Source organism: Panthera onca, chromosome A1 (genome assembly GCF_046562875.1).
Source record: "Panthera onca isolate mPanOnc1 chromosome A1, mPanOnc1 haplotype 2, whole genome shotgun sequence".
In the NCBI taxonomy this organism is placed as follows: Eukaryota; Metazoa; Chordata; class Mammalia; order Carnivora; family Felidae; genus Panthera; species Panthera onca.
The window spans coordinates 95,459,750-95,531,838 of record NC_138339.1 but is presented as its reverse complement, the minus strand read 5'-3'; the positions used below and the strand labels follow the sequence as shown (position 1 = coordinate 95,531,838).

Sequence of the window (72,089 nt, the reverse complement as noted above, 5' to 3'; positions counted from 1 at the left end):
CATACTCAGAATTACTTCTATAAAGGGACATGCTAGAGACCCACAAGAAAATCTCTTTCTGAGAATTATGTAAGTTGGAATTTCATTTTTCACTGACATGAATGATGGAACACATACTATATACCAATGAAAGTCAGCGGTCAAATGGAATAATAAAATATGTTTGCAGTTCACATTTCCCATAAAAGGAATCACATTTTCATTAGACAGATTTTTCAGGTCAGTGACCAACTCCCTCCCATTTCTCTTGAAAGTGCTATAAACTGGTCCATTTTAATACTGCTGGAAAAATACTGTACCTCACAAGAGGAAGGAGAGGAACAGTAGATCTAATATTTATTCGTTTGTGGTACTAGGAAGCAAGATGAAACTCATGCCCTGTGCCCCTCAACTCCTAGGTCTGAGTAGAGTAAGGAATGGAATATTAGCAACAAGAGCCCACTAATATTTGCTTTTTCTTCCTTCCCACCCCTTCGTTTTTTCTCTGCTTAATATTAAGCCTGATTTAATGGATAGGATTTTGGGGAAATATGTGGTCTAAAACAGGGCTTGGTAACTTTTTCCGTTGAGGGCCAGAGAGTAAATATTTGAGGACTCTACAAGCCATATGCACTCTTTGCAAGTGCTCAACTTTGCCATTGTGCTACAAAAGCAGCTGCAGAAGAGTGAAAATGGCTGTGTTCCAATAAAACTTTATTTATAGCTTAAGTTTTACATAATTTTCACATGTCATAAATAATACTCTTCTTATTTTTTTCCTATCCATTTAAAAATATAAAAACTCTTCTTAGCTTGCTGAGCCTACAAAAACAGATAATGGGCCACTGTGGACCAGTTTGCCAATTCCTGGTCTTGAACTTTTTTATATGTTAGACCCATTGAAATTGAAGTTATTTTGTCCTTCCCTCCCCCCACTTCCACTTTTTCCTACATTGTTTTTTTTTTTTTTTCTCACACCTTTCCTCCTACTCTGATTTACCAGTACATCACTTTTCCTTTAGCTTCACTTATTTGTGAACCTCACAAGAGAATAAAGACTATTTGCCAAAGACTTCCCTGTAAGCACCTATCACTGTGGTGGCACTAACAAAGTGGAAGACACAGAATCTGTGGCTGACCATGTTGACATGGTCATTTAACCATTGTCCTCTTTTTCTTCCTTCCTGGTATGGTCTACTCCTACAATAGAGGCTGGACACTAGTCATCACTTTCCCACCTTTCCTTAGAGACAAGACATGGATATGTCTGTGATCTACTCCTAGACAATAACACCTGAGAAGTCTGTTTGGGTGCTCCTGGGAAAGGTTCCTTTTTTCCCCACTGGAATAAGAAAGAAAGAGAGAGCAACACCAAGAGTGAGAGTCAACAGCAGAAGCCTTATTTCCTGCTTCCTACTTTTGGACAATGTCATGTAAAGATAAGATGTTTGGAGCTGCAGCAGTTAACTTGTAACCATGAGAGAAGTCCAAAAGCTGATCTAGAGGCATAACATTGTTAATTCACTGAACTACCCCTGCAACTCTGTCTCTGGACTCCGTGTTATCAGAGAGAAAATAAACCCCTGGGATGGGAATTCTGTTACTGTCTTACACAGACAGGCTTCACTCTTGTGAAACTGTTATTAGAGGAGTGATGGGACACATAAAATGAAAACGATGACAAGAAAACACAAAATATCAAGGGGAGGAGTTAAGATGGCAGAGTAGTAAGGAGACCCTGGGCTTGTCTCATCTCTTGAATGCAGTTAGATCAACATCAAACCATTTTGAACACCTAGGAAATTAATCTGAGGATTAATAGAACAATCTGCATAATTTGAGGGAGAGAATATTGCAGCTTCTCTTAAAAAGCAGACCAAAACATACCTACTATGTACCTTCCTTCATATGGTATTTTTAATTTTTTTTAATTTTTATTTCATTCTATTATTGTCGTTATTGTTTTTTCTTCCTCCAAAGTGACAAGATGGAGGAATTCACCTCAAAAGAAAGAATAGGAAGAAATGATGACCAGGTATTTAATCATGCAGATATAAGTAAGATGTCTGAGAAGAATTTAAAACAATGATTATAAGGAGACTAGCTGGGCTTCGAAAAATCATGGAAGACACCAGAGAGTCCCTTCCTGCAGAGATAAAAGAACTAAAATCTAGTTTGGCCAAAATTAAAAATCCTATAACCGAGGGGCACCTGAGGAGCTCAGTCGGTTTGACATCCAACTCTTGATTTCAGCTCAGGTCATGATCTCAGGGTCGTGGGATTGAGCCCTGAGTTGGGCTATGCACTGATAGCCTGAAGCCTGCTTGGGATTCTCTCTCTCTCTCCCTCTCTCTCCCTCTCTCTCCTTCTCTCTCTGTCCCTCTCCCCCTTGCACTCACTTTCTCTCTCTCTCTCTCAAAATAAATACATAACGTTTTTTTAAAGTTTTTTAAAAAATGCTATAACTGAGGTGCAAACCCAAATGGAGGCCATAAAAACGAGGATGGATGAGACAGAGGAGTGAATTAGCAATACAGATGATAAAATTATGGGAAAAAATGAAACTGAAAAGAAGAGGGAAAGAGGTCAGGGATCATGAAGGCAGACATAGGAAACTCAGCAATTTATTAAAATGTAATAACATTTGTATCATAGGAGTCCTAGAAGATGAAAGAGATAAAAAGGGGCAGAAGGTGTATGTGAGCAAATTATAGGTGAACACTTCCTTAATCTGGAGAAGGACACAGATATCAAAATCCAAGAAGCACAGAGAACTCCCATTAAATTCAACAAAAGCCACCATCACCAAGACATATCATAGTCAAAATCACAAAATACACAGACAAGGAAAGAATCCCGAAAGTAGCAAGGGGGAAAAAAGTCCTTGATCTACAAGGGAAGACAGATCAGGTTCACAGCAGGTCCACAAAAACTTGGCAGGACGAAAAAAGGAGTGGCAAGATATATTCAATGTGTTGAATGGTAAAAATATGCAGCCAAGAGTACTCTATCCAGCAAGGTGGTCATTCAGAATAGAAGGACAGATAAAGAGTTTCCCAGACAAACAAAAATGAAAGAAGTTTGTGACCACTAAAATAGCCCTACAAGAAATTTTAAGGGGGACTCTTTGAGTGGAGGGAAAAAAAAGATCAAAAGCATCAAAGACTAGAAAGGACCAGAGAGCATCACTAGAAACACCAACTCTACAGGCAACACAATAGCACTAAATTCATATCTTTAAGTAATCACTCTGAATGTAAATGGACTAAATGCTCCAGTCAAAAGACATAAATTGAATGGATAAAAAACAAAACAAAACAAAACAAGATTCATCTGTATGCTGCCTACAAGAGACTCATTTTAATCTTTTTCAAAAATGTTTATTTATTTATTTTGAGAGAGAGCACACCAGGGACAGTGAGAGAGAGAGAGGGAGAGGGAAAGAGAGAATCCCAAGGAGGCTCCATGCTGTCATTGCAGAGCCTGACATGGGGCTCAATCTCACAAACCATGAGACCATGACCTGAGTTGAAATTCCGAGTTGGATGCTTAACCAATGGAGCCACCCAAGTGCTCCAAGAGACTCATTTCAGACCCAGAGACAACTGAGATTGAAAGAGGATGGAGAACTATCTATCATGCTAATGGGCGTCAAAAGAAAGCTCGAGTAGCCAGCTTGTCATATGTCAAACAAACTAGATTTTAAATGAAAGACTGTAACAAGAAATGAAGAGGGCACTATATCATAATTAAGAGGTCTATCCATCAAAAAGATCTAACAACTGTAAATATTTATGCCTCCAACTTGGAAGTGTCCAAATATATAAATTGATTAATCATAAACATAAACTCACTGATAATAATACAAAAATAGTAGGTGACTTTAACATCCCACTTACAACAATAACAAATCACCTAAGCAGAAGATCAACAAGGAAACAATGGCTTTGAATGACACACTGGACCAGATGGACTTAATATATCCGGAACCTTTCATCCTAAAGCAGCAGAATACACATTCTTTTTGAGTGCACATGGAACATTCTCCAGAATAGATCACATACTGGGTCACAAATCAGCCCTCAACAAGCACAAAAAGATCAAGATCATACCATGCATATTTTTAGATCATAATGCTATGAAACTTGAACTCAACCCCAAGAAAAATTTTGTAAAGCTCTCAAATACATGGAGGTTGAAGAACATTGAACTAGAGAATGAATGGGCTAACCAGGAAATTAAAGAAGAAATTTTTTAAAATACATGGGAGCAAATATAAATGAAAACATGACAGTCAAAAACCTTTGGGATGCAGCAAAGGTAGTCCTAAGAGGGATGTGCATTGCAATTCAGGCCTATCTCAAGAAGCAAGAAAGGTCCCAAATACACAACCTAACCTTACACCTAAAGGAGCTAGAAAAGGAATAGCAAATAAAGCCTAAAGCCAGCAGAAGAAGGGAAATAATAAAGATTAGAGCAGAAATAGGGGCACCTGGGTGGCTCAGTCGGTTAAGCATCTGATTTCGGCTCAGGTCATGATCTCCCAGTTCGTGGGTTTGAGCCCCGCGGCGGGCTCTGTGCTGACAGCTCACACCCTGGAGCCTGCTTCCGATTCTGTGTCTCCTTCTCTCTCTGTTCCTCCCCTGCTCACGCTCTGTCTCTCTCTCTCAAAAATAAAGATTAAAAAAAATTTTTTTTTAATTAGAACAGAAATAATGATATAGAAACCAAAAATAAAAAACAGTAGAACAGATCAGTGAAACTAAGAACTGGTTCTTTGTGAATAAACAAAATTGATAACCCCCTAGCTAGACTTACCAAAAAGAAAAGAGAAATGATCCCAATAGATAAAATCAACAAATGAAAGAGGAGAGATCACCACCAACACCACAGAAATACAAATAATTATGAGAGAATACTGTGAAAAATTATATGCCAACAAACTGGACAATCTGGAAGAAATAGACAAATTCCTAGAAATTCACAAACTACCAAAACTGCAACAGGAAGAAATAGAAAATTTGAACAGACCAATAACCAGCAAAGAAACTGAATCAGTAATCAAAACTCTCCCAACAAACAAGAGTCCTGGGACAGATGGCTTCCCAGGGGAATTCTATCAGACATTTAAAGAAGAACTAATAACTCTTCTTCTCAAACTGTTTCAAAAATAGAAATAATCATTCTATGAAGCTAGCATTACCTTGGTTACAAAACCAGACAAAGATCCCACTAAAAAAGGAGAATTACAGGCCAATATCCCTGATGAATATGGGTGTAAAAATTCTCAACAAGATATTAGCAAATTAAATTCAACAGTACATTAAAAGAATTATTCACCACGATCAAGTGGGATTTATTCCTGGGCTGCAGGGCCGGTTTAATATTTGCAAATCAATCAGTGTGATACACCACATTAATAAAAGAAAGGGTAAGAACCATATGATCCTGTCAATAGATGCAGAAAAAGCATTTGACAAAATACAGCATCCATTCTTGATAAAAAACCCTCAACAAATTAGGAGTAGATAGGACATACCTCAACGTTATAAAGACCACAAGCAAAAGACCCACAGCTAGTATCCTCAATGGGGAAAAACTGAGACCCTTTCCCCTATGGTCAGGAACAAGACAAAGATGTCCACTCTTGCCATTACTATTTAACATGGAACTGGGAGTCTTACCTTCAGCAATCAGACAACAAAAAGAAATAAAAGGCATCCATACTGGCAAGGAAGAAGTTAAACTGTCACTATTTGCAGATGACATCTAGAAAATGTGGAAAACCCAAAAGACTCCATCAAAAATTGCTAGAACAATACATGAATTCAACAAAGTCATGGGATATAAAATCGATGTACAGAAATCTGTTGCATTCCTATATACCAATAACGAAGTAGCAGAAAAAGAAATCAAAGAATCGATCCCATTTGCAATTGCACCAAAACAATAAGATAACCTAGGAATAAACCTAACTAAAGAGGTAAAAGATCTATACTCTAAAAACTATAGAACACTTGTGAAATAAATTGAAGAAGACCTAAAGAAATGGAAAAGAATTCCGTACTCATGGATCGGAAGAACAAGCATTGTTAAGATGTCTATACTATCTAAAGCAATCTACACATTTAATGCATCCCTATCAAAGTACCCCCAGAATTTCTCCCAGAGCTAGAACAAACAATCTTAAAATTTGTATGTAACAAATTTGTATGGATTCCAAATAGCCAAAGCAATCCTAAAAATGAAAAACAAAATTGGAGGCATCACAATTCTGGATTTTAAGCTATGTTACAAAGCTTAACATACAAAGCTTGAGGTCAAAGAAGTTACTGCCTGTGTTCTCCTCTAGGATTTTGATGTTTTCCTGTCTCACATTTAGGTCTTTCATGCACATTGAATTCATTTTTGTGTATGGTATAAAAAAGTGGGCCAGGTTCATTCTTCTTCATGTCGCCGCCCAGTTTTCCCAGCACCATTTATTGAAGAGACTGTCTTTTTCCCATTAGATATTTTTTCCTGCTTTGTCGAAGATGAGTTGACCATATAGTTGTGGGTCCATTTCTGGATTCTCTATTCTGTTCCATTGATCTTTATGTCTGTTTTTGTGCCACCAGTACCATGCTGTCTTGATGACCTCGGCTGCAGCAACTTCTTACTAGACGTGTCACTGAAGGCAAGGGAAAGAAAAGCAAACATCAATTATTGGGACTTCATCAATATAAAAACTTCTGCACAGCAAAGGAAACAATCAACAAAATTAAAAGGTAGCCTATGGAATAGGAGAAGATGGTTGCAAATGACATATCAGATAAAGGGTTAGTATCCAAAATCTATAAAGAACTTAACAAACTTAACACCCAAAAAACAAATAACCCAGTTAAGAAATGGGCAGAAAATAGGAATAGACACTTTTCCAAAGAAGACATCCAGATGGCTAACAGACACATGAAAAAGATGCTCAATGTCACTTATCATCAGGGAAATAGAAATCACAACCATGATGGCTGGGTGGCTCAGTCGCTTAAGCATCCGACTTTGGCTCAGGTGAAGATCTCATGGTTAATAGTTCGAGCCCTGTAATGGCTCTGCACTGTTGGTGTGGAGCCTGCTTCGAATTCTCTCTCTACCTCTCTCAGCCCCTTCCCCACTTGTGTGCACTCTTTCTCAAAATAAATAAATAAACTTAAAAAAATAAAATGCTAACATCCTTTAAAAAAAATAAACCACGATGAGATACGACCTCACACCTGTCCAAATGGCTAAAATTAACAACACAAATAGCAGGTGTTGGCCAGGATGCAGAGAGAGGGGAACCCTCTTGCACTGCTGGTGGGAATGCAAACTGATGCAGCCACTCTGGAGAACAGTATGGAGGTTTCTCAAAAAAAAAAAAAAAAAAAAAAAAAAAAGAACTACCATACAATCCAGCAATTGCATGATTAGGTATTTACCCAAAGGATACAAAAATAAATATTTGAAGGGGTACATGCACCCCAATGTTTATAGTAACATTATCAGTAATAGCCAAAATATGGACATAGCCCAAATGTCCATCGACTGATAAATGGATAAAGAAGACATAGTATATACATATACAATGGAATATTACTCAGCCATCAAAAAGAATGAAGTCTTGCCATTTGCAATGACATGGATGGAGCTAGACTATATTATGCTAAGCAAAATAAGTCAATCATAGAAAGACAAACACCATATAATTTCACTCATATGTTGAATTTAAGAAACAAAACAGATGAACATATGGAAAGAGGTGGGTAGAAAAGAGAGGGGAAACAAACCACAAGAGGCTGTTAATAATAGAGAACAAACTATGGGTTTATGGAGGGAGATGGATGGGAGACAGGTTAGGTGGGTGATGGGTACTAAAGACAGCCCTTATTGTGATGAGCACTGGGTGTTGTATGTAAGTGATGAATCACTGAATTCTACTCTTGAAACCGACATTGCGCTGTATGTTAACTAAAATTTAAATTAAAAGAAAATATCAAATATCAAATATCCTAGACCAATACATGATGCTAGTTATACTTTTAGTGCCCCTTGATTACGAAAAATGATGTATCAATGACTCCCTCCCTAGCAGGAGCTCTCTTCAAAATACATGAAAATACATTCATACTTCTCCCAATGGTTACTGCGCTATCTCCACCTTCCACTTCATAGGCAAGCTTTTTCAAAGTTACCTTACTTTTATTGTTACCCTTACTATCTCCACTGCCTATTCTGTGGTCCTCACTCATTGATGGCATTACTCTGCCTTCCTTTCACCCACACTACTCCATCAAGCTGCTTTCAACAGTATCACCGTTGACTTCTGGGTTGATAAACCCAAGCACGGTCTTTTAGTCCTTACCTTGCTTGACCTCTCAAAAGTGCTGATACTGTTTACCATTCCTCCCTGACACTACACTTTCCTTAGCTTCTTTTACATCTTTCTCTCTTTATTGTTGGTTTCTCCTTCTCTACTGGCTCTGAAGTGTAGTGTTCATCAATGTTCTTCCCTGATCTTACACTTTTCTTAAGTAGTCTTATCTATGCCTATGGCTTATGGCTATATTGCTACCTATAAATTTATGATGTCAACCCAATTCTCTCCTAGTTACATACTCATGAAACTAAATGCCTAATGGATAGCTCCATTTGAATGTCTTGAAGGTGCCTTCACCTCAATACAGCCAAGACAAATCATCACCTCCCCGTCATATCTTGGTGGATGGCACTACAGTCCACCAAGTTGCCAAGGTCAGAACCCCAGATATTGTCTTGATATGTCCCTTGATGCTCTTGCATATAACATGCGTTTCCTGTTTGTTGTGTTCTTCCCTTACTTTGTCACATGGAGATTCTCATCCTTCATGATTCAAATGAAAAGCCAGCCCTTCTAGGAAGTCTTTTCCAATTCTAACTACAAGTTACTTTCTCCTAAGTATTTCCTTGTTTCTTAGGACACGTGTCTACTATAGATCTTATCATATTATTTACATCATCTGGTTTCCTGAGTAAACTGTGAGCTGAAGATCAAGAACTATGTTTTATTCATCATTGTATGGCATTGTCTAACAGCATGCTGGGCACATTCTAGAAGACTGTCAATAAATATTTGTTAAGTATATTAAGTGATGGACACATAGTAAATATTTGTTGCTAAACTGATCACATTAATGAGAACAAACTCTCTCTAATTAAGATTTCATACCTGACAGGCAACTATCCTTTCTAGCTTAACAATTTTGTCACTGATTGGATAGCAACACCCACATAATTTTAGAATTTGGAATTAGAAAAATTGTGTATATCTAATCCAACCCTTTTATGAACTCATTAAGGCTCATTTGTAATTAGTTATACCAGTTTTCCTATTGATAGTTAACTAAGATCCTTTATATGTTCATTCTTTTAGTTAGATTAAACATGTCCCCAGGAATTCAAGTGATACTATTTGTTTGCTCACAAACCTTTTTTTTTTCCCATAGATAAACTTCAATTCAAATCAAATTATCCCTAATTCTAAACCCCTGACATCCAAATGAATAGAATTTTAGTATTTATTACAAGTTTGCTTTATGTCCTATTATTTCATTGCACTTTGCATCATATTTTCTTAGCAAATATATTTAGACATCTGGCACTAAATTTGGTATTGTCCTGGCACAATAATCATTATTATCACTTGACATTGCAGGAACTACCATGCAGATGGATTAATGTATTGTTTAATGAAGGAGACAAGTTACTTTAAGAAATGCTAGCTTCAAAACTCTCCCTAGACTTCAAGTTGGGTAGACATAGTTATTTGTAATAAATGTCTGCACAACTGCATTTTTCCAAGAAATTTTTACACAGCATTTAGTAAAGTATATTAAAGAAGCTTAATGAGAGGTTTTTCTAACAGTCTACTTAGACTCTTAGTGAGATTGAAAATGAGTGATTTTACACATTTCTTTTCGCTTCACTAATCTTCAGTGCCTAAATTGCTATCTTTTAATTTCTGGGGAAAAAAGCTTTTTACTTTTAACTGCACACTAATCAAAAGCCCCCTACCTAATTTACAGACCCTTATTTGTGCTAATGAGTTTCTAGAGAAGCTGTTTTCCTGTCACTTAATCAAGTACCTTCCTTTGTTATTAACATTAAACTACATAGTAACCCAAAGTCTGCATTTCCCTGTGCTGTGGCATAAATGTTATCACACATCATGGTGTAAACTATATTCCCTTTAAGCCATCTTTATTTTATTATATTTTTTGAGAGAGAGAGAGAGAGAGGGAGGGAGGGGCAGAGAGAGAGAGGGAGACAGAGAATTCTAAGCAGGCTCCATGCTCAGCACAGAGCTTGATGCACGGCCCCATCTCATGACCTCGTGACCCTGAGCTCATGACCTCAGCTGAAGTCAAGAGTCAGATGCTTAACTGACTGAGCCACCCAGGTGCCCCCAAGCTTTCTTTACATATTAATCATTATTTCCCATTTCCATTCCCTTCAAGAATTCAAGTGGAAAACTTGGCATAACTAATGATAACCCTATTCAAATATCAATTAACAAATATGCAAAACTTCTGCTTCGTTGTGCCCAATAGCAGTATGTAATATGAGTAACTTCTTGCACTTCTAAAGAACAGAAGGAGTAGGAGCAGATGGGTATCCCCACATCCAAAATGAGGTTTGGATATTGAGACTGATGATGTTGCCACGCATGTAGCCAAAGGGTTTGAAAAAGTTTATCACCCACATAGTGAGGCTTTCTGGCGAGAGTAGGATGGGCTCCCAAGCTTGTGTGAAGATGGCTTCAGAGAGCAGGGAAAGGAGATGGTTTGGGGATTTTCGTGGTGGTTAGGGTGTGAGGCTGGGGTGAGGGTTCCTGGCTATAGTCTAGGGCTTGCACAGTGGAACTTCCTGCCAGCACCAAAGGAGGGAGCACCCAGGCTTGCTCAGATATGGGGCTGAGGGGGAGGGGAGTGGCAGACATTGAAAGCTGTGAGCAAACATAAAAAATGTTATATTCTGTGTTAAACAGTTACAAATGGAAGGACACCTAGTATATCAGTTACCTACTGTAACTGCTACTATGTCAGTTACATAACAATCCTAAAATCTTAATGACCTCCAAAAATAAACGTTTATTCGCATGTCTGGAGTCGGCTAGACAGCTCTGCTGATCTTGCCTGAGCTCACTCACCTGAGTCAGCTGACAGCTAATCTCAGGTGGCTTTGCCTAGGATGACTGTGGTGACTCATCTCTGCTCCATGTCTGTCATCCTCCAACAAGCTAGCACAGCCATGCTATCATGGCAAAGGTAGACGTGAAAAAGCAAGCAAGTGCAATCACACAAATACTTTTTAAGCTCCTGAATGTGGCATATTTCCTAAAATCTATTGGCCAAGGACGTTACATGACCAAGCCGAGAATCATAGTGGGAAGGCAAAAGATATGTAGATGGAAGAACAAAGAACTGGGACAGTTTTTTGCAACCTCTCTCACAAATGGATTACTAACATATCACAGCCTCTTATAACCTGCTTTGCTGAAAGATGGAAAATCAGTTCAGTGAGTTATTCACCAGTAGGTGCTAGGCACTATACTTGCAATTGGGGCTACAAAAATAAATAAGAGTGTTAGAGAGCTCATAGTCTGATATTGGGGTAAAATAAACAATACATTATTATTTTTGTAATGTTTATTTATTTTTGAAAGAGAGACAGAGTGAGAGCAGGGGAGGGGCAGAGAGAGAGGGAGACACAGATTTGAAGCAGGCTCCAGGCTCTGGGCTGTCAGCACAGAGCCCGACATGGGGCTCGAACCCATGAACTGTGAGATCATGACACAAGCCGAAGTCGGACACTTAACCGACCGAGCCACCCAGGCTCCCCCAACAATGCGTTATTAAGATAAATTAAAATCCAGTGTGATAAGTGCAACAACAGATATTTTAATAAGGTGGCACAGAAAAGAAACTGATTAAGTTTTTCACCTCCTTGATCATAGATTTCATAGCCAATTTAATGGATTTTATTATAATAAAAAATAATTGATTTTCCTCTTGGTTCCTCCTCTTCCTCCCTTATGGAAGACATAAAGAAAAAGCTGGGTGAGATTCTCCAGTGAATAGTTTAATAAACATCCAGGCTCTTTGGCAGCAAAACTAGATTAAGTATGCTGGGCTAGCAGAAAGTCACTTGGTTCTCTTGTTGATCCATTACCCTTAGTAGTCATCCAGTTTCAAGCAAAATTTATTGTGTGTCTACCTGGGCAAGCTATTTTGCTGGCCGTCTCCTAAGAATTGGGGTCACCTAGCAAAGGTGACTAAATGAAGATGACTAAAAACTAAGATCTGCCTCCAAATAACTACAGTTATTGTGTAAGTCCATTGTAGAAGACATAAATAGGCAAAGCTGTTCTGCTTCTAGCAGAAGTTGGGAACCTGGAGGCCGCTCTCACCCAGGCCACTGTCGGGGACAGTTTGAAGATTTGAACATTCTTCAGTCATTTCATTGGTTTACCGTTACATTGCTGGAAACACATGCCCTTTTTCGCTACAGTGCACTCTCATATGTAGAGAAGCGGTACCCCATTCCATAGAGTGGCGTTAGTGTAATGTGGCATTAAATAAAACCCAGAACTATGGTAGACCTCAAAGAGAAGTGATATCCTAAGATAGCTTGCAAATCTCCAGGTCACCAGCAATGGCTGGAATCATAATAGGTGAAGGGTTATTCTTGCACAGCTTGAAAATAAGATGATGGGTTCATCTTCCAGCTTGTGGCACATAGCTTACTAACCTTTCAAGTGACATTCTTTGAGACATGACGACAGGGATAGAAATACTTTGCTGGATCTTCTCCATTACTCAAGATTCTCTAACAGGGAAACATTTTGCCATTGTTCTGAAATATCTTTTCCTCTGGTTAATCCGCATTATCCTAGGGGGCTTCGCTTAGGAGAGAGATGAATTCCTTATGTTCCTTCCCTCTCTTTCGGTATGCTCCCTGCTCCCAGACCTTCAAACTGTCACATGGAATCTTTTGGGAGGACGCAACAGAAGTGGGCATGCAAGAGTGTTTGGAAACCAGACTGAAAATAAACCGCCCTCCTATAAATGGTTCTGTCCGGATTGATTCCTTGAGATGTGTTTTATTTCCGTTAAAAACTCAAAACTTTCAAACGTTCACTGTTCGTGTCTTAAAACTTGATGGGAAAAATATTCAACATCCGAGGCACTCAAGAAAAGCTTGAAATAAAAGAAACCAATTGCTGTCTGGACCGCTTTAGGAGGCAGGAGAGTCTTCAGGGTTCATTCTCAAGGGAACCTACGACGGGCTACGGGCGTTACAAAGCCTCTCCAAGCGCGGTTCTTTTTAGAAAACAGAAGGAGGAAAGGGGTGGGGGGTGGGGGGGGGGGGGGGACAGGGTCACTTCATCTCTCCCCCGTCCTGTGTGCCTAGAGCAGCCCTGGCTGCCCCGCTCTCTCCCAAGAACCCTCGCCCGCCCAGGTCCCGCTAGACCGCGTCTCCTTCCCCTCGCCACACGCAGTCCGTCCCCTCCGCCGCCCACGCTCCCCGCTCGGCCGCCCCCTCTCTTCCCGGCGAACCCGCTTCCCCGCCAAGGGGGCCGCCCCGGCCTCGGCCCTCCCCCGGCTCCGGCCGGCCAGACCATAAAGAGCCCGGCGCCCTCGGCGGAGGCAGCTCCTAGTGCGCTCAGCTCTGCACCGCCCCCGACGGCAGCCCCGGAGGCCGCGCCCCGCGCACCCTGCACCTGCGCCGCCCGCGGGGCCCGACGGAGGGTCAGCGCGCAGCTGGGGACACCGAGGCACGGCCAAGCCGCCTCGCTCGCGGGCGTCCGCGGCTGCAGGAAGAGCCAATATGCTGGCCCCGCGCGGAGCCGCCTTCCTCCTGCTGCACCTGGCCCTGCAGCCGTGGCTAGGGGCCGGCGCTCAGGCCACCCCCCAGGGTAAGTGGGCTCGCGCCGGGGCGGGGGCGACGAGCCCCGGGTTCCTCCTTCACGCTCCGCTTGGACGACAGGAGGGACCAGCTCCGCGCGCTGCTTGGCCCTTGGCTCCCGGGGCCTCCGTCGGTACTTCTCTGACCCTCTGGGGTCCGAGTCCCAGCATTTTGTGATTGGAAGTGGCGATTAGAGTACAGCATTTTCTGAGAGACCATTATCCGGCCATGAGACCACTTCCCTAAACAACATCTTAGGGGATTCGAAACTTATTTTCAGTCCATGCAAAGAAGTGGAGTTCATTTCAGAGCTCACCCTTCGCTAGACCTCTAACACATCCTGAAATCCAGGTTGTATCCCCTGCGGTTCTCTCTGGCCGGCCATCCCCTAAGCCTTTGCCCCCTAAACTCCGACCCGGCAGGAGCGAAGTTCCCGAGAAAGGCACACGCAGCTTTACTCTCTTTGCCCGGCTACTGGCTCTTTGCTGCTCTTTGGCCCCCGAAACCATCTTTGGGAGTCGGCATCATCTCTTGATTCCTGAGATGAATAGAGCAGGAAGGACCAAGAAGTCGGTGTTTCTCTTCTAGAGGTAAAAATTCGATAAATACTTTGAAAAGACAGCTGAATAATCTTCAAACCTCTGTGTGAAATGGGGTGAAAATGACCATTGGGCAGAATGCACTTAAGTTTAAACTGATTTTTTTTTTTTTTTGTAAAGGTCAAAAGGAAGAAATTACTTAAGCAAGAAAAGATGTTAGGGCTCTGACTGGCCATCCAGTGATGACCTTCACCTGTTGACTTATTACTGCGGCATGAAATAAAGCTGGAAGGAGTCAACAGGTTGAAGTGAAAGTTGTTCTTCCTCACAAACCCAGGGTGAAGCATGCCTCTGAGGGAAGTCTCCAATTCCTCCCTCTCCTATTGCAGTAATAACCCATTTAAACTTTGCATGTCACCAAATAACTCCTTTTGATTTCAGACCAGGCAACCAGAATAGTGGTTTCAGGGGGTAGGTAATAATACACTGCATTTAGTTTGCCTTGAAATATTTGAAATACTATAGTGTGTATTTATTCATTGTGACCTCTCTTCAAGGAAGGTAAGAAAGTTTTTTTAAAAAATTGAAGTGTAATTGGCACAGAAGGATATATCAGTTTCAGGTGAACATGAAACATAACGATTCCAAAATTGCATACATTGTGAAATGATCACCACAATAAAGCCAGTTAACATCTGTCACCATATGCCATTACAAAAAAAATGATTTTCTGCAATGGAAACTTTTGGGGTTTTCTCTCTTAGCAACTTTCAAATATGCAATACTGTATTATTAACTATAATCAGCATGCTATACTTGAAATCCCATGACCTATTGGTTTTATAACTGGAAGTTGGTACCCTTTGACACTTTTCACCCTTGCCTCCACCCCTACCCCCCCCCCCCACCACCAGTATGCTCACTGTATATGAGCTTGGCTGCTTGTTGTTTTAGTTGCCGCATAGAAAATGAGATCATACAGTATCTGTCTTTCTGTGTCTGACTTATTTCACTGAGCATAATGCCCTCAAGGTCCCTCCATGTTGTCACAAATGGCAAGATTTCATTCCTTTCCTAGGTTAAATAATTTTCCATGATATACATATACCACATCTTCTTTATTCATCTATTAATGGACACTTGATGGTTTCCATATCTTGACTATTGTACGTAATGGTTCAGTGAACATGAACCTGTATATATCTTTTTGAAGTAGTGTTTTTAGGGTTTTTGGATGAATACCCAGAAGTGGAATTGCTGGATCATAAGTAGTTCTATTTTTAGTTTTTTTGAGGATCCTCTGTACTGTTTTCCATAGTGGTTGCACCAATTTACATTCCCACAAACAGTACACAAGAGTTTCCTTTTCTCCACATCCTTGCCAACACTTGGTATTTCTCTTTGATAATAACCATTCCAACCGGTGTGAGGTGATAACTCATTGTGGTTTTAATTTCCCTGATGATTACTGATGTTGAACATCTTCTCATGTGCCTGTTGGCCACTTGTATGTCTTTTTAATATAATTTATTGTCAAGTTAGCTAACATACAGTGTATACGGTGTGCTCTTGGTTTCAGGAGTAGATTCCCATGATTCATCGCTTACCTACAACACCCAGTGCTCATCTCTATGTTTTCTTTGGAAAAAAATATCTGTTCAGATCTTCCGCCCACTTAAAAATCAGATTCTTTTTTTGCTATTGAGTTCTAGGAGTTCTTTATATAGTTTGTATAATAACCCCTTATCAGATATGATTTGTCAATATTTTCTCTCATTCAGTAGGTTGCCATTTCATTTTGTTGATGGTTTCTTTTGCTGTTCAGAAGCTTTTTAGTTTGATGGAGTCCCACTTGTTTGCTTTTGCTTCTGCTGCCTTTGCTTTTTGATGTTAGAAAGGAAGCTTTTCGGGGTGCCTGGGTGGCTCAGTTGGTTAAGTGTCCGACTTGGGCTCAGGTCATGATCTCAACTTTGTGAGTTCAAGCCCCACATCAGGTCTCTGCTGTCATCGTGGAGCCCACTTCTGATTCTCGGTCTCTCTCATTCTCTCTGTCCCTTCTCCACTCAAAAATAAATGAACATTAAAAAAAAGAGGAAGCTTTTCAAAACAATTCAAAAGTTTTCTGATTGTACATAGCATTTGGCAGTTTTAAACTTAGGGGTTAATATTTTGTGTTGTATGAATTCCTGACATGTGAACACACAGCCTCATGGTGTGCTGCAGGTTTGGATTTTGCTGCTTCTTGGAGCTGCCTGTTTCATAGGACTCGGAATAAGGCTGTACTACCTAAATTATCTGGTTAACTTAGTTGCTGTAGATTATCAGATTAAGTTCAGTTTCTGATAGATTGTTTTATTGAGTTAATTAGTCTTACCATCATCAGCTCAACTGAATAATAATTTGTATCCTTTCTCCTGTGAGCTGCCTTGCTAGTCTTATTGGTATGTATTCAATTGTCATACCGTGGTAGTTGGACTGATTCGTAGTAGTAATTTCACCTCTAACAGTAGAAGGTTGTGCTTAGATCGTGGCACTATTAATGAAATGTAATAACATTAATAGAAAATTGTGTCTCATTTCCTTTTCAAAACACTCTCCAAACTCATTACCAACTAATCCCAACTCTGCCTCTTGAGAGAGAAGCCAATGGGTTAGATGAGCCTTGAAGATTGAAATAGGGTAAATTTAGCTTGAGCTAAATCATGTGCATAATCCTAGTGAAAGCAAGACTCTAGAATAGCAAGAGTTTAGTGTTGAATGCAGTTCCCATACCTTGAACACACATTGGCAGATGGCTTGTCCTGAATGGAACTTTTAGACATATTGTCTCATTTTCCCTTGTTCTTACTGATGGAAATGTAAAGCTTGCAATTCTCTGGAAATTAAAAAATTCTGTTTCCTTTTTGAAGTACAGTAGACAATAGTCTTCATGTTTGGTGGGGGGGGAGCGAAGTCCTAGAAGGAACATAATAGATGTTTTGCTTTCCAGTATTTCTAATATTAAACACATTATTTTGTAAGGTCCTTAAGTACATGGGAAAGAATACATATCCAGTATAAAGACAGATAGTTTCTTAAAGAGTAGAAATTCTTGAGTACTTAGGGTTTTGCCTGTTTGTTTTATAACTTTTATTTATTTTTTTCTTATTACAAAAGTAACACCTGTTCATTGTAAAAATAAAAATAAAAAATTGCATAAGCAAAAAAAAGGAAATAAATGTATAATTTTATGACCCAGAGATAGGTACTATTCATGTTAGGTTCTGTTGTGTTGTCTTTCAAATGTTTTCATTTGGAAATATATATTTCAAGTGGGGTCATGTTACATGTATAGTTTTATGATTTTTTCAATTCTTTATATCATGAACATCTTCCATATCTGTAAGTATTCAGCTGCATTACTATTTTTTATAGATAATAATCCACTTTCGGGAGGGACTAAAGTTTATTTATCAAGCGCTCTAATAAAGGACCCTTAAGTTTCATCCAGTGTTTTGATATTATAAACAATAATTTGTTGAACAGTTGTAGTGCTACAGGATGGCTTGGATGGCTAAAATCTCTTTGGTCTCTGTCAAGCCCTTCTTTCTCTGCTAAGGACAGTTCATGTTTTCATTAAAAAGTGCTATGCTAACAAGGCTTTGGTTTTCCACCTCTTCCAGTTAGATTTTCTCCCATTTTCTTTGGATATCTTTGGGTATCATTGTATTAATTGTTTTTACAGTCAGATGGTGAGAAAAATACCTTATTGTTCAAGTTAGCAATTCCTTCATCATTAGTTAAGCATATGAACAGTGTGTGTGTGTGTGTGTGTGTGTGTGTGTGTGTGTGTGTGTGTGTACATACCACATCCTGCAGGAACTTCAGCCTCTAAACCTTTTTTTCTAGATACAGTAATGTGTATACACACACACACACACACACATACACACAAAATACTTATTTGCCATTGTAACTCTTTTTCTGTAAATTGTCTGTAAATTGCTTTTTCATGTTCTGTGCCCATTTTCCTTCTGTTTTTAAAAATTTTTTTTCTTTTTATTTTTTTTAATTACATCTAAGTTAGCGTATAGCGCAACGATGATTTCAGGAGTATATTCCTTAGTGTCCCTTACCCACTTAGCCCATCCCCCCTCCCACAACCCCTCCAGTAACCCTCTGTTTGTTCTCCATATTTAAGTGTCTCTTCTGTTTTGTCCCCCTCCCTGTTTTTATATTATTTTGGCTTCCCTTCCCTATGTTCATCTGTTCTGTGTCTTAAAGTCCTCATATGAGTGAAGTCATATGATACTTATCTTTCTCTGACTGCTGTGTCCATTTTTCTATTGCTTATTTTATTAATTTGTAAGAGCTTTTTATAAATTATGGATTCTATTACCCTTTTCATAACCAGATTATTGTATCTAGAAAACAGCTTTAGAGGCTGAAGTTCCTGTAGGCTTTGGAATTGTTCAAACAATATTAGTATAAACCAACAAAAATACTGAATAACTTCTAGTGAGTATTACCCATTTGGCCCTTGCCTTTTGAATAATTCTGGATGTATACTCTTAAAGCTCTCAAAAATATTACAAATATGTATATGTATCTATATATCTAGATAGATAGATAGATAGATAGAAAGAAAGAAAAAGAAAGCAAGAAAGAAAGAAAGAAAAAGAAAGAAAAAGAAAGAGAAAGAGAAAGAAAGAAAGAGAAAGAAAGAAAGAAAGAAAGAAAGAAAGAAAAGATAGAGATAGATGCATCCAACCTGGGGCTAGAACTTACAACCCTGACACCAAGAGTCTCCTACTCTACTGGCTGAGCCATCCAGGCACCCCTGCATCAGGATTTTTAACAGAGAAATATGGGAGAACTATATATGCACAAAGGGAACACTTGGGTCTCACAGAGACAGCAAATTGTTTGCTGACACACTGTGTCCCACCACATCCATTCTTTCTGCTGCATGCGTGGTATCATTTATCACTGACCAGAAAACTACAGTCAGCTCTGGTCCAGGGGGTGCATGAGAACCCTAGGGCAGGCATTTACTACTTGGAGACATAAGAGAAACAATGACTTGCATGCTCTCATCTGTCTCCCTTGTAGCCTTTAGTGCTTTTCCTAGTGGGCTTTTTCAGAGCCACTTCTTGGGCCAAATGTGATTTAAGGTTTGCAAATTTAGTCTTCTCTTGGGAGTTCATGACCTAGTGATGATGATTGTGCTGTATTTTTTCTGGTTCAAATGTCCAGCCACTGTAAGAATGATAAGGAAGAACTGGTGAGTTTAGCAATGTAAATGGTAACAGTGTTCATGTACATTATATCTTACTGTCAAATTGTGTCCCCTCAAAAAAATGTTTGTCCCAAACTTCTTTCACTGATTATCCCTTTCTCTCCATTCTCCCTAGTCTTTGACCTTCTCCCATCTTCCAGCCAGAGGCTGAACCCAGCTGTTCTGCAGCCAATCCTGACAGATCCCACCTTGAATGAGGTCTATGTGATCTCCACCTTCAAGCTGCATTCTAAAAGTTCATCCACCATCTTGGGCCTTTACTCTTCCATTGATGGCAGCAAATATTTTGAATTCACTGTGATGGGACGCTTAAACAAAGGTAAGCACATTTGCAGAAATCATTTTCCTAAGAATCTTCTTTTCCTATTTGAACCTTTGGGATCTTCTTGCCTTGAGATGGTTCCCTCCTCCAATTTTATACTGATCCAACATTCATGTCAGTTTTCAATACAAAATTCTTCTGATTGTTCATTGACCTGTCTGGGGAGGATGAGTTGATAATTTGGAGAGAGGATGAAGAATTGTTTGTGGCCAAAATGCCCTTTGACATTGTCCCACCTCCTGTTATTCTGAGTCCAGTTTGGGAAGGGACAGGACCCAGGACCATTAGGCCACTGACTTAGTTCAAGCTGTTAGAACAAATACCATAGACGAGGTGGTCAAACAAGAGACATTTATTTCTGACAGTACTGGAGGCTGAGAAGTCCAAGATCAAGGTGCCAGCAGCTCTTGTTCATGGAGAAAGCCTGGGTCCTGCCACCTTCTTGCCATGTCCTTCCATGGCCTTTCCTCAGTGTGTGCCAGTGAAGAGAGCAAGCTCTCTGTCTTGCCTTCCTTAAAAGGAAACTAATGTCATCGTGAGGGTCCCACCCTCATGACCTAATTTAAACCTAATTACTTCCCAAAGGCCCACTGCCTAATACCACCACACTGAGGGGTTAGAGCTTCAACATCTGAATTTGGGCGGGGGGGGGGGGGGAGAAGGGACACAAACATTCAGCCTCTAACAGCCACCCACACCATTCTTCTGTTCCCTCGGAAGTATGTGGCTTAGCAGACCTAACTCCCAGCTCTGCAAGAACTTCCCTGGACTTGATGCAGAGAACATACCTCAGTCACTAGAACTAAATGAACATCGTTCTTTTCCACCTGTTTCATCCCAGTTTACGCAGGTCTGTCATCTGTTTGGTTGCTTTGCTGTCAAATGTTTCATTGTCACAGTGAGTTACTACAAATACTAAGAAATGATTCTCAAAGAAACAGGTCACTATTTTTTCATCTCCTTCCCCTCCACCCATGCCCTGGGGACAACACCTGTTCCTGCTTATTGAGGAATGTGACAGATACGTGTTCCTGCTGCCTCATGATTTTAATAAAAAAAGGGGGGGACTGGTCCTTCTGGCTAGATGTTATATTTATTTCACTTTGCTTTACTTCAAGTGCTTCAGACTCTCTATCAGATTCTAATTGTGATTGAACATTTAATTTTCAGATATTAGGAGCCGACAGAAATTCCTAATTCTTAGCTTTCATAGGACTACAGAGTTAAAAGCAGGAAGGAATGGGTTTTTAATTCCTTTTATGTCAAGTCCCAACCACCCCCCTGCCCCTTCCCTCCCCACTCATATGTGCTCTCTCTGTCTGTACCTTGGGCCTGTCAAGGGCTGTGTTGAGGTCCCAAATAGCGAAGGGAGTCTGGGGACATGGTGACATGTCTCAGCTTGGTGACAGAAAGGCCTTCTGTGGAGTGAAAAACTCTGCTCCTAGCTTTTCATCCTCACTGAATCTCCCCCCTCCATTTCACAATTGTCCAGTATGCGTGAGCCCATTGTGGAAAATCTGTGTTGCCTGGAAACACAAGGCAGCACATTCCCCAGAACGGATTCTTTTTGTTGATTCTATATGGGCAGAGGTAACACCAGATAGCAAGATGGAGAGGTAAGGGTGTTTTTAGTGCTTCCTTTGAACAACCAGCAGTCATGTGATTCAGCTGTAAACACCAGCTGATCTCCATGTTAGAGGAGAAGACCCCAAGGTTGGATGAACACCTCTCCACCTTTCTGGATTTTGTTAGAAAATGAAAATTAAAGGAAAACAAAGAGGAATTTATACCAGAGTTTGGAGAGTGGACGAACTTGACATAGAGAATTTTCACTGGAGCAATAGAAAAAAGTATAGAGAGTTGCCAACACGGTGAATCTGAAGGTTCTGTGAAGGAGCAGTAGCCTTCAGACTGGAACAAGAAGGAGAAGTGACTGGGTCCATCAGCTCCATGGAAGAGACGGGGTTGTGATTGTGACTCCCTGTCGAGGTATTTGATAGTGGCCGTGCAGGCCTGACCTGGAGGATCGAGGAGAATCATCTACCTTGAAGGTGAACCCCAGTCACTGTCTAGGGATCTAGATGAGCTCCTACAGTAAAGTGAAGTGTATTGCGTGAAGAATGTGAAGCACAAGTTGGCCAATGAGCTCCCTGCTTCTACAAGTCAGCCTTTGCATGGCCGCCTCATTATCGTTCATAAGCATAACTTGGATGGAGTTAAGCTGGATGGCAGAAACCTTTAGTAGCTTCCCATTCCAAACTGAATAAGATACAGATGTCCCTGCTGAGCTGTCAGAACTTTCTGTGGCATGATCTCGCAACCAGCCTTTGCAATTTATCCCTTCTTCCAACCCTCCATGCAGCCTGTGCTTGAGCTAGATGGACTAGTTACCATTTCCTGGGCCCACTCATGCTGTCTGTCCTTTTCTATCCTTTTACTCTTGTCCTTTGCTCCCCACTGGTACCTTTCCTGCATCATATACAGATACCAAAATCCTAAAGATGCAAGACCGTTCTCAAATTCTTTCTGACATCTTTTATTACGATTTCTACAGAAGGTACTAATCTTAGTTTGCCTTGTTCTTGAATTCTTCTCTCCAGTAGGTTGTAAGCTCCCTCAAAGCAGGAACTGAGCATCCCTGAACTCACCTTTGTGTCTTTTGTAGCCTCTAGCACAGTGCCTTGTACATAAAGTAGCTCATGAGCAAAGTGAATAGAATAAATGGAGGCTGTGAAGAGTAGCCTTGTTTATTAAAGAAGATATATACTGTTGTGAAAATTCTGGAACTATACAATGTCTGGCGCATAATAGTTCTGGCTCAAATGCATTAATGAATTTTGAAGACCATTTGGATGAGGACATAAGGGAAATGGACTATTTCTGATATAAATGATCTATCAGATTGTTAGTAATACAGGTGGTGCAATCTTGGTAGAAATAAGCGTTCTACAGAAATCACCTGGCTGTACAGAAGATCTGGTTGATATTTTTCTTGTATCTGGCATAGAAGCAACCTTCCAGTTAGGATTTTGAGTTTGAGTCACAGTTAAATCTCTTAACAGCTCTGTCCCCATGAATATGTCTCTGAAGTGCTTAGCCTTGGTTTACTGTCTCTACAGTGGGGTTGATTGATTGCAAGAGCTGAATTATATAAGTATACTTTTTATAGACTGTGAAGCTCAATAAAAATTTCAGGTTCTTCCATATGCTTCTATAAGATAGGTAGAAAGAAGAGGAAGAGAAAGATCTCTGTTTTTTTAGGGGACTGTCTTCCAGAGAGGATTTGGTGAACTCTTGGCTTGCCTTGATGAGACCTTCACCTTTCAGAAAAAAACAATAAGAACTGCTTCTTTAGTCTTAGTTTGTTTGCCACAGAAGAACAACTTAGGGGGTGCCTGGGTGGCTCGGTCGGTTTAATGTCCGACTTTGGCTCAGGTCATGATCTCACGGTTCATAGGTTCAAGTCCCATGTTGGGCTCTGTGCTGACAGCTCAGAGCCTGAAGCCTGCTTAGGATTTTGTGTCTCCCTCTCTCTCTGCCCTCCTCCTGCTCACAATCTGTCTCTCAAAGATAAATAAACATTAAAAATTTTTTTTAAAAGAACAACTTGGTGCTGTGGAAATGAAGGGAACCCCAAGAATTTGCAGTAATAACTGCAGTCAAGCTCCTTAGCATTAAGATAGGACATGTCAAATAGTTCAGAGTAATGGTTCACAGAGAAGTCTGTGGGCTAAAGAGAAACACAGTATAAGAGAGCTAGATGAGTTTCAAAACTAGAATTCTGGGGGCACCTGGGTGGCTTAGTCGGTTAGGTGTCCAACTCTTGATTTCAGCTCAGGTCGTGATCTCATGGTTTTTGAAATCGAGCCCCATATCAGGCTCTCCACTGGCCATGGAGTCTGCTTAAGATTCTCCCTCTTCCACTGCCCCTCCCCCCACTAAAAAAATTAGAATTTTGAACCCAGTAATGAAGGGGGACAATGAGGTGCCTCAAACATTAATAATAATATTTATGTGCCCATCCAGTGTCCCAAGAGTGTTCTAAAGGCTAAAACCTCATTATCTCTTGTGATCTTCACTGTATTCCTATGAGGTGCCTTTGAATTGCTTGGTTTTAAAATGGTCATGTATAGAAAATGGAAAGAATAGTAGTGAACTTTAGGACGAACTCCTGGAGGATTATATTACTACTCTTGTATCTTGGGATTACCTGGAAAAGAAAGAGCTGGGATTATTTAAAAGAAAATGAGTTCACTAAAAATAAGTCATGCCAAACTTTTTTTAAAGTAGTTTCTAAGCTGAGAGATCAAAAAGATGCTGTGAGCATAATGTATCTTGATATCTGAAAAGAATTTTTTGAAGCCACTCATTATACATTTCTGGAGAGTATAAAAAAGAATAAGCTAGATAAATAGTACTATTAGGGGTTAGTAAGTTGTTTTACAGCAAATCTAGTGGTTTTTGACAAGGCTCCGTCTTGGGCATTGAACCGTTCAGCATATCAGTGACTTAGGTGAAGGCATAAATAGTATTTTATCATGTCTGAAAATGGCACGTAGCTAGAGAAGACCGTTGAACATGTTGGACGCCATCATCAAGTTTAACAAGGTCCTACCAGTCTGCCACATATGCCACAATCATAGGAAATTTAACAATAACAAATGTAAATCCATCACCTACGGGTGAAAAGTAAATTGCCAAAGTACAGGCTGTGGGAGAACTATCCTCAGAGGCCTAGTCAACATTAAGAACCAACTAGTGTTGAGCACAGTGCCTGACACTTAGTAGTTGTTTAGAAATGTTTGCTGAATGAATGAATGAATGAATTAGCAGATGCATTAATGCAACAGTTTTTTAAATCTTCTTAAGGGGTGCCTGGGTGAGTTGGTTGAGTGTCCGACTCTTGATTTCAGTTCAGGTCATGATACCAGGGTTGTGGGATCTAACCCCATCTCAGGCTCTGCCCTGAGCAAGGAGCCTACTTGGGATTCTCCTCCTCTACCCTTCTCCCTCACTTGCATGCTTTCTCTAAAAATAAAAATTAAAAAAAAATACATATCACCTGTCATCATTTAAAAAAAATCTCCTTAAATTTTAGACTTCATTAATGCATTCATGTGGCTGGATTAAAGGAGCTAATAGTCCCACCGTACTCATTCAGGACACATGACACAAGGACACTCTCAAGTCAGAGATTACCTTGAGGAGAGTCCCCAAAACAACAGCCCTTTGGACCTCATTTTTTATGACATCACAAATAAAAATGTTAAAGGATCTGGAGAAATAAAGGAGCCAAATAGAAGACATGAGAGAGATGAAAGTTGCCTTAAAATATTTGAAGAATATCATTTGAATTAAGGATAAGACTAAATCTGTCTATAGTTCTGAAGAGCACAGTTAGGACTCATTGGTGGAAGTCAGAGGGAACAACAGATATTGGTTCTGTATTAGGAAAATCTTGGAGAGCAATCCAAAAGTGAAATGGGTTTCCCTACAAAGTAATTAGTTCCTTGTTCCTGGAAATGTGCTGGTAGAAGCTAAACTTTTATTGAAGGGATTTGTGAAATGGGATATTGAGCTAGATAACTTACAGTGTTCATATTCTGTGGCTCTGCTAAGACCAGAAGATTCCATGGGTGCTTAAGGAATTGCTTTGGAACTCCCTCCTATAAGCTGACCTTGGGACTCCGTGCGCACTCAACAGCTTTTGTCACCTACCAGACAGTTGCACACTTGAGGAATCTCATAACTTCTCAAAATATCAAGCCCTCTGCAGATGTTTAATATAATTACTGTGCATCCTTTCACTGGATGGTTTCTTTGCAGGGTGTGTGTGTGTGTGTGTGTGTGTGTATATACATGTACTCTGTGTACTTTACATTTGTTCAAACTGCTATAAGAAAATTTCAAAACCTCCACACGGCATTCATCCCACTTGGGAGTCACCCAGGGTACTTTCAGGAAAAGCAATTTGACGGCTTACCTTTTATATGTATTTCCAAAGCACTAAAGTTACAAAGACTCAGTGTATAGGGCATGAAGATAAATAAGCAAAGGCAAACAAGAATATCCATCACAAGAGACATTAATGGCAAGAAGACTTTTTTTTTAATGTGCAATTATTTTAAAAGAAGAGGAAAGGTTGACAGCAATGGCTTTCATCAAATATTGAAAAGTGCCAAAGAGCAAAGCCATTTGCCAAGCAAAGCAGAAAGCCCCGGACTACGGCTTCACGAGTTTGCTGCCTGCGGGCCAGGTCACTCTGAACTCTTTTGCCCAGGCAGACAAAATATTATCATTTCCAGTTCTTTAAAGCTGGCGCCCTACTTCATTGCTCTGACATTCAGTACATCATAATATTTTTGACTACCAAGTCCACTGTTCCGAAAAGCACCCTTTGAAAATTCTTTTCCAAGAAAGCAGTATTTCACATCTTCATTGCTTGGGTTTGCTCTTTCATCTTTTGCCAGTCGCGGAGATGGTATTTAATCAGGCTAAGTTACGTGGTTTCTGTGTCAAGAGGGTAGCCAGGCATGTAAATGGAGCTATAAAATCAAGCCCCAAATTGTCTGGGATACAAAGATGCTAAGTTTAGAAGGAAAGGATTTGTAAACAAAAAAATAAATAAATAAACCAGTAGAAACTGCCCCTCACGTTTAAGAGATTGTGGGTTAAAAAAAAAATCAGAGTGGATACATGAATACTCTATCTATTTTTCATCCAATAAATAGCTGTATTTTGTGTTTTCAGATGCTATGGTATGTGAGAAAATTGATAAAAATTAGAATCCTGGCCCCAGACTTTATGCTCTAGTAGTGAAGATAAGAAATAAATACAAATAGATAACACTAATACCTACATTTGCATAGCAGTTGGTAGTTTTTGTATTTTCTTATTTGACCACCACTGAAAACCAAAAGAGATAGAAAGGAAAACTCTTCTTAGCTGCATCTAATAGTTTAAGAAATGGACACCTAGCAAAATTAACAGGCCCAGGGTCACATAGCTATTAGGTATCTGAGCCAAAACTGGACTCTGAGTCCTGGAAAAGTACAGCTGGAAAAGTCCCGACAAAGTGTTACAGGACTAGGAATGAAGACAGCTGCCAGCCATTGGGAAGAAGGAAGACTTCGGGAAGTCGGGTGCATTTGAGCTGGATCTTGGTTTCAGATGAGTAGCCGTGATGGATCAGGAAAGAAAGCGATGGAGCAGAGGGCACTCCACACAGAGGGAAAACCTAATACGGGTTGTTCAGCTTGGCTGGGTAATGAAGGCAGGGGGAAGGTTGCAGCTAGTCCTGGGATCAGGAGGTTAGATGTTATTTAGGAACCACTAGGGAGCTATTAAAAGATTTCAGTTGCTTGCCTGTGTGCGGCTTTGAGAAGGCAATAACTTGGTCAGAAGAGTCCTTTAAGGAGCTCAAGCTGTTGGTCTAGATAAATTGTGCAGAGAGAAGCTTTTGGTGGGAACGTGAGGCAGGAATGTGGTGGACAAAGCCAGCGACAGAACAGAGTGGAGACAGCAACACCGTTTGAAGATGTGCGGTTTTCAGGCAGTTATCACCAAACTGGTTTCAGCTAGTGGTGAGAGAAGAGGGAATAAGAGAACGCAGTGTGCCGCAGCTGAAGAAACAAAGCTGTACCGATGACTGTTTTCCTGAGTGTGGTGTTCCTGGAGGTGGTGATGGACAGAGGTGTGGTTGACCCAGGAGAAGACCACTCTTAGCAGCTTCAGGGGACTGGCTTTGCACCCCTCCTGGAGGGGGGAACCTGATTATGTTATTACCTCTGTAGTATCTCTGCTCCATTTTGCTCTCTCTACTGTGTGTATGTGTGTTGCATTAAGATAGGGCAAGGTGAACACTGGAAAAGGGGGCCGGAGAGAGGGAGGCAACTATGTCTGCCCTCTCCTGCTCCAGCGGTGCTGTCTCTGGAGAAGGTCGGAGAAACTTCCACCCCGCAGGCTGCAAGCTCCTAGAGCCAGAGCTTTAGAATGTGTCTCAACTCAGTGTGACTGATGTGACAACAGTGAGTTTCCTGAGCAGGTGCCTGTCTGCCCTCTGGGGTAGTCTTACTGCTCTGAAGATAAAATAAGTATTGAAGCACTGAAGCATTGAAACTCCTTACTTTGCAATAAAAAAGAAAAATGAAAAATGGAAGCCATAAGAGAAATGAGAATCACTGGATCAAATATGAAGAATGGTAAATGTCAAAGCACTTGATAATTTTTCTGCTAACGGACGTTTTGAAGATGGAAGTTTCTGTGATTCTTCTTTTCCTTTTGTTTCCTCTTGCCATTGTCACAAGATCTAGGAGCATGAGGAATTTGTCATTTCAGCACTGCACTGCAACACAAAGCCAGGCAGAAGTATAGAATCCCCTTAAATAACAGCATGAGCACAACAGTAGGTTTTGCTCTCTGCAGTAGATATTGAATTGCCCCTCTCTAAACTTCATAATTTATATATGGAACGCTTTCCATGCAATCATTTTATTATTCATTGAAAGTTCATGTTCACAACATTTAATGTGCACCTGCTATGTGTAAAGTGCTCCACTGGGTACTATTTATAAAATTAAACTTAGTGATTCAGTTATGAAAATAAATCATGGCCCACATGCCCTGGAAAGCCTGTTAAAAGCAGGCAAGATGCCCATGAAAATATGTTTCCTTTGAATTCCACAGAAATCTCAGTTTGAGGAAGAAAACCAAGGCTATCTGTTTTAAGCCACTGTGTGTATCCTCTTCAACTGTTAATTTGAGGCACTGAGGTTGTGGTGTGAAGAGAATAAGGAGATGTTGAGTATACATGTCTATGACCTAATTGAAGTTTGGTGGCCCAAGTGGTATTCTCACTGGCCTGTAAAACTCCAGGTGTTTGTAAAACTGCTCAAAACAGTAAAGAAATGAGCTCTGAAAAGTTGAATTAGTCTATAGGTTTTGATCAATTTTCTCCCTCTTTTGGGTACCATATATGCCTTCAATTTCCAGCTGTGCAGTTATTGTTTAAATTCTGAACAACATTAAATAGGTAAAAATTCTGGCGTATCCCATATTTATAATGCCTCGAGAATGTCTACTCATGTCTGCTTTCTTCCTTCCCACTCTTTCTCTTCATACCACCATATATAAAATACTATGTTTTGTATTAGAGTCAGAGAAAGGTCTTTTAGCCAGTCTGTCCTGCCAGGTCTTACCAGTTGTTTTCTCTTGGTAAGCGAGTGGTGGTGAGCACATAGGCCTAAGAGAAGATCTCCTTACTCCTCCTGGCATCTCTGCATATCACAGAACCTAAGGCTATCTGGCCCTCTCCAGTCATGGTCAAATGGAAAAACAGATCTGGGCAGATTTTAGAAGCGGTGGGAATATCCACCTAGACAGCCTTATACATTTGGAGGAAGTCTTCAAATAAATCCTGAAAGTTTCATAGTGGTGACTATTTTTTCTGGCAGTACTACAACATCAACAGGCTGGTTACTCCACGGGGAGGCACCAAGTTGGCATTTACACTCTTCAGAAAAGGTACCTGTGGAAAAATAGTCCAAGTTACTTGCTACAAATCATACAGCTTGACAGCAGCACAGTCTGGGTATATGTACGTAATTCACTTCTTCTTAATTTTTTTTTGTATACTATAACGCATGTTTCTTGTGAAAAAAATTAGACAATGAGGATGAGCAAGAGGAAAACATCATCCAAGCACCCACCAATGACCGTATTAAAGTTGACATATTTCCTTCTAAATTTCTGTATATTTTTTTCTGAACGAAATTATACTGTGACTCAACGCGTTTCTCACTCCACAAAATACCAGGACTCTGTCTGTGTTTTTAATGTGTGCCTATTCCATAGTATTCCATTTCATGATTACACTAAAATTAAAGTAGCTAGTGCACCCTCTCTTTTTATGCATATATGTTGTACCAAATGTTTCTTACATATTCCTGAAATGATTATTTCTGGCAACGAACTGTAGTTTGGCAATGGTACCTATGGATGAATTTGGAGGTGTTCTTGGGTCGACTCACTAAGCCCTTAGAAGCAAATCGGTTTGCTCCCAAGACCAAACTTGGGTCCTTAGAGCAAACCTCACCCGATGGGCTTTAACTCCCAAAGGCTCAGCTGAACAGATTTCAGCTCAGGGCTCAATAAATTCAAGAAAGTAATGGAGTAAAAAGCAAGACAGAAAACCAGAATCTTAAAGTTTGTAAGAATTTTTATTTAACAAGAAGTGGAAATGCTTGAGCTTAAGGATATATGTGAATAGATAGCTACCTACATAAAAAAAGAAAAAATCAAACAGAAAATAAGATAGTAGATCTTCTTCTTAGTCCTTCTTTTGCAACCATGGATACCTTAGGTTTTCTGAGCATTGTTAAATTGAAGATGGGTTGCAGAGGGACAGTATGACAGATAATACTCCATTCAATATATGTTTACAAAGGCCTAGCCATAGTTCACATTCCTTTAGTCATGAAATAAACCACTCAGTTTCTTTTTTTTTTTTTTACTTTTTTTTTTTCAATATATGAAATTTATTGTCAAATTGGCTTCCATACAACACCCAGTGCTCATCCCAACAGGTGCCCTCCTCTCAGTTTCAAATTCTAGTCTTGCCACTTAGGTGTCCTTGTGTAAGTTCCTTCACTTACCTGACGTTCACTTTTGTCATCTGGAGTTATTCCACTTTGATAGGGTTGCAGTGAATAGAAATTAAGTGTTGAAAGCAACTAAGGGCGGCACCCAGCTCCATTGTAGTTCTTAATAAATGAATTGGTGAATTAATGGATTTATGCGTTCAGGAGCTTATTTGGATTTCAATTGACTTTTGATGGATTCTGCTTGTTTATTGTACTTATCACTGTCTGAAATTGTTTTCAGATGTGCTACTTAGTGTCTGTCTTTCCATGAGCACAAAGCATCCTCAACAACAGAGTGGGTTACAAGTGTCTAGAATAATGCCTGGCACACAATGTGTTGAATATTTATGGTTCCAACTTGCTTGCATTCTTTCTAGTAACCCAGCCTTGTGACCTACAGGCTGTTTACCAGAGACTTGCCCTTTCTCATCCTTTTCTCATCCTTGGTTGATATGTGCTTGGTTCCAGCTGTACTCCGTTACCTGAAGAACGATGGGAGGATTCATTTGGTGGTTTTCAACAACCTGCATCTGGCTGATGGCAGGCGGCACAGGGTCCTCCTGAGACTCACCAACTTGCGGCGAGGGACTGGCTCTGTAGAGCTCTACATGGATTGCACCCAAGTGGATTCTGTTCACAATCTCCCCAGAGCCTTTTCCGGCTCTTCCCAGAGTCCTGAGTCCATTGAATTAAGGACCTTCCAGAGGAAGGCACAGGTAGAAACCCATAAGCCATTCTCCAAAGTGGAAAGAGCCCAGGCTCAGGGAATGCAGAGGAGTATGCTGAGGTCATGTGTGGGTCTCATTCTGGATGCATAATTAGCATTACCTGTAGAACTTAAAAACCTATTGAAAGAGGGCCTAGGCTCAAGGCAAATTGAATTAAATTCTGTAGAGGTGGTGCCTAGGCCTAAGTATTTTTAATAATACTGATTCTAGGGGTGCCTGGGTGGCTTGGTCGGTTAAGCATCCAACTTCGGCTCAGGTCATGATCTCACGGTCCGTGAGTTCGAGCTCTGCGTCAGGCTCTGTGCTGACAGCTCAGAGCCTGGAGCCCATTTCAGATTCTGTGTCTCCCTCTCTCTCTGCTCCTCCCCTGTTCATGCTCTGTCTCTCTCTGTCTCAAAAATAAATAAACCTTAAAAAAAATTTTTTTTAAATAATAATAATAATACTGATTCTAATCAGAAGCTAAAATTGAGAGCCTCTGAAGTTGGAAAGGAAAAGCAAAAATTTAAAGAACAATCTTAGAGGGGCCCCTGACTGGCTCAGTTGGTAGAACATGCGGCTCTTGATTGTGGGTTCCTGAGTTTGACCTCCACATTGGGCCTAGAGATTACGTAAAACAAAAACAAAATCTTAGAGCAATAGGATGATCTATTTTAAATTTTTCTATAATTTTACTGTTTTTAATGAAAGCGAAAAAGAATGATTGGAAACTCCAAGCACTAGGAACAACATTTTTCATGTGTCTTATTAGAGCAATCCTAGCAAAAAAGACCTTACTGCCAACTTAGCTCCATGAGGCCTTAAAAGTCTCTTCACCCCTTTTCTGTTTTATGATATGTTGATGGTATTTTTTATTATATCATGGCACCTCCCCTAGAAATTGCCACATATATTGCTTTTAAATTTTTGTGCCAGGAAATAATGTGTTTCCTATAAAGAACTAGCATTCTTTGTCCTTCCCATGTATTATAACTGGTCATAGTTCTTGAATTTTACCTTCCATTGATGTAGAAGTCAATGCCAAAATCAGTAACTGTGTTCATCTGTTACGGCCCATAATGTTATCTTCTGTGTCTCAATCTTCATTTCCATTTCTACTTTATTTTATTGTATGTGCTTTAGTTACAAGCTGCTCTGATCCCTTTGTACAAAGAGACTGGGTATAAGCAATAATTTCCATTACAACTAAGAATGCTGAGAAGTTTTACATAATAATATAAAAACAATGAATCTGATACTGGAATTTTGTGTTTGGAGAATAGGAAGCATTTTCAAGCAGAAACTTCAAGAAAGCTAAAATGCAAGGGTTCTTTTGTTTTTGCAGAAAAAGAGAAAAACACAAATAGACTTAGTATAGATTTTTATATAGAGAAAAAAATAGTGAATAGAGAGATATGCAAAACTTTATTTCTGAATCCCCAAAGTAGCCCAAATAATCAGAATGACAGTCACAGATTGTGTCACTGACCATTTCAGAATTTAGTGTGTACCACTAAATAAGTCAATTTCTAAAAGCCAGGAGTCAGCCATGTCAAGGTCGTCAGAAACTAAACTCATTGGAATTTTTCCAAAAGTTCTAAATCCTTAGACTATCAAAGACTACAGTATTCTGTCTTCATAGTCACCTTCTTATTTATTCAGTCAGCTAACAAATAGGCATATTCTAGGCGTTAAGGAAAGCATTGTGGGCAAAACAGTCATGGCCCTGCCTCCATAGAGCTTATAGCCTGATGTCCAAAACAATATCTGTTATATAGCATGTGTTGCGTATTAACTTAGCAAAATTAGAAAACAGAACTACTCTGAAAATACTTAGTGTCCTTGTTTTATTTCTTTATTACTTACATATTTTTTAATTTAAATTTTAATCAACATACAGTGCAGTATTGGTTTCAGGAGTAGAATTCAGTGATTCATTCCTTACATACATCACACAGTGCTCATTATCGCAAGTGCCCTCCTCAATACCCATCGTCCATCTAGCCCATCCCCACCCACCTCCCTCCATCAACCCTCAGTTCTCTGTTGTTAAGAGTCTCTTGTGATTTGCTTTCCTCTCTGCTCTCTCCCACCGTCCTATATGTTCATCTGTTTTGTGTCTTAAATTTCACATATGAACATCCTCATTTTTTTTTTTAATATATGAAATTTATTGTCAAACTGGTTTCCATACAACACCCAGTGCTCATCCCAAAAGGTGCCCTCCTCAATACCCATCACCCACCCTCCCCTCCCTCCCACCCCCCATCAACCCTCAGTTTGTTCTCAGTTTTTAACAGTCTCTTATGCTTTGGCTCTCTCCCACTCTAACCTCTTTTTTTTTTTTTTTTTCCTTCCCCTCCCCCATGGGTTTCTGTTAAGTTTCTCAGGATCCACATAAGAGTGAAACCATATGGTATCTGTCTTTCTCTGTATGGCTTATTTCACTTAGCATCACACTCTCCAGTTCCATCCACGTTGCTACAAAAGGCCATATTTCATTCTTTCTCATTGCCACGTAGTATTCCATTGTGTATATAAACCACAATTTCTTTATCCATTCATCAGTTGATGGACATTTAGGCTCTTTCCATAATTTGGCTATTGTTGAGAGTGCTGCTATAAACATTGGGGTACAAGTGCCCCTATGCATCAGTACTCCTGTATCCCTTGGATAAATTCCTAGCAGTGCTATTGCTGGGTCATAGGGTAGGTCTATTTTTAATTTTCTGAGGAACCTCCACACTGCTTTCCAGAGTGGCTGCACCAATTTGCATTCCCACCAACAGTGCAAGAGGGTTCCCGTTTCTCCACATCCTCGCCAGCATCTATAGTCTCCCGATTTGTTCATTTTGGCCACTCTGACTGGCGTGAGGTGATATCTGAGTGTGGTTTTGATTTGTATTTCCCTGATAAGGAGCGACGTTGAACATCTTTTCATGTGCCTGTTGGCCATCCAGATGTCTTCTTTAGAGAAGTGTCTATTCATGTTTTCTGCCCATTTCTTCACTGGGTTATTTGTTTTTCGGGTGTGGAGTTTGGTGAGCTCTTTATAGATTTTGGATACTAGCCCTTTGTCCGATATGTCATTTGCAAATATCTTTTCCCATTCCGCTGGTTGCCTTTTAGTTTTGTTGGTTGTTTCCTTTGCTGTGCAGAAGCTTTTTATCTTCATAAGGTCCCAGTAATTCACTTTTGCTTTTAATTCCCTTGCCTTTGGGGATGTGTCGAGTAAGAAATTGCTACGGCTGAGGTCGGAGAGGTCTTTTCCTGCTTTCTCCTCTAGGGTTTTGATGGTTTCCTGGCTCACATTCAGGTCCTTTATCCATTTTGAGTTTATTTTTGTGAATGGTGTGAGAAAGTGGTCTAGTTTCAACCTTCTGCATGTTGCTGTCCAGTTCTCCCAGCACCATTTGTTAAAGAGACTGTCTTTTTTCCATTGGAAGAACATCCTCATTTTTAAAATAAGGATGATATGGGAATGCAAGCTTGTACAGCCACTCTGGAAAACAGTATGGAGGTTCCTCAAAAGACTAAAAATAGAACTACCCTACGACCCAGCAATTGCACTACTAGGCATTTATCCACGGGATACAGGTGTGCTGTTTCGAAGGGACACATACACCCCCATGTTTATAGCAGCACTATCAGCAATAGCCAAAGTATGGAAAGAGCCCAAATGTCCATCGATGGATGAATGGATAAAGAAGATGTGATATATATATATACAATAGAGTATTACTCAGCAATCAAAAAGAATGAAATCTTGCCATTTGCAACTACGTGGATGGAACTGGAGGGTATTATGCTACGTGAAATTAGAGAAAGACAAATATCATATGACTTCACTCATATGAGGACTTGAAGAGACAAAACAGATGAACATAAGGGAAGGGAAACAAAAATAATATAAAAACAGGGAGGGGGACAAAACAGAAGAGACTCATAAATATGGAGAACAAACTGAGGGTTACAGGAGGGGTTGTGGGAGGGGGGTGGGCTAAATGGCCAAGGGGCATTAAGGAATCTACTCCTGAAATCATTGTTGCACTATATGCTAAGTAATTTGGATGTAAATTTAAAAAATAATAATAAAATAAGGATGATAACTTTACACTGGCAGTTAACATAAACTTTTTCTGTCACAAGTATACAATAATGAGTAGATTAAAAATTATAAAGAGGTGAGGAAATTGACTTTGTGACTAGAATGATTGATATCAACCAATAATGTGAAAGTATGATTCCAACTACCTGATAATCAGAGAGTATACTGTTTATTCATTCTCCTAGCCCAAGGAAATCAGGGTCTTTGCTAAAACCTGGAGCCGAGACATCCTAAAAACAATAGCGTTTAAAATTGAGATCAGTGTCTTATTTATTACAGTCTAAACTCCATAACTAAATTCCAGACAATTCTTAAGAGGTGTCTGCCACAAAATAGCTTGTTTACCATGAAAGCAAAAGCCTTTCCTCTTCTCAGAGACACCTTGATGAACCCTCAGGCCAAGTTGGATGCCAGCATTTTCCTAGGTTATTGGCTACTTCCATATTTGCTTCAGTCAGAAGGATAGGGCTGGCAGGTTTTAGGAAAAATCAAACCCACAAAATTATGCAAGCTGTCAGAGTCTAAGTATACAGGGCTACTAACTCTGTTATGAAAATTATGTGAGTATGCAAGCACATTGGTTTTTTAACAGTGTCAGCAATGTGTGGTATGAATGTGATTTCTTCCAGGATTCCTTGGAAGAGCTGAAGCTGGTGGTGAGGGGCTCACTGTTCCAGGTGGCCAGCCTGCAAGACTGCTTCCTACAGCAGAGTGAGCCACTGGCCACCACAAGCACAGGTATGGGCTCTTGGGCAATTTGCACACCTTCATCAGTACAGATAAACCCTGAGCCCCCAAGTGGGCTGGCTCCCATCACTGAAAGGTGAACTTCAGTAGAGCACAGGTACAGGATGTGTCTACAGAAATCAGGCTCTTGTGCCAAAGAGCGGGACAAGAAATATTTCCATTGTGCTTTTATTTTTATAACTCATGAATTTAGGCTAACAGCCAATGGCATCATTATCATTTTTTTTTAGGTGAATTAGATGAATTACCCCAAGTTAAATTCCTCTCCTCGGGTTTTTGTCATGATGATTCTCTGGGAAACCATTTGCTTTTGAGCCATGGTAGAAATGTCTGTTAGTGGCTGAATGCTCCTTGCCTTTTGCTATTGCTACAGGAGACTTTAATCGGCAGTTCTTGGGGCAAATGACCCAACTCAACCAGCTCCTGGGAGAGGTGAAGGATCTTCTGAGACAGCAGGTAACAAGGCCACAGCATGGAAAATCCCTAGTCCTGTCAAAGAAGCTCATCATACGAGCTAGTGGAGCTGCTGAGGCAGCAGGGGCAGGGAGATGGACCTGGAGGCAGACCTCAGGTGGCCCCATGTGGCCCACTACCCCAGAGGTCTGTTCGAAGGGCTCTGGAAGTGGGGGACAGGTATGTGATGGCTCTCCTTGGAGCCATCAAAGGCTACATTAGCACTACCTTAAGAAGTGTTTACTAGATTGCTACACATGGATTCTTTCATTCCTGGATTCTATATCAGATACTCCTTTTCCATCCTGTTTTTCCCTTCCCATTTCTAAAGGTCAAGGAAACATCATTTTTGCGAAATACCATAGCTGAGTGCCAGGCTTGCGGTAAGTGCTGTTCTAGTAACTGCTTCATCCTGAGTTGGACGAGCAGGTGAGGATTGATGAAGGGCCATGGAGTGAGGCTACACCGACTATGGTTTCTGGAGGTTTGGCACAGAGTTGGAGGGAAGGGAAGTTCATTGGAAAATCAAATAGCATTTTGAATCAGCTACGTTTTTCTGGTGGTCAAAAAGTCTGCGGATTATTGGTTTTCCTCTAGGTCCACTGAGCTTTCAGTCTCCAACCCCAAACACGCTGGTGCCCCCTGCATCCCCAGCGCCCATGACATCCTCGACACCCCCAGTGCGCCGCTGTGATTCTAACTCCTGTTTCCGCGGTGTCCGATGTACTGACACCAGAGATGGCTTTCAGTGTGGGCCCTGCCCCGAGGGCTACACAGGAAATGGGATCACCTGTTCTGATATTGATGAGGTAAAAGTTCAGCTTCCCCGGGACAGGGGCTCCCTAAGTATCTTGTACACCCTACAGCTTATGGAAAAGGAAGCCAGGTTGATGATGCTGGGATGACATGGGCTGTTCTCCAGGTGACATAAATACTCTCCCTCGTGAATCCTTAGCGAGCACAAGACCATGAGCAGCAGGATGAAGGAGGCATGACACCTGATTGTGGCTCTGTTTGTAATATCTCCTCTCTGTGTTCCCGGCTGTTCTGCTGGGCCATGTCACTATAATGCTGAGATTTGTACCCCAGCATCGATTATTTCTCTCATGTAGTCATTGTTACAGTTTGGATTTTTCTACACTTCTGCAAACACGGGAGGGGGAATATCTGTGTGAGGGTATATTTCAGGGGTTGCAACTAATTTCTTCAGGTTAGATGTGCAGAGGGGAATCTCAGACCAGCAAAGCCTGTTGAGGAGATCCTATAACCTGTGAGTAACCAAAAGTGCTGAGGGATGGAGCCAGAAGGACATACAGCAAACACAGGCTGTTTGGCCGGCTTGCAAAAGCCTCTAAAGGAGATTGTTTCAAGACTGTGGTTAGCCAGTCTTTAGTCCAGTCCCAAAGCAGTGTTCACAGTAGGTAGCAAGGCCGCCACCAGAATATGCCTTTCCCCTCCCACCAAGCCAGAGGAGGACTAGAAGGAGAAAGAACGGTGCCTGCAAAGAGGTTAGGTGTGTGTGCGCGCGCGCACACACACACACACACACACAGCTCCTTCAGGCTCATGGTAGCACTCAGCTGATTACTTTCCCAGGTAGTAAGCAATTAAGATGGTCTGTAGTAATCCCTCACTTGGAGAGACGTCTGTACATGTTTCACAGAACTGCATCTGGTTTTTATCTGTGAGCTGGAATTTTCCTCCTTTTGAAAGGGCAGGAAGTGGTCATGTTTTTTACATTAGTTGAAGCGGTTAAAAAAAAAATCAGAACCAATCTCCTAGACTACCAAGAGCCTTGGAACATCCGTGGACTCTATAGGGCATGAAGGCAGGCACAGACCCTAATAGATCACATCTTGTTGAAAAAAGCAACAGCTACCCTGGCCTTGTCTTCTTGAGATTTTTTCATTTGAGAATTTGGTTTAGTAATGCATTTGGATTCACCTAACAGCCACCTGACAGGCAGTCCAGGAACACTGTCCTTCCATGGTGATTTTAAATTACAAGGTAGAATATCAGAGAATTTACACTGGGAGGTAGACTGATTATCGTTAAGGACCTTTTCCACTTGGCCATGCCATTATTTGTAATACAGCAAAGCCCACTAGAAGTCAGCCTTATACTGTGTGTGTCTGAGATTCCGTCTATAACTATGAAATTCGAAGCCTTTATATCCTTTTACCATCTTGGTCACCAAGAAATGGACAGTTAAGTAGATAAGCATGTACAAATAGATGAATGAGAGTGTGTGTTTTCTCCATGTGGCTAAAGACTTTGGGTTTTTTTGTTTCCAGTGCAAATACCATCCCTGCTACCCAGGTGTGCGCTGTGTGAACTTGGCTCCCGGCTTCAGATGTGATGCGTGCCCCATGGGCTTCACAGGGCCCATGGTGCAGGGTGTTGGGATCAGTTTTGCCAAGTCAAACAAGCAGGTGGGCTGAAGTTACGGTCTTTCTACTCATTTTTTATCTTAATTACCAACAGAAAACCTTGGGTTTGTTCTCACCTCTTTCATTATAACCCTTTACCTCCTTGAACAGCCAATGCCATGTGGAATGTCATGGTGCACAAAGGACAAATAGGGAAGTTTTCCAACTCATTTCTGAGTATAGATGTTCATAATATCTAGTAGGGAGGAAACTATCAAATCAGGATAATAGAGTATCACTAGGAAAACAATGAGTGGGGTAATACTAAATATGTGGTATGATGTCAGACTTCTTCTGTTAGCCATTGAACGTTTTGTCCTGCAGAATAACTTGAGAATCAAGGAAGCAAATAAAAGCTTTGAAAAATTAGGTCACTTTTATAGAGTCATTGTTGCTGATAAGAAGCTGTTTTAGAGATGAGAGGATTTCAAGAGTAGAAATAATCCCCTGAGGAAACCCCCCTTCTTCTTATATAAGCTATAAACTGCCATAAAGCACTTGAGCACTTTGTGACAGTCTCCATTTATTTCCAAATGTTCTACTATATCCTGGCCATTATTTAACTGACTGACTGTGAAATTCTTTTTGATGTCTTCAGCCCTTAAAAGTGGTTGGTCTATAAATATATTTTACTACCTTAGGGAAATTATTAGGTTTGAAGAAGGGCAAGGGTTCATTATTTCCTAGCTGCCTATCAAAGGATTCTAGAGGGCATCATTTTTTAAGACTAGAAAAAGGAGGCAAGCTGGACATATACGAGTGACAAGAAACCATTAGAGTAATGACCCAAAGTTTTTCATCCTCTCCTCTAAAGACAAAAATCTCCAAGACTAAACCAAGGAAAATAGACGAAATGAAATAGACAGTGCTTTGTGTAAGAGAGCAAGAAGCAGTGCCCAGTGGATTTCCAGTAATATGGTAGACTCAACTGAAGTAGAAGGAGCCACCTTGCTAAAACTTAACAAATTAATGCTTATGGGAGGTAGGAGCTGGGTATCAGTCCTAGGAGTGGGAATCAGGGGTTTTAGCACCTGTGTAGGTATAGCAGATGTAGTCCTGGACCTTTAGAAAGACCTACCATGCCTTCATAAAGCCATGAACCCTACCCATGCATTACGAGGAGATGAGAAAACTACTAGCCCCCAAAATCAACAAGGAAACTTCATGTCATCTTTGGGACATGGTTGACAAAAAGGAATATTTCCCACAACAAGTCAGAGCTCCAGGTTTGTGCCATATACCGTTATGAGCTTCAAATCTATGTTACTAATACCACATGGAAATACAAGCCAGAAAATTAACATAAAAATTAGCCCTGGTGCAGTAAAATCCCTAGGGCCCTGGCTAATGTCAAAGTCATAACAGAGACTCTGAAACCCAGTGCCAGTAGAACATGCAAAAACAGGGCGCTAAAGGTATGTTGTTCATAAACATTTTGTTCATAAACAAAAATGGTGATTTATGTGAATGGTGATTTAAGCTACCCTGAGGATACATGATAAATATAAAACAGTTCAAAAGGATAAAGAGGCCAAGGAAGGAATAGATATCATAATTTAAAAATAGGGCAGTGTTGGGGCGCCTGGGTGGCTCAGTCGGTTAAGCGTCCGACTTCAGCTCAGGTCATGATCTCACGGTCCGTGGGTTCGAGCCCCGCGTCGGGCTCTATGCTGACAGCTCAGAACCTGGAGCCCATTTCAGATTCTGTGTCTCCCTCTCTCTCTGCCCCTCCCCTGTTCATGCTCTGTCTCTTTCTGTCTCAAAAATAAATAAACGTTAAAAAAAAATTTAAAAAAAAAAATAGGGCAGTGTGAAAAATAAAAGGCAACCTTGAAAAACAGGTTAAACTTACTCAGTGAAAAATGTAATCATTGACATTAAAAACTCAATAGGTGGGCAAGACAGCTAGCAGAGAATATATAGAATGGAAGGTGCATCTAAGGAAATCATCCAGGATGCAGCACAGAAAAATAAAGATATGTGAAAATATGAACAAGAGGTTAAGAGTCAAAAGGAGAAATTAATGAGAAAGTCCAATATTGGCTTATATTGGTAGTTCCAAAGAAAGAATTGAAAGAGTAGGAGCAGAGGGAAGCTGAGAATTTTCCAGAATTGAAGAAAGCTAGGAATCCTCATACAGAAGTACATCTAGTACCAAACAGGATATAGAAGTCCTTTCCTGAGTAAAAAGGTTGCAGGAACAGATGAATCATACCAGTTGTGTTTTCTGAACAACCTTAAATCCCAAGGCGGCAACTATCACTTGAAATTAGGTCAAGTTCAGATTGGTACAAACACAGGGAGGTGGCTAAAGCGACGCTCCTATTACCATTTTACCTGAAATCCATGTCTTCACCCAAAGATATCAAAGCAAAATTTATTTGCACTTCTGCTTAAATGGAGTATGTCTTTAAACTTTCCTGTACTAGGTCTGCACTGACATTGATGAGTGTCAAAACGGAGCATGTGTTCTCAACTCTATCTGTATTAACACTCTGGTAAGTATTTTTCATGGATGATGTTATCAAAGCAGACCAGTTATTGATACAATCATATGTTTATAAATCATAACCCCAAACACACATAGAACAGGTGGGTACAACATATTTGGTTGGCAAATGAAGATAAAAGTTTATGTTGAAAAATAGTCTTTCATGTGAGAGTAATTTTATAAGTAATTTTTATATGAGAATAATTTTCTAGCTGCTGTATTTTAATCATAGTTGCAATGTTGGGCTTTTAGAATATATTTTTAAAATATTCTTTTATTTTAAAAATATGAAGAACTTCTTAGTTTATACAGTTCAGAATATACATTTTATTGGTGATGACACAATCCCCAAATAGTATTCATTATTTTTATAAATCTCTCCAAAAGTCATTCGTATTAAAATGCTTAGCTCTTAAGAGGTCTAAAGTGTATATATTTAGATATGGTTTTATTTCTGAAAGTTCTTGTCAACTGATTCCGAGATAGAGGTGTGGCCCAGTAACCATCAAGAGACCTGCTGATTCCATTTGTGACTGCTTCAAACTTTGTCCCTAGGAAAATTACTCTAGTTTGCTTGTATGTAAAAACATTTTATAGGGGCGCCTGGGTGGCTCAGTTGGTTAAGGGTCCGACTTCGGCTCAGGTCATGACCTCACAGCTTGTGAGTTCAAGCCCTGCCATCAGGCTCTGTGCTGACAGCCCGGAGCCTGTTTCGGATTTCTGTGGGTGTCTCTCTCTCTCTCCCTCCTCCACTTGTGCTCTGTTGCACTCTCTCTCTCTCTCTGAAAAATAAACATTTTTTTTAATTTAAAAACATCTTATAAATATCAAGCCCCTTATTTTAGTCCTCACAACAACCATGTCACTAGGCACTATTATTCCCGTTTGACAGTTGAAGAAACAACTCCAGAAAAGTAACTGGGCCAAGACCACACCTCTCCTAAGACTTCCAGCTGCAGCCTGTGTTCCTATCCACATACTTGGCTACCTAGGGATATATAGGGATTGTTGCTTCTTAGCTTTTCACCAGGCCCTTATCAGTGAGTCTGCAGATAGAGATTTGGGAGACACTGACATAAAGGTAATAACTAAAGTCACCCTGGGGGAAGAAAACTAGATGCTGGAACCATCTAGAAAGTAGAACTCCGGAGAACCTCAAAAATGGGCCAAGGAAAAAGAACAAGAGCCAAGAAAAGGAGAGAACCGACCAAATGGAGCAATCCGGTAAGGCCAGTAGATCGAGGAAGACCACTGAAGAGCATCCTTTGGAGTTGGCAGTAAGAGGTTGTTAATGACCGAAATCATTGAACCCTACAGGTGACATGGGTGTCTTTCATGAAATGTAATTTCATCTCAGTAAAGCTGTTAAAAAAAAGTCACGGCCGGTAGAAGGGCTGCTGTAGCAGGGCTGACAGCTCATTTGCCAGGCTTCTCCACGGAGCCTACCTCATCAAGAATTCTCCGTGCAAAGCCATTGACATTTCTCTGTACAACTGTTCTTTGTCATTCCATTTTTAAAAAGCCAAAGGAACAGTTAAAAAAAAAAACCTTGTTTTTTCCTAACATGCTTTTCAATCAAACCGTCTCCCTTGTCCTGAGAATAAATGCTCTCTGCCTCCCAGGGCCTCACTGGCGCCATCAGCCCCTTCCCCTTTTGTCTTCCACGGCAGAGCTGGCAAGTCCTGGTGACGGTGGTTCACTCTAGCCTTCTTCTGCCCTCCCTGCTCTTCCCTCACGTCCGTGTGGCTCACTGCAGCTTCCAGGCTGGCGGTGTCTTCCTCAACATTCACACAGTCTTCCAAGATGTACACATGGGCGGAGAGGCAGGCATGGGTGTCCCTAAATCTTGGCATCACTGAGTACCTACAAAAATAAACACAACTGCAGTCGCCTCGCTCACAGTTCTGAGCCCCAGCTCATCATCTGATCTTTGCAGGGATCTTACCGCTGCGGGCCTTGCAAACCGGGGTACACTGGTGATCAGACAAGGGGATGCAAAACCGAAAGGAGCTGCAGAAATCCTGAGCTGAATCCTTGCAGTGTGAATGCACAGTGCATTGAAGAGAGGCAAGGGGATGTGACATGTGTGGTAAGTTGTCTGTCACCTGCTCAATGATTTTTTTCCTCTTCCATTTCAAACACCAAGCCCTCCCCAGTTTCTCCTTGCTTCCAGGTAAAAAGTACTCAGAAGTGAAAACATTTCAATTGAGACACACACAGAATTTTATAGTAACAGGGTCAGCTGAGTTCGCGGAGAGCAATGTGAAGTCCATCGAACATCAGCTGCCTTTTCTCTCCCTGTCAGTCATGGGTCAACACCATTCCCTCAGGCACATCAGTGGTAGAGCCCTCCCTCCACTCTAGCACAGAGTAGATATCTACCCACAGAGTGGTAGATACCCTCTGTGGAGGGCCAAGAAGTGGGCGGCAAGAAGCGAAGGGGCCGCCTTCCCTCCCTCCCTCCCATCCACCGCCCTATTTATTAGGGGAATGTATTAGCATACTGCCATCCTTTCTAGCTGTCCTTAGAACCTGGCCTGATGCTCCAGGAAGCAGGTTGGAGGGAAGCGGTAGGCTGTTGCAACTCTCAGAGAACCCTCCTGTCTCCTGCCAGTGAACGCGAGGGGACAGAGGGCACTTTTCTGTCTCCACCTGCACCCAGATTCAGGAATAGCTCAGCGGATGGCCACTCTTCTCCCTATGCATTACCCAACCCTGGAGCCCATCTGGGGAGGAGCTGGCTGGCAAGAGAATTGACGTGGGTCTCGGGCCAGGTGGGTGCATGCCGGGCCCTTGGTGAAGAAGAGGGCCCTTTCTGACACCCACTCCTAAATCCCAGGCTCCAGAGTCCTCAGGGCTTCTAGACACTGAGAAGTCAGCCACTTCAGCTGCTTCCCAGTAAGTCAGGCCCATGGCAGGTGGCCCTTCAGACTGTGGGACTCCCAGGTTCACGACGGTCACTCCTGAGCTGCAGGATGGATTCTGGGAGACGCTTTCTCTCTTGTCTATACCTTGAACTTAGGCTTCTTTATCATTATGCTCACAAAATTTTCTACTGGGAGCATATCGCTTTTCAAATATTGGAAATGAGAAGAATTAGAATGAAGTTGAAGAAATGTAATAACATGCATTCTCTCTGGCAGCACAGATAGTCTGTAACAAGGTCCTGACAAAGGAGCAGGCTGGGTCAGAGGGAAAAACTCCACAACTTGCCTAATTCCTGTTGCCTGGGCATGTTTATTACCATTGAGAGGCGAGTGTAAATCTGTGTTTAAATCCTAATTTTCTGTGAACAAATTAATGACTTCCCTGGGATGGTGGGTGATGGAGCTCTTAATATGTTTTTGAATTTGTAATAAGGCACGACAACAGATGGTAAAGGATTAATACACTTGGTGTGACTACTAAAATAATTTAATCTGCCAGAAAATGGGTCATTAAAAATGTATTTGTTCCTAGAGGAAATTTTTTCTTTCATTAAAATGAGTCAAGGACCATACCCCATGGCCAAGCTTTCCAGGCCTTCTGAAGGCCCGCTGAAGCAACTGCACGGAAATAGGGGCACTTACGGGAGTGTCTTTGGCCTCCTGCCTTCTAAATTCCCGGTTGCAGAAGGAAAGCATGGATGATTGAGAACAGGCAGGCTGCCGCTTAGGAAGTCACTGGTCTTCAATCACCTTCTTTTGATTAGCAAGGCCAGGAAATTTAATGTTTATTCATGTCAAGTTCTTTTTCCCTAAACCCTGCTTCTGTTCCTCAGGCTCTCTGTCCTCTCCCTGACTTTCTGGTTCCCTGTCCTTTTCTAGGTCCTCTTCCTCACTGTTCGTTCCTCTGTTCTGCCTTCCCCCTCTGCAGGTGCCTGTCCTGTTCCTGGGCTGGACCCCCAGGTCCTACCTCATGCCCAGGGCACCACTTACTGAATAACTTCTTTTGTCTTCAGTTTGCCAGCGATCCTTGCTCAATAGCCTAGTTGTCTCACCTACAATGGGGTAACAATGACCTTGCAGTGTCATTGTAAGGATTGGAGACAATGGGTGTAGGGTCTGATACAGAATAACTATTGATGCCTCTTATGCTGGCAATGAAGTGAGGGCTGGTGACGACAGGGTACTTGGGTAGACTTTTCCAGGGGTGGAGAGAACACACAGGCCCAGCCCTGGACCTGTGGGAATCTTCTTCTGCTAAAGGGCATGAATAAAGGTAAAGCACCTTGGAAGGTTACTCTTTTGATGGAAATTGATTTAGAAGACTGTTAAAATCAGAGATATGACTGCAGTTCAAGAATGATAAGGGAAGTGGCACAAAAGCCACATGCATTCGTTTCTGCTGGGAGAGGAAATTGAATAATCATGTGGAGAACAGGTTAACAGTAACTCTGAATTACAAATACCCTTTGAACCAGGAATTCCACACTAAGACACCAGTACATGTGCAGAATGACCTATGTACTAGAGTAACCTGTTGTAGCCTTGTTTGCAATAGAAAAATGTTTTAAAAACCAGACACCCATCAGTAGAGGACTGGTTGAATTCATTAAGGCACATGCCTACCACTTTGGGTATGATATATCTGTGACCACTAAAAAGAGTGACATGATCTACATGGAGTGATATGGAAAGAGCTCCAAATAAAGTACAGAACAGTGGATATAGGTGCTGTCATTTGTGTTAAGAGTCAAAAGAAAAAGAATGCGTGTATTTGCTTGTCTGTGCATGTTGTATCTGTGGAAGTATACATAATAATGGATGGCCTGAGCCAAAAAAAATAGGAATGGGGAGGAGTCTTGGTTCTATGTCCCTTTGTACCTTTTGATTCATAAGACTATTCAAAAAATAATAGTTTTAAAATCCTACCCAACAAGGCGGTGTAGCTCTGGGCCCTCCCTCTGGGGAAGCACATATGATTAGCAGGGATTCACAGGGTCAGAGCTGAGGCCCTTGTCAGCCACCTGCCTCCTCCCAGGCTTGGTTTCCCGAACTTCTCCTGCGCTTTCCCTTCACAGTGTGGCATTGGTTGGGCTGGCGATGGCTATATCTGCGGAAAGGATGTGGACATTGACAGTTACCCCGACGAAGAACTGCCGTGCTCTGCCAGGAACTGCAAGAAGGTAAGGAGGGCACACAAGAAAAACACCACATTCGCTGTGGGCTGTCCAGAGCCAGAGCTTATATGGGGGAGGGTTCCATTTAAAACTGCATTTTGAAAGTAGCTGCATGTCAAACGTAGCCAAACAGCCATCAACAGGAAAGTCAGGCGGCTACAGTCAGTCTTGAGGTTAGAAATCATTTCTGACCTAAGACAGATGTAGATGGGGGTGGGGAAATACGGAGAGGTTGATAAAAGGGTACAGACGGGATACGAAGGGATAAGAAGAATAAACCTGAGGATCTAATGTATAACATGGTGACTATAGTTGTTAACCCTGTATTGTCTAACTGCAGTTGGCTAAAAGGATAGAACTTAAATGTTCTCACCCACATACAAAGAGCCAGTGAGATGTTGGATGTGTTAACTCAATGGTGGGAATCCTTTCACAACATAAAGGTATATTAAATAATCACAGTGTACACTTCAAATATATTAGAATTTTGCCAGGTATACATCAATAAAGCTGAAAAAAAAGTCAGATGCAGATGTTTCTCTGAGCTCTTGTTTCTTCTCCTTAGGATAATTGCAAGTATGTGCCAAATTCTGGCCAAGAAGATGCAGACAGAGATGGCATAGGAGATGCTTGTGACGACGACGCTGACGGAGACGGGATCCTGAATGAGCAGGTACTTGCTCTGCCAGCCGGGCGCATGAATTGCCACATACCAGGGATGCAGAAGAAAGCCTGCGAAGTCCCCTATTTGTATTAGTCATTCCCCATGGTAGTTGCCATGCCTGTGATCCCCTGGCATCGCGGCTCTCTCTCCTGAGTTCTGACAGCGCATGACAATGGGGTGGGGCTGGCTGGCATCCACTGCAGGACCGGAGACCTTGGAGGGATTCAGTAAAGTCTGATTAAATGGTCTTCTGATCCGTTAGGATAACTGTGTCCTGACTCACAATGTGGACCAAAGGAACAGTGACAAAGATATCTTTGGGGACGCCTGTGACAACTGCCGGAATGTCCTGAATAATGACCAGAAAGACACTGATGGAGATGGAAAAGGAGACGCCTGTGATGATGACATGGATGGAGATGGTGGGCTTGTCTTGCTTTGTCTTTTATGTGGGACTCGTGTGTCCTTTTGCCCTTGTTCTCTGTTAGGAGCAGAAATAGCATTGCTAACTCAGAAGGCCTCCCACATGGAGTGGTTTCCTGCAGCTTGTGTCTGGCCCACCTCTTTCTATGGAAGGAGACTCCATAGCCCACTCCTCTATTTAATAACCTTGGGCGTTTCTGGAATTCTATATCTTTGCCAGAAACTTTGTGGGGATTACTTCAAGCAGCGTATTTGCAGGCCATGTGTCTTCCTAGAAAGAGTAGATCTCCCCCACCCCCACTTCCCACCTGTGAGATTCCTGGGAGCAGAGAATTGCATGAGGGGGCCTTGAGCAGGGTCACAAACTACAGATTCTGGGTCTGGCTCCTCCTGCGGAGAATCAGGCATCTCCCGGAAGACGGGCCCTTCCCCTGCCTATTCTGGGAAGAGTGTGGAGGCAGGAGTGGGCCAGCTCTAGGCTCCACTGAAGAGGCCTTCTAGTGTGGGCTGTGTGAATGGCAACCCCCAGAGCACAGTTTGAGCTCTGGAGCCTCTCAGGATGGGAGGCAGAACATTTGTTTCTGTGTAGCTTCCATAGCATATAGATGACTATCATCAAAGTATAGGCTGGATGTGATAGTTTTTGAAAAATATTTCACATCACAAGGGCCTTGAAGGAAAATCTTTAGAAATACACTCCCGGCCCTCCACCTACTCACCCACCACACACACACACACACACACGGCTCCAGAATATCCACACCTCCCTAAAACATGACCTCATCCTCTGCAAGCCCTACTGATGATCAGATCCAGTGGTATGCTGGTAAACCAGTTCAACAAACCAAAAAAAGCTCCAAGATGTAGCATTTGCCAGTTTCTATGCTATAAATACCACTCCCACCATGACTGATTACAGGCTGCTTGCATGACAGGACATAGACAACAGTTGGGAAGAGGGGGGGCACGGTGGGCCCAGCCCTTGGGTCCCAGTCTTTATTCACATCGCCACAAGGTCCTCCCTCTCCAGGGCTGGCCCACCTAGCCCTCATGACCTTTTCGTCTGGTTACATGATAGTCCTTGACATCTTGCACAACTTCTGACTGCATGGAGAAATGCCTCAGATCGCTGTTCATTTTTAAGTCTCCCAGAATCCATCCTTTGAGGGTACATCCAGATAAGTGCTGAGAAAGGTAGTGGCTCTTGGAGGACAGCTCAACAGAAGTCCCTCACCCCAGGCCTGGGTAGAGGCTTGATCTCTTAGCACCCTGAAGCCTGTCTTCTAGATCTGTGTATTCACCTGACTCAGGGAACCATTCCTTTCTTGTAGGAATAAAAAACATTCTGGACAACTGCCCAAAAGTTCCCAATCGTGACCAACGGGACAGGGATGGTGATGGCGTGGGGGATGCCTGTGACAGTTGTCCTGATGTCAGTAACCCTAACCAGGTGAGGAGCGTTTGAGGGCCTCATACTCTAAGCTGAGCTCCCCTATGTGAAGATTCTTTAAGACCGGTGCCTAGAAAAACAGCAGAGCACACTGGCTCAGCTCCTTGCTGTTGCACTTACCTACCAGAGCAGACATGGTAGAATTGCACACCTTAGGTCTGGAGGTGGTAGGAAGAACGCTTCACGAGACCTAAGGCCCTCTGGGCTAATCTCATGGGCTGTAGAGTGCCTATGTAGAGTGCCTTAGTAGTAGGAATTTAATGATGCCCAAAACAAGTCTTTTTGCTGGAAGGAAAATGTAGCATGGAAACTAACCTTTGGGAGCCTGTGCCCTTTTAGTCCCCAAGCCCCTATACAGCCTATGTCTGGACATTTCAGATGAAGTTCAGTTAGCGCCGTGTTGTTTCCCTTCTTGCTTCCTGTCTGGATAATTGGGTATGATGTGTCATGTATTTTTAAAGCCCTGAGAGAGGGGCGTCATTGTTGCCCTCTGTGACTCACTCCCATTCTGGCTTAATTCCAACATGCAGAAGCAAAGCCAAATCAGTTTGCCTTGTCCCCATGCCTTTGGCTGGCTCTCCTCAGACCCGTGCCAGAGTTCCACGTCTCCACCTGCCACCATCCTGCCCCGGCGCCCTTTCCAATCAGCTCATCTGGTGTGTAGGCAGCCCAGCCATGTGGCTTGATATTTTGGAAGGCTTTTTTGACAATTCAGCATTGTGCCTACACCAATATGGTGCTGTCCTTTTGCAGTTCTGCACCAACCCAATTCCAGAGAGACTTCCTGAGATGCAGTGGTGAGGGGCCAGATCTGCCTTCTCTGGAACGTTCTGTGCATGAAGGCCCAGGGATAAATAATTACATGCTCTGTTCTCTTTGCAGTCTGATGTGGATAACGACCTGGTTGGGGACTCCTGTGATACCAATCAGGACAGGTAGGGCACATTTCTCAGCTGCATGAAGGCCCGATGAAAAATTTAGAGGGAATTTTAGCTTTCGGAGCTTTCTGCTGCCACCTTGCTTTGGGATCTCTCTGAATACATTGAGAGAGATTGAGCTACGGGTGGGAAAATAGCCCTGCCTCTGGCCAGGGTCACCGCACTTCCTTGAAAGTTCTCTATAGCCAGGTGACGGTGTCAGCAGGGGCCACGAGGCACTCCAGCAAGTGAGATTCTAGCACAGGAGAGGCAGTAGAGCATCATGCTTCAGACCCGGGCTCTGGATGATACACAGCTAGATAAATCCCAACCCCTTCACTTACAAACTACCTAACCTTAAGCAGGTCATCAAATCTCTGTGCCTCAGTTTTCTCATCTGAAAAATGGGGACGACAATGGCACGTAGCCAGGTCTGTTGTGAAGATGGAGTTAATTTACGAAGAGTGCACATCACAGCTTCCCTTACATAGCTAGCACTCAGTAGGTATGAGCTCTTTTATTATTATAGTCTTTCAGCTCAGGGAAGCTTCACTATCATCCCAAAATAGGAAACTGTCAGTTTGCTGAGAGATCACTGTTATTTCATTGTCCTTGGAATTTTTTCGTGTTGTGTCCCTTTATTGGTGGTATTGTCCTGTGCAAATGAGTTTTGTCAACCCGTCTAGCCCCACACGATGTAGTCCTATATTAAGACACAGGGCTGGATCAGATGCTGTAGCAACATTAGCAAGAACACAGACAAGTGTATCTCTGCCCTGGAGGCGCCTGTGGTCCCAGGCTCTGTCCCCTTTCATCTCCATCAGGGATGCTTGTCGGGGCGGCAGGACAGGGATGAGAGAGGGAAAGGACCCTGGAAGGCAAAGCAGGGCCTCCCTTCTCAACCCCTGGGAGGTGGCCCTATCCCCAGTGGTTCTTGAGCCCAACCTTGTGCAAGGACAGCTGCCATAAAGTCCCATTTCTGTCCTTGTGCTCAGTGTCCTTGCTGCAAAGTATGTGTCAGCCAAGTGCACTTAATCCTACTTCTCAATGCAGTCTCAGTTTCTTCATCTGCAAAGTAGAGAGAATTAAATGCACCTTGCAGGTTCTGTAAGAATAAAAGCTCAAGTAGGTAACGCTGCTGGCAGAGTGCTGGTCCACAGGTGACCTGCACCAAACAGTGGCTGTGTTATTGTTACCACCACACGAGGAGAGGGCCACAGAGTCTGCCCTAGGAGGTCTCCATTTCTAAGTGGAACCTTCCCTAAGGGATGGACATCAAGAATGTTCCTTGGTGCAGGTGGTCTTGCACCGACTGCCATCTACAGAATCTCTAAAATATCCTATCCTGTCACCCTGTAGATATTTGCCTAAAATAAATGACTCATTCTGCTACATTCTAATTCCCATAAACTTGAACCTTCGGGAGGAGGACAGGAACTGCTTGTTTTTGCATAAAAATGTGCAAGGCCGTATAGAATGGCTGCTGATGGAAACGGCTCGATCTTAGGATTTAAAAGTCAGCCCTGCTACAGGCACAGGAATTCCGCTGTTTGAGCCATGTCATCTTCTACTTGCCCAGGTTGGCCTCGTTTTCTCTGGGACCCATCTGGGACATGTGGCCTGGAGGGCATGGGCTGGTGTCTGGCTTCCCTCCCCTGTCTGGGATAGGCCATGGGTAGAATGAGGTGAAAGGGACATCTGCTCTGATACAGAGTAGCCAAAGAGGGCCTCCATCAACACGGGGAAAAAAACTCTGGGGACAGGGCAGTCTCCTCCTCGAGTGGCTCTAAGGCCTGGAAAAAAGAAATGTCAGGTGGAGAATGAGGGTTCTGAGAAGTGCTTTAGAGCAGGACTGAGCCCAGCCTCCATGCTTGCCTCTCAGGCAGGGGCCGCCCCCTCCTCTCTGCCATTCTTCCTGAGGCATGCACATATGATCCTTCTTGGGTCTGCTGGCCAGGGATTGTGAAGAGGAATGGAAAACACTGGAGGGCTTCCTAGCAGCCAGCACATACAAGTACTCTGTCATAGATTAAATTGCAATATGCAAAATTCTAATCACAGAAGCATTTAATCTTCATAACAACGCAATGAGGTAGGCTCTGTTACTCCCATTTTACAGATGTAGACACTGAGCCACAGAGGGGTCAAGTATCACGCCTGGGGCTGCATGCTAGTAAGTGGCTGAGCCAGGATTCACTGAGCAGCCTGGCTTCACTGCCCCTCACTTTGTTCCCTTTGCACAGTCTCAGCTGGAGGTGGCGGGGTGTGGGGAGGTGATCACAGTCCCCAGGGACTGATAGGAACATCTGGTCACAAAACCAGAAATCAACCTTTATCTTCTTGAGTAGGATATGATATGCTTGTTTCAACAACATGAGGAAGTGGAGAAAATGGTCTCGGAGGCCCACAGGGCAGCCCTGTCTAGGGACATGTGGGTCAACAGAGACCAAGCCCCCACACCCAACTCTTGCTTCCTCCCTGCTCTCCGGTCACCTGTGCCACAAACCACCTCCTCCTCCTCCCACAGTGATGGAGATGGACACCAGGACAGCACAGACAACTGCCCCACCGTCATTAACAGCGCCCAGCTGGACACTGATAAGGATGGCATCGGTGACGAGTGTGATGATGATGATGACAACGATGGCATCCCAGACGTGGTGCCCCCGGGACCAGACAACTGCCGGCTGGTCCCCAACCCAGCCCAGGAGGATAGCAACAGTAGGCGGGCTCAGCCTCGGGTTGCACGGGGGCCCCCAGGCTCCCTTCTGCCAGGCACATGGTGGCACGCTTCTCCTAGGGCCTGAGGAGCCACAGTTTGGGTGGTCAGCAGACAGCTGGTAGACACCACTGGCGAGCTCCGTCAGAGAAGCACTGCCCTGCAGCCTCTGAGTAGCCCTGGGATGATGTCACGTGGGCCAGGGAAGCAGCCACACGATTCCCCTCAAAGGGCTTGGGGAGCTGCTCGTCTCACAGGAGTCCCAAGCTCAGATGGCTACAGAGGCGAGGCCAGTAAGGAAGAGTGTGCACAAAGCCAGAAATGACACAGAGTAGTGAGGACCTTGGCGAGTGGGGGAGAGTACGCCCATCCACAGCTCAGCAGTTCAGTTCAAATATCTTAATACCAGGTCAGCTGAACAAAACAAACCATGAGCCAGAGGAGCCAGAGAGCCTAAGGATCACCAGCTGGTCTTAGAGACTGTCTGGTGATGATAATTTCCCTGTTTTTCATATGTTCTAGAGAAAGTACTATAGATGTTTGCTTATGTAAGATCAGCCTTAAGATTCACCACTTGGTGAACCCCAGCATCCTGACCCAAGGTTTCTGACAAGATCAGTTTTATAGAGTTGCCTACCACACCACTCTACCCCCAGAAAATTCTTTTGGTCACCTACAGTGGGGTTCAGCAACCAACCATGATGACTCCAGGATGGGGCTCGGGGCCACCTCAGACATGGCTGCTGCTGGGCTCCTCTGCCCACATGGGTGGAGAGTCATAGCCCTGGAGGTGGGGTGTCATAGCCCTGGAGGTGGGGTGTGGGCTCCCTCCAGCTCCTTGCCCAGCCCTGTCTCCGTCAAGCACAGAGTGGGCAGTAGCCAGCTCCTCTCCTCCTCCCCCGCCCCACCCAGGTGATGGCGTGGGAGACATCTGTGAGACTGACTTTGACCAGGACCAGGTCATTGATCGGATCGATGTCTGCCCAGAGAATGCGGAGGTCACATTGACTGACTTCAGGGCCTACCAGACAGTAGTCCTGGACCCTGAAGGGGATGCCCAGATTGATCCCAATTGGGTGGTCCTGAACCAGGTAAGCGTCATGTGGTCAACAGCAGCTCAGCTCTGCCTCTCAGCACAGGTCGTCCTGGGAGAAGTGGGTAACAGTGACAGGGGGCACTGTTTCGGACTGCACTTACTCCTCATAATCACCCTATGACAGAGCACTTTCATTAGCCCTGTTTTACACATCAAGTCCCATCAATCCGAAATGATTGCTCCGGGTAGCAATGCAGGTGATGGCTAAGAATGCTGGAACTGGGACCCAGGCAATCTGACCCCAGAGCCATGCTACTGATCTCTCCAGGGGACTGCCTCCTGCATGTCTTCCTTATTGTGTAGCTACAAAGAGCAGGCACAGAGAGGCTTGGGTTTTTTAGTGTCACCCAGAAAGTCACATTCATTAGAAGTCTATGTTCTCTCAATTAAGCTGATTCAATAAACCCTTAATTACAGTTTTAGCAAAATAATCTCTATTCAGCTTCTCTTTCCCCCCTCACAAGTATGTGCTTTCTTTGAGGACATAACAAGGTAGAACAGTTCCTCAGGTAATTAAATCTTTGTGTGGAGGTCAGACCTTGCTGACCACTCACCAATGGTGCCAGAGGCTCTGGGCTTCCTTGAGCTTTCTCCACCCTCTAAGATGGCCTTCAACTCTCTCTGCAGGGCATGGAGATTGTGCAGACTATGAACAGCGATCCTGGCCTGGCAGTGGGTATGTCCAGGGCATCAGGAGCACGTGTATAGAATCCACTCGTTGCAGCTCCTCATGTGGCTGGTCTGCCTCTCTGATCTTCTTCTGATCCCTGCAGGGTACACGGCATTCAACGGAGTTGACTTTGAAGGGACCTTCCACGTAAACACCCAGACAGACGATGACTACGCTGGCTTCATCTTTGGTTACCAAGACAGCTCCAGCTTCTACGTAGTCATGTGGAAGCAGACAGAGCAGACATATTGGCAAGCCACGCCATTCCGCGCTGTGGCGGAACCTGGCATCCAGCTTAAGGTACCAACAGCTCTAAGATACTCATCTCTCTTCGGAGCCCTCTTTTTAAATCCTCTGTTGTCCCATGTAGCATTTAGTTCATCTGTGAAATCGAGGTGTTTGTGCTACAGTACACCCAGGGCTTGGCCTTCATTCTTGGGTACAAGCTGTGTCCTAACCTCTGGGTTACTGATGGTGAAAATGTCAGTCTGAGTAGGGCTCAAGAGTTGGGAGAGATTTGGGGGTATGTCACCAGGCACAACATACCAGTTTAACTGGCTAATCTGTTCCCTTGATGGGGCCAGCTGTGTACAGGAGGGCTGAGCCGCTGCCTCCCTCCTGCTTGGAGAAAAGGCACACTTTAGAGCTCTCAGAAACACATGTGGGGAGCAATGGATTTACAGCAGGAAAAAAAGTGGAATGGGTTAGTGGGGTATCAGCCAGAGCTGGTTATTAAAGGGTTGAAGGTCACCTCAGGAGAAAGGGCATTTAAGTGTTTACGCTTTTGTCCAAATCCAAGACAGCCAGATTGTAACCATGAAGTCACCACCCCAGGGACCCAGGAAGCAGGAAGGGTGGTCTGTGTATTTGGTTCTACCGTGCTCGTGTCCTTTCCAGGCTGTTAAGTCTAAGACAGGCCCAGGGGAGCATCTCCGCAACTCCCTGTGGCACACCGGGGACACAAGTGACCAGGTCCGGCTGCTGTGGAAGGACTCGAGGAACGTGGGCTGGAAGGACAAGGTGTCCTACCGCTGGTTCCTGCAGCACAGGCCCCAGGTGGGCTACATAAGGTACGTGGAAGACATCTCACCTTGCACTTGAAGCAAAGCACATCCTCATTGTACGTCACAGAGCCTTCACCGCCCTGACCCTGGATGGCCCTCCAAGGGCATGCTTCCAAGACTCAGGCCATGGCTCCCAGAAAAGTAGTAGGAGAAAGGCACCCAAGCTCAAACTAACCAGCTGGACATTACGGCCCAACTGGGGGTAGAGGGACTTTCTGCACGGGAGGTGTCAGCGTTGGGGAAGGAGGTGCTTGAGTGGTGACCCCCTTTCTGCCATGCTGACCACTGTGAGGCAAGGCGTGGGTAAGCCTCCTATCCACACCTGCCCTGTATGGTGGCTTGTTCACGAATATTCATGCTGCACTGCGGTGGGTCCCTTTTTTGGTCTCTTCCCCTCTGGACTATCAACTCCCTGAAGACAGTGCCTGTATCTCCTTTTACCTTGGTCTCCCCACTCTCAGGCCTGTACCACATGCGGCAGGAACGGATCTTCACGTGAGCCAACACCATCTGCCTCATTTCCCTATAGGACTATTTAAAAAACAAGCACTAAAAACTCTTCTCAGAAATGAGGATGGCTTAGGCTACATCTTTGAAATTTAGACCATGTACTTACTTGCTCATTCCTCAAACGTGCAGATCAACACCAACGACAGCTTATGTAGACCAGTTGCAGTCTCCTGACCAGGAAACCAGCCTGGTGGAAAAAAGAAAATCATGGTGGCTAATTCATGTTTTGTTCTTCTTTGAGCATTTAGTCAAATGTACTGTTTGTCGCACAGTAAGACGTTCATGTTCTGAGCCTTATGAAGCCTAATGCCTTCTTTTCTGTCCCAAAATGCAGTCATAGAATATACAATCTGCCTGCACATAATTTGCAAAACTAATTCCCTAACACTGTAAGAGAAAAATAATAATTTATGACAAAATCATGTAAATGCTTAAACACCACTACACCACAACACAAAATGAAATAGAAGCAGTGACATTCTAATGCAGGTTTTTCTGCTGGTGAGTTAACTTCTAACAAGGTGAACAACTCTTTTTAAGCAAAACAAAGTAGTCGTTTCTCAATTTACCGCCCCCCCCAAATTCAGTATATATTAAAACAGTGCAAAAAATACTTGATGTTCTCAAGTAAACGGAAGTTAGGGTCTAGGCCCGCCCTGATAATTATAAGCAGGGTTTTCACCTACCCAAGTGTCTGAAGGAACACTCCAAAGGAGTATAGGATGCAGGACAAGTTGTGACTGTTCTCTCCAGGGCTTTGTAAGCCATTCAGCTTCCCTGGCTTCTGTCATAAAATGCCAGACAAAGAGCCACAAATTTTAAAGAATTTTTTTTTCAACGTTTTTTATTTATTTTTGGGACAGAGAGAGACAGAGCATGAACGGGGGAGGGTCAGAGATAGAGGGAGACACAGAATCGGAAACAGGCTCCAGGCTCCGAGCCATCAGCCCAGAGCCTGACGCGGGGCTCGAACTCACGGACCGCGAGATCGTGACCTGGCTGAAGTCGGACGCTCAACCGACTGCGCCACCCAGGCGCCCCCAAGAGCCACAAATTTTAAAGCCCTTGTTTAGGGGAGGGCTGTTGCTCCCGTGGAGGATCACTATTCTGAGATTGAACCAGGTGCTACCAGTCAGACCTCAGGAAAAGCAGTGATTTTTCAGTATGTTGTCTGGACAAGGTAACTCACAGGACAATGAGGTCACAAAGCCTCTTGGCCATGGTTCACACTGTGGTTTCTCTTTAACTCATCAGCAAGTACCCATCGAATATGACTCTGTGCCCAGCATTGTGTTAGGCTTTTGGAGAGAAAGAATATGGGAGGACAGGAACATACAGTCCTTGACCTCATGGAACTTCCAGTCCAAGAGGGAAGGGGCCACAGCTGGAGCACAACCCAGGGCTGTGAAAAATGGAGTATGAAACAGCAAAGATGTGGGTATTTAAGAAGTGAGGCCCCTCAGGAGCACCTGGGTGGCTCAGTCAGTTAGCTGGTTGGCTCAGGTCACGATTTTGTGGTCCCTGGGTTTGAACTCCCTGTCAGGCTCTGTGCTGACAGCTCGGAGCCCCGAGTTTGCTTCGGATTCTGTGTCTCCCTCTCTCTCTGACCCTTCCCAGCTCATGCTCTGTCTCTCTCTCAAAAATTTAAAAAAAAAAAATTTTTTTTAAGTGGGGCCCCTGGGTCCCACAGTGGGTGCTTCACCTTGACTTGGGTTTGAGGTTCATGAAGACCGGCTTGGGCTGTGTTGTCCGCAGAGTGCGCTTTTATGAAGGCTCTGAGTTGGTAGCTGACTCCGGGGTCACCATAGACACCACCATGCGTGGAGGCCGGCTTGGCGTGTTCTGCTTCTCCCAAGAAAACATCATTTGGTCCAACCTCAAATATCGCTGCAATGGTAATGTGCATTCTTATTATTATACAATATTATTACTATCATTAATCAGAAAACGCCACCTTATTTTTACAGCACATTTTCTTCTCAGGAGCTCCAAGCTCATGCGGCATATTCGTTAAAATGTAACAGTCTCTGTGTAACCAAAGTAAATGGTAGATCTCATTTTTCCTACTTGGTAGATGAGGACATTGAGACCCACAGAATTTAACTGCTTGGCTTAGGATTTGGGGTTCAGTGAGAAATTCAGTCAGATTTAATTTACGGCAGCCTTTATTTTCTCATGGCTCAGACATAATCACACTCAAAATCCATTCTGCCTGCTAATTTCCTCTAGGCCTATGAATGAGCACTCCCGGGCTTTAAGCCAACAATTTGCAAAGCAGCCTGAAGTAGAAAATGGCTGTGGAGGCTTCAGGGGCCTGTTGCTTAGGCTGACAGTGACCCCTACAGGATGCTTGCGCAGCACGAGATGGTCCCGGATTCCAGGTGGAAGGAACTTTACTAACCCTGCTGTGCCTGTTCTGGTTTGCAGACACCATCCCAGAGGACTTCCAAGAGTTTCAAACCCAGAATTTCGATCGCCTGGATAATTAAACCAAAGAAGCAATCCATAATTGTTTTTCCAAGCACTAAAGCCATATATTTTTTAACTTACTACACCTTTTTTTTATATACACTGTGCCTGCCTTTTACCAATCCAAATAATATCAAACTTTTTATATGGATGTGGCAATAAAGAAGAGATAATTTCTAAAGCCTGGGCTACTCAGACATTGCTTACATGTGGCTCAGGCTTTGATGGTGTGTATGTGCTTCTCTGAGGTATACATCTTGAACTTGTAGGGGGAATTTTTGCTTAGACTGGGTGAATCAGTGAGATTGAGCAAGTGCGTGAATCAGGAAACTCAGGCCGAAGGTCTGATCACTGGTCCCTCAGGTTATCTTCACATAAAAGCCTAACAGTGCCATTGCTCACCTCAGCAGCCTCAAAAACACATGCTCAGGGGAACCTTCCCCAAGAAGATTTTTCCTGACCAGTCCTGGAGCCAATCTGTCTAATTCCTTCTGACACCCTCCCCCACTCCACACACACCTTTCCACACCCGCACATTCAGCAGTCATTGTGCTTATTTATATATTTGGCTCCCCCCAGTGGAATGTAAGCTTACTGACATCAAAGACCATGTCTTAACTAAAATCAGTATTCCCAGTACCCAACATAGTTACCTGAAATATAGTAGATATCCAGTAAATGTTTGCTGGCTTGCTGGCTGAATGCCTCTTAAGTAACAAGGACAAAAGTGTAGATGCATCATATAAGCCCTTCCACAACTCAAAAAGCTCTTCACAGGGGCGCCTGGGTGGCTCGGTTAAGCACCCAGCCCTTAGTTTCAGCTCAGGTCATGATCTCACAGGTTTGTGAGATTGAGGCCCATGTTGGGCTCTGCACTGACAGGGTAGAGCCTGCATGGGATTTTCTCTCTCCCTCTCCCTCTGCTCCTCCCCCACTAATGCGTGCTCTCTCACTCTCTAATAAATTTAAAAAAAAAAACCCTCACAACATATGCTCTATGATTATATCAGTAACCTAATTTCAGTGCCTAATTTATACATACCATTCCATTTATAAGGCAAAGATCCAGGCCCATTTTTATAAACTCCCTAAGAATTCTGTTTTAAAGAATATTGCTGGGTAGTAATATATCCTCCTATTCCAATACTCCTGGAGGTATCTTAAGTCATAAATAGAGGATAAACACTATCACCACAGTTTTATCATGATTTCAATAGTCCTAAAGTACGACGCATATGCGTAAGCAATAGGAGATATGCAGGATTTCAAGACAGCCCGCTACACATGTAAAGCCTAGAGGTGTCTGTTGCCTCCTAATTCAGGACACTAGATCTCCCACATCAAGGTCTTCAGTGAGTGGACAGAATTCAGGCCTGTCTACCAATTTTTCCCTCCGCTGACACTGTCTAGTCTCCCAGGGGAACTATGTTACAGGAGATACTGTTCAAGGATTTCTGGACCATACTGCTGTCATGGGCTTTTTTCAGTTTGTGGTTTCACACCTATAATTCTTTCCCAATTCCAAAAAAAAACTAAGAACAAGTTCATTTCATTAGAGATCATCCTCTTTCAATCTTAGTCCTTTTCCTTTTTTTTTTTTTTTAATCTCACTGAAAGGTTATTATTTACTGAGCCCTTAGGGCCTCTTGGAGCTCTCTGGCCCATTTGGTCTTCCACACACTTTGTCAACAATACAGTTAGGTTACACCTTTATAGCTATTTTTATGCCCTTCTGCTGAGTCTTTGGCACTTTACTAGGCAGTCTGTGATGAAAACCACAAATCTGTTTCTTCAGAGATCTCATTCTCATCACCGAAGTATATACCAGATCCTGGACAGGAAATAAACTACTCTGTAAGTTAAAGAGAGTGTGTTAATCAGATCTGCTTGTGAAGCTGAGCTGAATTCTTACAGTATTTTGATCGGACTTTCAGTGAGCCTGATTTCCTTATCAAAACCATCTCTGGCTCCCATATTCTCTCCTTTACTGCCTCCCTGATGCTGGTGGAAAGAGGAGGCAGCCTTTCTGTCCCCTCCCCACCCCCAAGTCTCCCTGCTGTTAGCAATGCAGCTGCTCTAGGAAAGCAATATACCCTTAGGAAAGTTTCTTTGATACTTTTGTGTCTATAACCATGCTAGTACCATTGGCCTATAAGAGATCAAGAATACAATTGTATCCCTTAGGGAGCTTATTAGACCATTGGGAAGACAAAGGTCATTATATACAGAGAGCAACAGACCCAGTGATGTGCTGAAGCCAGTGCTTACCAGCTCAGGAGAGCCAACTATTATGTTTTGAAGACAGGATATCCCGTCAAGCTGTTGATGGTTTGATATTAGCCATCATGAGAATATTTACACCACAGAAATTGGCAAACACTACAAAGCAAGGCTCCAGAGAGCTGATGGTCAAACATTTACCAGCACACAACTGGGTGGGGTATACTATCCTGTCTTATTTCTGGTTGTCCCTCCTCAGTATCTTGGGAAATGCTGTAGAAAGCTTGAAACTTTCAGAAAACTTCTTCTTTAAATGGAGAAGCAACAGGAAAAAATGTAGAGAAGAAGCTTCTGGACACTGGTCTTGGCAGTGATTTGAATATGATGCCAAAAGCATTCAGCAAAAGCAGAAGTCAGCAAATGGAACTACATCAACCTCAAAAACGTCTGCACAGCAAAAGAAACTAAATGTACATCAGATAAGGGGTTAATATTCAATACGTGTAAAGAATTCATACAACTCAATAACAACAACAAACCCTGATTTTAAATGGACAGAACTAAACAGACATTTTTCCAAAGAGGACATCAAAACGGCCAATAGGCATATGTAAAAATATGCCACGTGACCAACCATCAGAAAAATGCAAATCAATACCATAATGAGTTATCAACTCACACCTGTTAGAATGGCTATCATCAAGACGAGACAAGTGCCGGTGAGAATGTGGTGAAAAGGGAACCCTTTTACACTATTCATATGAATGTAAATTGGTCCAACCACTATGAAAAACAATATGGAGGCTCCTCAAAAAAATTAAAAAGAGCTACCATATACCCAAGGAAAGGAAAACAGGAGTTCAACCACATATCTGCACTCCCATTTATCACAGCATTATTCACAATAGCCAAGATATGGAAACGTGAATGTCCATCAGTGAAGTAAAGGATAAAGAATATGTGGTAAATATACATGGTGGAAAATTATTCAGTCATGAGAAAGAAGGATATCCAGCCATTTGTGACAACATCATGGTCCTTGGGCACAGTATTCTAAGCAAGGTAAGTCAGAGAACGAGAAGTACTGTATGATATCACTTACATGTGGAACAGTAAGTGCCACTGGGTGGCACATTTAAACATCTGACTCTTGGCTTTTGCTCAGGTAATGATCTCATGGTTCATGAGTTCCAGCCCCACATTGGCAAAGAGCCTGCTTGGGATTCTCGGTCTCCCTCTCTTTCTGCCCCTCCCTATGCACGTACTCTTTCCTCTCTCTCAAAAATAAATAAACTTAAAAAAAAAAAAAAAGATTGGGGCACCTGACTGGCTCAGTTGGTTGAGCATTCGACTTCAGCTCACGTCATGATCTTGTGGTCCATGAGTTCGAGCCCCGCATCAGGCTCTGTGTTGACAGTTCAGAGACTGGAGCCTGCTTCAGATTCTGTGTCTCCCTCTCTCTCTTCCCCTCTCCAGCTCATGCTCTGTCTCTCTCAAAAATAAACAAACGTTTAAAAAATAAATAAAAAAGATTGATGGTGTTTAAGGGCACAAGCTTGCAATAAGTAGTAAATAAGTCATAGAGATCTAAAGTCTATACAGTATAATGAATGTAGATGATATTGTACAATATTGTACTACAATCAAACTTACTATGAGACTAAAACTTAATTATCCCAACTGCTAAAAAGAAAGAATAATTATATAACATGATAGAGGGGTTAAATATTGCTACAATGGCAATTATATTACAATATATAGATGTATCAAACTAATAAGTTGTATGCATTAAATTTGCACATTACATGTCAAATATATTCAATATTTTAAATGTGGAGAAGTGGAGAAAGTTGTGAGAATCAGGAAACACTTGAAAAAGGCTAGCAAGATGCCTGCGACAAACTATAGCAATGGCCTAGCTGGTGTGGTGCCCTCTCCCCCAAATTGAAACCTGGGAGTTTTTAATATTTATATTCAACTCTAGTGCAGAAACTCAAATTTCTATGAGAGTTCCATCCATGTTAGCAAGGTCTTCATTTGAATCTTATTAACGGCCCTTTCCCCTCCTTGCTCTCCCTTTCTCTCAAAAATAAACAAACATAGGGGCACCTCGGTGGCTCAAATGAGCATCCAACTCTTGATTTCGGCTCAGGTCATGATCTCACAGTTTGTGGGTTTAAGCCCCACATCAGGCTCCATACTGACAGTTCAGAGTCTGCTTGGGATTCTCTCTCTCTCCTTCTCTCTGCTCCTCCCCAGTCACATTCTTTCTTTTTTTTTTAAATGTTTATTTATTATTGAGAGAGCACAACAGAGCATGAGCATGGGAAGGGCAGAGAGAGGAGAAGACACAGAATCCGAAGCAGGCTCCAGACTCCGAGCTGTCAGCACAGAGCCTGCCGCGGGGCTTGAACCCACCAACTGAGACACCGTGACCTGAGCCGAAGTCGGAAACCCGACTGAGCCACCCAGGCACCCCATCTCTCTCTAAATAAATAAATAAATAAATAAACTTTAAAAAAATATGTAACTAAAATAAAAAAATTTTAAAAACATAGAATAATTGCCTTATAGAAATAAATATAAAAGAAGAATAATCTTATTAATACCTCTAAGAGTGTGAGCAGCCCTCACTCACTCATGATTTCATACTATTATCTGTCTTCCTCCTGACTGTTCACTGAGATCAAGGGTTCTGAGGAAATGGGAGGAGTGATGGAAAAATGAGAATGTCACTGTGGGGAAAGACCATTCCAGGGTAGACACCCACAAGATGAGGGAAGAGTTTGGGGGGCAGGAGGAGGGCCCTGGGCCATGAAGAGAAGCCCCAGGGGCATGGGAGGAGGGGCTGAGAGGGAAGTAGAGCACCCCCAAAAAAGGAAGCTCTTGCTTCTCTCCTTCCAGGTTATTATTCCCATATCTCAGAATTATCATGGGAGGTTATCCTTAGCTTAATTTTAATTCTGGGCTATAGAGTCAAAGAAAATGAGAAAGATGCAACATCTAGTCACCCATTATTGAAGTATCTGTAAAGCATTTTTTTAATGACCCAGACTAGGAAGATAACTCAGAGTATATTCAAGGGACAGAAAAGAATCTGGTCTGAAAAAAACTTGAGAACTAAATCATTTATATGAACCTACAAAAGTGGGATATGAGGTGCCCTTGTTTGAGGGCACACAGTCCACTGAGAAGTTTACCCTAAATTTCTTGAGACAGTGTAGTGTCCTTAATGGGTAAGGATTTTTAATTCCTAAAAACACTTAGAATTAAGTATAGAGATACTAAACCTACTGTCCTAATATTTTTGTGTAGTGTTTAGGAATTATTTTTGAATATGTGGTATTTAAAGTACTTGAAGGGTGCCTGGCTGGCTCAGTTAGAAGAGCATGTGACTCTTGATCTCAAGGTGAGTTTAAGCCCCACGAGTGTAGAGATTAGTTAAATAAACTTTAAAAAATAAAATACAAATAAATTACCTGAAATATTTTAAATAATTTGGCATATTAGAGAACCTAATAAATTGAACTTGTGATTCAATTAAAAATATATCATTCTGGGGTATCTTAGTGGCTCAGTCGGTTAAGCATCCAACTCTTGGTTTCAGCTCAGGTCATGATCTCCCAGTTTGTAGGTTCAAGCCCCATGTCGAGCTCCACTTGTAGGGTCCCACACTGAAAGCACTAAGCCTGCTTAGGATTCTCTCTCTCTGCGCCACTCCCCCACTTTTGCACTTGAGCATGTGCACATGTGCTATCTATTAAAATAAAGAGACTTTTAAAAAAAAAAAACACATTTGAAGCTTCCTCATTTAGGCATGTTTTTAAGTTCCCACTTACAACTAGAGTTTCCATGCTTAGAAACGCATTTTCTGAAATTCAAAAGTCTTTTTTCCTAACTTATTTGTTCATTTGAAAGCAAAATTGAGCTTCCTATGTTCTCTGCACTCTACTAGACCTGGGATGCAAAGATATCAGACTCCTCTTCCCTAAAGGGCTAAGAACTCCAGAGTCCTAATAATTTACTACCCTCTAATGTAGTCGCTCCCAAACCTTTGGCTTTCTTTTGAGATTTCAAAATAAATTTCAGGGGATGATAAAGGATTGCTGATTTCTTACTTTGCCCAGTTAATTCTCTTGACAACAAACACCTGCTCATTTTAGAAAAAGAGCATTTTGGGGAACTGGGTGATTCAGTCCATTGAGTGCCCACCTTTTGATTTTGGCTCAGGTTAAGATCCCTGGGCCATGAGATTGAGCCCCACATTGGGCTCCATGCTGAGTGTGGAGCCTGATTAAGATTCTCTCTGTCCCTCTCCCTGGCTCTCACTCTCTAAAATAAAGGAATGGGATGGGATGGGATACAATGCAATGAGATGGAATTGAATGGACCACAATGCAACACAATGCAACATAAATAAAATAAAATAAAATAAAATAAAATAAAATAAAATAAAATGGTAAAGGTAAAGCATATTCCCAGTCTCAGAAAGGTGGTTCTCATTAAAATTGCAGATAAAAATCAGTTGGGGAGGGGTGCCTGGGTGGCTCAGTCAGTTAAGCGTTTGACTTTGGCTCAGGTCATGATCTCACAGTTTCATGAGTTCAAGCCTTGTTTCAGGTGAGCTCAAACCCCGGTGAACCCGGCTTCTCTCTCTCTCTCTCTGCCCCTCATGGGATATTCTCTCCCTCTCTCTCTCTGCCCCTTGCTCACTTGTGCCCTCTCTCTCTCTTAAAAAAAAAAAAAAAAAAAAATCAGCTGGGGAAACTTAAAAAATAAATCTATGCCCTGCCCCCAACCAATTAAATTAGAATATCTGTGGATTTGACCACAGCATCCATTATTTTTTTTTTAACGTTTATTTATTTTTGAGACAGAAAGAGACAGAGCATGAACAGGGGAGGGGCAGAGAGAGAGGGAGACACAGAATCTGAAACAGGCTCCAGGCTGTGAGCTGTCAGCACAGAGCCCGACGCGGGGCTCGAACTCACGGACCATGAGATCATGACCTGAGCCGAAGTCGGACGCTTAACCGACCAAGCCCCCCAGGCGCCCCTACATCCATTATTTTTAAAAAATCTTTCAGGGTTGGGGCACCTGGGGGGCTCAGTCGGTTAAGTATCCAACTCTTGATCTAGGCTCAGGTCATGGTCTTGTGGGTTCCTGGAACAGAGCACTGTGTGGGGCTCCATACCAGCAGTGCAGAGCCTGCTTAGGATCTCTCTCCTTCTCTCTCTGCCCCTCCCCCCTGCTTGCAATCTCTCAAAATAAAAATATAAACATTTTTATTTATATATAATATATATATATAATATGTATTACATATTATATATACGTCTGTACATATAGTTGTGTATTTGACTTTAGACTTCTGATTTTAAGTTAAAGGGTATGGAAGAATTTGGCTGACTATATAAATAAGAGTGAGGTGATTAAGATAAATTAAATCCACAATATTTATAAGTTTGTTATATTTACAAGAGTTACTTGAGTACCTAGGTAGTTTTTGCCAGACAAATGATACAAAAATTAATTTTATAAATGAAATTTAAACATACTAAGTTTGGGGGAATCTAGATGGCTCAGTCAGTTAAGCATCTGACTCGATTTCAGCTCAGGTCATGATTTCATTGTTCGTGGGATCAAGTCTCACATCGAGCTCTGTAGTGACAGCATAAAGCCTGCTTGGGAGTCTCTCTCTCTCTAAGTAAATAAATAAACATTTAAAAATAAACATATTAAGTTCATAGTGTATTATACATTAATATAGTATTTTAGATGCTATGAATTAATATATTCAACTTATAAATGCAATTTAAAATTTAAGTTTGCAAATGAGACTAAACATTAATCAAAAGCTTAAAAGTGATGATAAATTGTTCTAGAGTACATTTATAAGTACATTTATAGTGCATTTATAATACATTTATAAGTACATTTGTATATTTATGGAGTATAGAAGAGTAAGCAAATTTTTAAGTTGAACTTATAAACTTAAGGTTTTGCAATTTGTATCTTTAATTAATCAAATACTAATTTTAAAAACCTCAGGCACCTGGCTGGCTCATTGGATTGAGCATCTGACTCTTGACTTTGGCTCAGGTCATGACCTCTCAGTTTGTGAGAGGGAGCCCCATGGTGACAGCACATGGTGACAGTAGGATCTGACAGCGCAGAACCTACTTGGGATTCTCTCTTTCCCTCTCTGTCCTTCCCCCTCCCTCTCTCTCTCTTTCAAAATAAGTAAATAAATTCTTTTAAAAAACATAAAAGCCACTAATAGCTTTCTATGTACAAAAACTGCCCTCATAAGCAAAAAATAAAACCAACAAAATACAGTCCAGTGCTAGTCTGGGGAAATACATCGTCAACTCCAAATAAGGAGTGACAGTTGTTCTAGAGCACAGCGCATTTCTACAATGGGGACCGTCACCGCACAGAGGGGAAAAGAGCCTTGGTACCGCTCCCTATGGCTCCCCGGGCATCACCAGGCAGCTGCTACAGCATCTCAATGGCCTGGGTGATGTTGCTTTCAGCAATCAGACCCTCATTTGTTGACCATTTGGTCCAAAGAACATTTCCTGCTGGACTCGGGGCCTCAGGTAGGGATGTGGCAAGAAGCACCCCTCTGTTCTCGTCCTCCTACCTGCCACCCCCCCCCATGTTAAACCTTAAAAAGAAGTGTAAATGCACCTACTTACCTGGAGGGTTGGGGGTGAATGAGACCTGCAGAATTAAAGCTTCCTTCTCTGGCTAGATGCCCCAGAAGTAACAGTGGCCTCTTCCTGAGCCTGTTGTGAAACAATGACAATTATTTTCCGCATATCACCTGCCTCCTCAGCCATGTAGTAGACATGAATCAGCCCTTGAACTCAGGTTTGTGAGAAAAACCACTTTAATTCCCAAATTCCAACTTGTTTTCATTTTGAAAACTCATTCTCCCAGACTCCAGACAAGTACTACTTGAGTCTTGCTTGGGGTTTCCACTCTTCTCTCAGAATCACCCTAGGGTGACTTCTCAGTACCAAAGTGTTAGGGACTGGGGAATGGCTGTCCACACAGATTCCTCCTAACACGACCATGGTCAGCACTCACCACCACCCCCATTCTCAGAGGCCATAAAACCACAAAAGGGCCCCCAAATCTGAATGAACCCCTGGAGCCATTTCTTTACTGGCCCTCACCTGGAGGGCTGCAGGAAGCCCCTCTTCTCCCTCTCTCTCTAGCATGGGACAATCTGTCCCTAATCTGAGAAGGAAAGCCTTATGTCCGCCCGCCCTCCTTGCTTTTGGCAAAGAAATTCTGTCTGTTCCCAGTCTTCCTTTACTTATGGCCCCTAAGTTCCCCTAAAGGCTTAGCTTGCAGGCCAGCTCTGACTCACACATGCCACATCCCCTCTGAGGTAATAAGCTCAGAGTCTACCCTCTGAATGGAGAATTGGGGAATAGGGAAATATCAAAGGGAGATGGGCTCAGTGTCTTCTGGTGCTACCCCACCAAATTCTGAATGAGCCCAAATGATGATGACCTAAGGTGTAGTATAGGATCCTCTTTGGGTTTCTGGAGCCTACAAAAAAAAAAAAAAAAAAAAAAACCACCAGGAATATTGTTTGGAAAAGCCATACTTACAGAATCAAATTGCAGGTGCTCAAGAGGCAGAGGGGTGTGGTGGCAGAGAAAGAAGAGAAAGGGATTCCCCAAGGCTGGGGGAGCAGAGGCATGGTGGAGTTTGGAGTGGACTTGTCTGCTCCACTCCTAAATGGTTTGAGAAATGGAGAGGAGTCTCTGATGGGAGTACCTGGTCATGACTGTGGACTGGACACTTAGCCTGCACCCTGGAGCAGAGATGAGGGCTCTAGATGGCCAAGCTTACAGCAGCAGGCAGGCTGATCTCGAGGAGCACCAATGCAGCCCTCCTAAAGGAAGCACCACCTCCTCCCCCCAATACACACAGAGAACCTGTAGAATGGGGCTAAGGAAGGAGCCCCAGTAAGGACTGACATTGCAGGCTGGCTAGGTGAGAGGGCAGGGGGACAAAGTGAGAGCAGGGAGTGAAAGGGCGGGCCTACACCAGCGGACACCATCTTGTTCTGTGTCCTTCACCTTGACCACACCTCCTCCCCTTGAGTAACACCCCCCCCTCTCCTGCCTAACAGGACTCGGACCCTTCCCCAGCCAATCGGCTGAGGCCATAGCCATTACCTCACCAACTGCCCCTAGGCCCCAATAAAACCTTTGTCCTTTTGAAACTCGCTCTCTCTCCCTGGTATCTCACCTCTGCGTAGGTGCAGGTAGGGGATTGAGCTCGAGCTAGCTTGAATAAAGGCTCTTTTGTTTTTACATTGGACTCGGCTCCCTAGTGGTCTTTGGGGATCACAAATTCTGGGCATAACAGGAGCAGGGCTCTGCTCAGCTCTAACAGAGGGAAGCTGACCAAAGAAAAGTTGAGGAACAGAGGCCACAGGGACCTATGCTCAGGGAAAAGAAGAGGGTCATACAGAGAGCCAGACAACCTCCAGGCCCTATACTCCCAACTCCAGAAGGTGTTTCTGGTGACACTCTCCATCCAACCTCCAGTCACCAGAGGCAGAAACAGGCAGCCTTGGACCCACATGCAGAAATGGGGAGCCCGCCAAGCATATTCACTATTCTAAAACTCCTGCACATGTGTTGTTTCTATAAGAAGAAATGGAATAAACATTAAGAAAGTACCAAAGAAACCAATGAGCCGTTAAAACTGATTCAGCAGCATGGGGCGCCTGGGTGGCTCAGCTGGCTAAGCGTCTGACTTCATTCAGCTCAGGTTATGATCTCACGGCTTGTGGGTTTAAGCCCTGCATCCATCTCTGTGCTGACAGTGTGGAGGAGTGTGCTTCAGATTCTGTATCTCCCTCTCTCTCTGCCCCTCTCCTGCTTGTGCTCTCTCTCTCTCTCTCTCAAAAAAATAAACATTGTTTTAAATAAATAGATAAATAGATTCAGCAGAATATTACCTAAGAGAAGTATGGGTGATTAAATGACATAAAGGGAAAAAAATAAAATGAAAATCAAACAAACAACCTTGACCTTACCTCACAACTCACATCACCAAGGCTGGACCCCAACGCAGTTTCTTCAGCCACTATTTGCTGGACCTGGATTATTCAGTTCCTACTGTTTGGATTTGTTCCTAAAATGAAAAGATGCCTATGTTTAGACCAGGCCACGTCCTCCACCTAGAAATTCTACAAACAGCCCCTGAGAAGTGCTCCACGTGGGTGGAGCACCCTCAAGGGGCAGCTCCTGAAGTCACAGCTTTGGTTCAAAGTACCCTGAAGAAAGGATTCACTTCAAACCCTTATCCAAGCTATGATCTAGCACACATGTCTTCCCTTCACTAAGGTTACCTTACTAAGTAATATCAGGTTTATACATTATATAACAATAAGTAATCACTGTGAGGCACATACATCTCTGCAAAGAAGAGTTGTCCAACTATATGAACATCTCTTGCCATATTTGGGGGGGGGGGGTTCTTCTAAATAGCTGTTCATTAATTGCTTATTTTATAGCACCCACTAGAAAAAAACAGTAGCAGATATCTCAAGTCTAAGAAAAACTTATGGAAGTAAGTTTTTCATTGAAAGTGTTCTCCATTAGGGGCACCTGGGTGGCTCAGTGGGTTAAGCGTGGGACTCTTGATTTCAGCACAGGTCAGGATCTCATGGTTCCTGAGATGGAGCCCCCTCCATCCTGGGCTCTGCGCTGACAGTAGGGAGCCTGATTGGGATTCTCTCTCTCCCTCTCTCTGCCCCTTCCACTGCTTGTGTACTCTCTCTCTCTCAAAACAAACATAAAAAAGAAAAGAAAAGAAAAGAGAAAAAGGTGTTCTGTTATCTTCACAAGAAGCCCTTTTTTTGTTGTTTGATTTTTGTTTTGTTTTGTTTTCCCATTGAATTCATTTGGGCAGAACGGGAGCCAGGGAGGCTCTGCATCTAAAAGAGGGTGTTCGGCCTCTTGGTGATGAAATGCGGGTTGTGCTGGCGACGCAGGACCCGGTGGGGCAGTGGGAACTTGATTCTTGGAGTCATGGAACTGTCTGACTGCTGCTCAGTGGCACGTGCTGGCTGCAATCTCCTCCACCTTCATGATCTGGATCCAGCAGCCCAGGGAGGGGTGTGGGGTGCCCATGTCTCGGTCGCAGTGGGTGACGGCGCCCTCGTCATCAGGTCCCTATATGCCCCGTACATGTTGTGGGTGCCACTGCGGGAGTCATAGCGCAGCCAGATGCCGAAGTTCTTCACCCACAAGGGGAATTTCTCAAACACCTGTCCACAGTAGACAATTTCCCCTGAAGCCTTCATCTTCAGACACAAAGTACCAGAAGCGGGACTTGACGATGACATGATTAGGTGCAAATACTCGCAGGAGATACAACGGTGGAGTGCGGCATTTCGGGGTGGGCAGGCAGCACTCCACTACCTTGTACCCTAAAGTGTGCCATCATGACGCACTGTCCGCTCTCAAGTGCCACCCAAGAGAGGACCGCTCCCACCAGACTTCTGAGGACCAGGGGTTGAAAACGAACGTCTCAAAAGTCCCTTTGAGCTCTGTGGTTTCTGTGAGCTGCTGGAGGATGAGTAGTATGCAATATTCTTATCTGTATCCTACCCTCAGCCCCTGAATAAAGTATTTGTTGAACTGGAAAAGCCAGTTGCCTCCATTAAGCCAAGAGCAGGAGGCTTCAAACTCTTGTCTTTCTCCACTGAATCCACGAGGGGGCGGCAATGTTCCAAAAACATGACTATTCTGAGCAGGCTGCCCTTTTCTAGCTAAAAAACAACACCTGAAGTTCATTAAAAATCAAACTACTACCATTTATTACTTATTTTACTCTTAGTAACAACATTGCTAATAGTTCAGTGCTTAAGAACTCATTACCAAAACATTAAATTAAACAAAAACCAACAACCACACATGAAACAAATGATATTTCAATTATTACAGATGAGGCTGTGAATGAACACAGAAGCCTCATTTTTTTTTTTTCTCTTTTTCTGGAATTGCCTAGAGAAGACCTTCCTTGTCCCTCAGCCTAAATTCACATGTCGGTCTTCTCTGTGAGCCAAGCAAAGAGCCATTCATCCATCCATTCA

At 42.7% G+C, this 72,089-nt stretch overlaps 1 protein-coding gene, 1 long non-coding RNA gene and 1 pseudogene across 2 annotated transcripts; 1 reads left to right on the top strand and 2 right to left on the bottom strand.

The window, feature by feature from the left end:
- The first annotated feature begins 13,662 nt into the window (after positions 1–13,662).
- On the top strand, positions 13,663–58,916 carry THBS4 (thrombospondin 4). The gene is made up of 22 exons (XM_078448589.2): positions 13,663–13,948; positions 19,871–20,074; positions 31,186–31,433; positions 36,162–36,270; positions 36,653–36,735; positions 37,064–37,115; positions 37,330–37,541; positions 39,027–39,164; positions 41,591–41,659; positions 43,589–43,741; positions 46,655–46,759; positions 47,319–47,426; positions 47,680–47,839; positions 49,172–49,290; positions 50,173–50,225; positions 52,735–52,928; positions 53,839–54,017; positions 54,650–54,698; positions 54,796–54,992; positions 55,590–55,762; positions 58,022–58,161; positions 58,694–58,916. The coding sequence occupies exons 1-22, from the start codon at positions 13,861–13,863 to the stop codon at positions 58,753–58,755; spliced, it is 2,895 nt and encodes a 964-aa protein (XP_078304715.1). The 5' UTR covers positions 13,663–13,860; the 3' UTR covers positions 58,756–58,916.
- On the bottom strand, positions 54,987–57,079 carry LOC132681233 (uncharacterized). Its single transcript, XR_009610956.3, has 3 exons — positions 56,953–57,079; positions 56,369–56,453; positions 54,987–55,310 (listed from the first exon to the last, which is right to left on the bottom strand). It is a non-coding gene; the product is annotated as an uncharacterized LOC132681233 (long non-coding RNA).
- A 12,012-nt stretch (positions 58,917–70,928) lies between the features above and the next one.
- The window catches only part of LOC132680402 (large ribosomal subunit protein eL20 pseudogene), a 2,599-nt pseudogene continuing 1,438 nt past the window's right edge, over positions 70,929–72,089 (bottom strand).

What these genes read in the sequence shown, in the direction of transcription:
- THBS4 (XM_078448589.2), top strand. Translation starts at nt 13,861, where the DNA reads ATGCTGGCCCCGCGCGGAGCCGCCTTCCTCCTGCTGCACCTGGCCCTG. An exon ending in TGATGACATGGATGGAGATG is followed by an intron (nt 47,840 to 49,171) that starts GTGGGCTTGTCT and finishes CCTTTCTTGTAG; the next exon opens with GAATAAAAAACATTCTGGAC. An exon ending in AACCTGGCATCCAGCTTAAG is followed by an intron (nt 54,993 to 55,589) that starts GTACCAACAGCT and finishes TGTCCTTTCCAG; the next exon opens with GCTGTTAAGTCTAAGACAGG.